We start from the raw sequence: 66,922 nt of genomic DNA, 5'->3' as shown, positions 1-66,922 counted from the left end.
GTTGCATTCGGGAATACGATCACTTTTGCGAGATTTCGCGCGACTCGGCACAGGACGCGCACTGGCACCTCACTTTACACAGCGCAACAAACGGCGTGCGACGCGTCCGATGCCAAGACGCGAAATGATAGCGAAAGCGATCGCTCGAGGGTGCCTGGTCGCGGCGATCACGTCGGCCACCGGCGACATTTGAAATCATTTGACAAGACATGAAAAAGCAGGATATCGGGTACGTCTTGTACGCATAAAATTTCGTGCCGACATGCTTGAATTCGATTTCAGAATGTTTGTTTTGGCTGGGGCAGCGGCTGGCGCATGAAAATGCACGCCGCTTGTGACCAGCGAAAAGCTTCACACTAGAAATAGTATTGGTCGATCATGAGAACATTGATAAAGGTAATGTACGTGTGGTCATTACTCATCTCAACCAGTGCATTTGTTTAACATCAACGGCCTATATCGATTTCGAGCTACCATCCAAGCATACGACGGAGAGACGAAGCGAACACGGGCTAGCTGCGACGCCTTCGCTAACTGCAGAAAAAAGAGATATCCCCGCATAAGCGCTGGCGATGTGAAAAAGGATACCACTAGAGAAAGATGAACCGAAAAGACAGCGCAATGTGTGGGAATGAGCGTCTACAACTTCGCGGACAACTTGCGCGGAACACGATGAGGGTACCATGCAAGCATGATCGAGAGCGCCGCGCGCTGTTCACGACCGCGGGAAGACGCATTCACGGGACACACACACGCACAAAAGAAAGCTTCAATTGGTTCGCCGCCGCACCGCCTCGCAAGGCGGAACGGTGCGTTAGAACCCTAGTAAGGTAACGCTAGAAATAACGCAATGAGCGATCCATGCACCGCGCCGACGTCGGGAATCGCGCTGTGAGCGCGAGTACGCGAGCGCTCACTGAGACCAAAAGTCCAAAACCACGTCAGCCGAGGCGGCGCGCGCTAGCGTTCGACGCAAGCCAGTAGCGAGGTAAAAGTCCTCAAGCGCCCGCCTTGCAATCCGTCAAGCATAGAGTTTCATACTATAAAACCTGGAGGGAAATGTGGCGCTAATGCGCTGTGGTATGCAAGGGAATGCCGGTATATTGTGGATTCGGATTGGCATCGTTCTTGGAGAGCCAGAACGCCTTAAAGACGCGCCTGGCTAGCACCGTTCCGTCTGTCACAATGATCCATTTCCTGCTAAAAAAAGGACGTAAAAAACTACTTTAACTTTATTATTACACAAAAACATGTTTTGTTTAATTTTGAGGACATACTATTGGATGCACAATTCTATCAAACGTAAGAAGTATCAGCTAGCCGCTAAAGTTGGAGGGCAGACGACAAGATTCTCGCTCGCTTTGGAACAACTTGTCGTCTGTTCTTGCTTTTCTTCGCTTGATGCTGCATTGTAGCTGAGTAAACTTAGCTGAGATGTAATATGGGTGAATGAAAGCCTTTTATGTAGATTTTATTTTAAGAATTAACGCGTTATTTGTGTAGCCATATCCACCTTTTAGACGAAGCCTCGTACAACACCAGCCAACACAAGCCTCGCAGACACATATCCCGTCATTCACATGAGGGCACGGCAGCCCTTTAAGAAACTCGCATAGACGGTGGCGCCAGTTTACCCTCTATATAGGTGTTATAGTGAGAAACTCTATGCCGTCAAGTCCCCACAAAGATGGCGGCGAGCGCTCATCGCCACTTTTTGTCGTCTGCTAGCCAGAGAACTTCCAGAGAGCTGCCAGACCAAAATCGTAGTGACAACCAACAGGGAAGACTTCTACACTCAACGAACGGTCCCATCCACAGCGCACAAGCAAAAGTCGTAGCCATTCTGGATTACGCGAAGCACATACAAGCGACATGCCTCCACCACGAGCGTGCACCATCACGTTTTCACAGATTCGCAGGAAACGCTCAGAACATGCGCAAATGCAATATACACGTCCACCGCAGTCAGCCAACTATGATGTGCGTTAGTCGACTCAATGTTCTCGGACACAACGTAACTATACAGTGGGTTTCTGGACAGAGTGGCGTTCCAAGCAACGAGAAGGCTCACCGCACTGGACGAGCGCATGTATATCAACCGTGTAGTTTCGAGCCGCCTTCATTCAATAGGAAGACTCTCAACTAAAAGACTTCGATACAGAGTCGTTGGTCGATGATCCATTAGAAGATGTAGTAAGGGCCAAGCATTGCCGTCGAGCCTGCCTCTGGGCAACGGCAAACATACCGCCTGTACACTCGCGCAACTTCACCCGCCGACAGAGCGTAACATTGCGGCAAATTCAATTTCGGACGTTGTTGACGCCGTATCTGCTGCACCGTTTCCAACACAACAACAGCGCGGAAGTACAAGCAGAGATGCCAAGCAGCTACAGGCCCCAACTTCTGGCACATGTAAGCTGTGTCACGTCAAGGCGGATATATAGAGCACCTACTATGGGGCTGCCCGCTATGTTCCGAACCTCGGAGCCTGGTCCTCGCCAGACTTGAGAGAGACATCAGGCCTACCTCACTTCAAGAGTGGGTCTGTCCAATCCGCTCCACTACAACGGCAGCTCCTACGGAGTTCTGACGGTCGCTCATCGACTTCCTTCGAGACCAAGCAGCTCCACCGGTCGGCGCCCGGCTCCAGGGATACGAATGCAAACCCAAGCCCAGAGACCACACCAACGCCTCTCGCAGTGTCGCCCCAGAAGGTTCGTCGACAGTGGAGGAAGAAAGCAATTGAAACCCCTTTCCTTTTACAACCTTAGTCACCGTAGCAAGTTACTTGCGCCAAAGTGATAATAAAACGTGTTTTCAATCCATCCTCCTCGATCGGCCCACGAAAACGGCCAGACAGCACTTTGCACATGGCTGGCCGAGTACCACAGTCATATCCTATATGCTTCTCCGAGCCGTAATCGATCCCAATGCAATGACGAAAGGAGTATAAGCGGGATGGGGAAGAGGGGGAATTAGAGGTTGAGAGCAAAGGGACAGCTACGTGGGCGACAGGTGTTGCAGAAAACATTTTAGTGTTAAATGGGCAGTAAATAACACGACGCATCTTGTGAAGCTCCCACTAGCTCATATTTCACCCAAATAGCATGCTCCCTTGCCCTGTTTCGGCATTCACGGCTAAAATTCTGTTACTTGAAAGGGCGAGCGCCTAATCGGTCGAGGCAATTCTAACAACCATGTAGGTCAGCGTTCCTTTCTTTTTTTTCTTTTTTTTTCTTTCTTACTCTCTTTCTTTTTAAGAAGCACGACAACACGTAAACAGGGCTACGGCAAGAGCTACTTAACGGATGGCTGCCACTTTTATATTTTCGTCCATGCCTTTCTTTCTCTGAGCTCTCATCGCGCCATTAGCAACAATAGACCGATCCCACCGGCCAGTTTCACGACGCCACCGCTGCCGCGGTGCATGCTGGTACTTGTAGTCATCCGGCCGCTCGAGCCGCCCGGAGTGCCTGTGCGTCCTGTTTCCGAACGCTTTTTGGCAATTTTTATGGTTCGTGTAGAGCCATCGTGCGATGGGAGGATTGACCTGCTGCATTCTTGGGTGCTAGAACAACCACACAAGGGACAAAGGCTTCGGGTTCTATGTGTTTTATAAAGAGCGAAAGCTTCGAGAGACGTGGATTCAACGGATTAATAGGTGGTAGTGGTACTACACAGCGCGAGAAGAAATACGGGGACGAATAGCGGCCGCATTTCGATGAGGGCAAAATGCGAAAACACCCGTGTACTTAGATTTTCCGGAATTTATAGATTTATCGATTATCTATTAGCTATTGGCTATCTATTACCTATCCCAAGCTATTGACCACGTATTTGGGCTAGGCTGAGCACTACCAAGTCATCCCCAGCATTTCCCGAAATTTATTAATTATTGATCGATTATTGATTAGCTATTCATTGGCTGTCGCAAGGTATTGGCCATGTATTTGGGCTAAGCACTACCAAGTCATGCCCAGCATTTCCCGTAATTTATTGATTATTGATTGATTATCGATTAGGTATTGATTGCCTATCGCAAGGTATTGGCCACGTATTTTGGCTAGGCTAAGGAATACCAAGTTATGCCCAGCATTTTCCGGAATTTATTGATTATTGATTGATTATCGATTAGATATTGATTGCCTATCGCAAGGTATTGGCCACGTATTTGGGCGAGGCAAAGAACTACCAAGTCATCCCCAGCATTTTCAGGAATTGATTATTCATCGATTATCGATAAGCAATTGATTGCCTATCGCAATGATTGGCCACGTTTTTGGGCTAGGCTACGAACTACCATGTCATCCTCAGCATTTTCCGTAATTGAGTATTCATCGATTATCGATTAGCTATTGATTAGCTATCGTAAGGTATTGGCCACGTATTTGGGCTAGGCGAAGCACTACCAAGTCATGCCCAGCATTTTCCGGAATTTATTGATTAATGATCGATTATCGATTAGCTATTGATTGACTATCGATTGGCTATCCAAAGGTATTGGCTACATATTTGGGTAAGGCTAAGCACTACCCAGTCATCCCCAGAATTTTCCGTAATTTATTATTATTGATCGATTGTCGATTAGCTATTGCTTGACTATCGATGACTTGGCGATGATTGGCTATCGGTGTTTTTATGTTAAAAACGCCGCGTAGCTTACCCAAGAACTTCTAGATATCGCTGTTACCGAAGTCTGCAAGTCGTGCGCGAAACCCCTGTAGGTAAGCATCATTAGGGCACGAAAGTATCAGCGCCGCACTTCAAACCTGTCTCCAACAGGTATACAAATCATATTATGTCCGTCGCTAAGCAAGCATAACGGTGCAGTCACCGAGATGCACGTGTGCAAAAATAGTAACACAGAACGACCGCATACATCAACATGTACTACACACAAAGCTCGAACAAATATGATACCCAACGCGTTATCAGCGGGTAACAACCGAAATGAAGGAGCCACAGGCTCTTTGAGCATTCCCCTCACATGCTGCAATGAACAGCTCATGTAATTTCTTAAAATACATGACGAATGTTTCTCGGTGGTGGAGTCGTAGAGATGTCTGGGAAGCTCGTGCGCAGTACTCAACGAGCGCGGATTGAGGTTGCAGTGGCTGTACTGCGGTTGTGTGGTTGACCAGTTGACTACAACCAAGATGGTGGCCGTGCTACTTCCGGAAAACCGGCGCATGCGCAGATCGGTCGGTGGGATCGGTCTATTCAAATCACTCGATTTACGGACGCAACAAGGAACCGCAAAGCTAGACCAGTACAAGCTTTACCCGAAAAGCGCGTCCCCAACATGGTCCCATAAAATCGGTAGGTTATCTACGAGAGTTATCAGTAATTGATTTATTCGTCATTCACCGATGTGATGAAACCACGGATACTCACGTCACTCTCATATGACGTAAATGACATCGGGAAGTGGTCGCTTGCTTGCTATAGAAGTATACTAACTGGCGGTGTGTCTGCAGTGGCAGTGATCCCGACGACTGTATGTGAGGGGATGGAGGAGAGAAGGGGGGAGAGGCGACCGCCCTGTTTGCTGCATGCCTCCCCTTTCGACGCCGCAGGCTTAACGTAAGCATAATTTCCTTTGTGCTTAGCGCATTTGTGGTTTACGCCCGACTCAGCAGCCAACTTACGAACCCTACACGTACGCCGCGAAAACAATTCAGCGACGAATAATACACATGTATACATGGCAGATCCAACGCACTCGTTGGAATCTACGTTAGGCAAAGTTGTTTCACTCAAATGATATGCATAGAGAAGCATGATGCATGCAATTGCGCATTATTATACCTACATATGTAATTCTTTACCCGCGCCACAGCTATGTGAGACACCCCACTACGTCTACTCTGCGAGACAACAACGTCGTGTACTCGGAGAAAGAGGTATACCTTCTGTGCCTCTTTCTCCGGGTATATGTGCTACAACTGAGCGACTGTAACGCGATAGTATATTATCAAGATTGCACTGCATCCAAGATCGTATACAGCCCGCCGCGAAAGCGCAGTGGCTATGGCGCTGCCCTGCTGAGCTCGAGGACGCGGGTTCGATCCCCGCCGCGGTGGCCGCATTCTGATTGGGATGAAATACAAGAACGCTCGTTCACTTAGGTTTAGGTGCGCGTTAAAGAAACCCAGCTGGTCAAAATTAATCTGGTGCCGCATACGCGGCGTGCCTCGTAATCATACCGTGGTTTTGTCAAGTAAAACCTCATTATTATTATTATTTTTTTAAAGCCAGGTGACTGTGATGTCCACAGCTATAGGCCTCATAAGCATATGCCAAGGTCGCGCAGTAAAAGCGAACCGAAACCCTTTGAAATGTTACATCCTCTTTAAACTTAAGGAATTGTTTTCTTGTACTTTCTATTAAGTCTGCTTAGATGCAAGGTCAAGTGTACCTTACTCGTCAGAAAACCGACTGATATTGACCGATAAGTGAAGGAAAGAATTCTCCCAGCTCGGCATATGACGGTGGTGCTGTTAAAACAATGTGATCAGATGAATTCCGGCAAACAAGCGGATAGCTGTCTGAAAATTAGCCGTATACGGCTTGTTCCAAAATCGCTCAAGCAGTGTTCGACATCTGGTCGAAAGAGTATGTTGAAAACTTCGTCCTCTTTGAACTAAACATACACTTCGTGTGCTAAATTTCTACATACGCTTCCAGGTCCCTAAGTCCCGAGAGACGACTGGATTCCTTAAAATCAGGAAAAACTGTCAAAAATAGGTCGCGATTATTTATCACAATGCTATACACATTGAGCTATATAAGCAATGGTGTTGATAGCTTTTAGGTTGTTCGCATCTCCGGTAAGAGTTGCGCGCCTATAGACGAGCGCGAAAATCCATGCCTCCTTGAAATGTGACCGTGCGATATGACTCAAGGCAAGAGTGTACACCGAAGTAACACCTTATGACTTCCAAAAAGCGCGTACGCAAAGAACGCCAGAAAACTGCGACAAATGACTGAACACTCCGCTTACGGTAGTCGGAAATTCTCACCCTGAAGTGAGCATAATTATACCTAGCAGAACAGTTCGGCTTGCAAGGATATTTTCCAGATGTTCTAACTCGGCTGCAACAGTGACGCAACAGTGTCAGCACTAATTCCCGCCAGAAACCACAAGTGCAGTGAGGTCCCGGAACACAGCATTGTACCTCGCACGCAAGTACTGTATATTACAAGTATCCATCGTGGGCAGCAAGGAAGTTATCAAGACATTACGGGAAATTCAGGAACTAATAAAACACGGATATTTGTATATTGTTACCCCTGTAATATTAGTTGTCCGAATGGCAAGGTTTATAACGCAAAAATAAATAAATAAATAAATAAATAAATAAATAAATAAATAAATAAATAAATAAATAAATAAATAAATAAATAAATAAATAAATAAATACACACCGCCTAATTTTGGTCGTAACCCTTGAAAAGGCTTTGTGCCTTTCTTTTGTTTTTTAATTTAAAATAAAAGAAAGGAGGTGTAGTGCACCTTACAATAGTGACGGCTACCCCTTCTCCCCCCCCCCCCCCCACACACACACACACTCTTCCCGTAGTTGTAACATTAATGATAAAAAAAAATGTATTGTGGAATGAAACAACGCGTTGGGGTGAAAAATCTATAGCATATATAGTCTTTTCCACACAAATATATCGATATAAAAGGCGAGCACAGGTTGCACCACTTGTTCGTCAGTGACCCAACACACGTAAAGGGGATAAGTTTTCTTTCTTTCTTTCTTCCTTTTGCACTAAACAGTAAGCGGAACTGGATACCCTGCAGTGAGCACAATTATATAGAGGAAAGCACTGATGCCAAACGAATAAGGCGGGTCGATGGATTCGACATTTATTTTTTGTAATATAAGAAATTTAACAGCGAACACATTGCTCGCGCCGAGCCGTGCAGTCGTGATCATAAGTTCCATGGCTATACAGCTCGCATTGACACCGTGCCATGCAGCGCCGCTGCATGGCCAGCCTCCACGCTGACTCCATCAAGCGAAAGGAAGAACAAGAGATAACCATAATAGGCAGACATGAGAAACTCACGGAAGCTCATCCTGCTAAATGTTGCACTGCTATCAGTGCAAATTATCAATTATTCCTCTGTGCCATTACTCCATTACGCTTATGCCAATAAATGTTGCTTAATGCTATCGATTCTCGCAGCCACGTCGCGCTGCCCTGGACAATTCTGGCAGTTATTTTAGTGACACGTGTCAATTAAGCGTAGTTGCAGTGGTGCACACGCCACTTTCCAGGACATACCAGCCGATTTATGGCGCAGGCTGATAACGCAGCTGCTCAACAGAGCGTTGTTTCCACAGAATTGCCACGCAGTTACTCTGAACATCGACGTGGTCTCACTCTGGATGGACAAAAAGTCAGCGGAGTTGAGCGATCAGCTCTGAACACGCTCGCTGCAGCAGGTTCTCATATAGCGGACGATGCCATCTTCCCGAGAACAACATTTTATTTGAGATGCGCGCACCGTCCGCTACAGTCACTGTCTGCTACGGCCTTCGATAAGCATCCACAGACCGTGTCTCCGTTCTCAGAGTCTGCGGGGCGCTCACGACGCCGCACAAATTGGGCAACGCCAAAGCTGCGCGGTAGCGCAGTGGTTAGCTCCCCACTCTGCCGCTTCATGAGGCCCAGTGGTGGGCGAAGTTTTGTCACGCGGTGAATGTGAATCTGAGAACGGGGAGGTGACCTGACGGCGACGTCGGCAAAGGAATCGAGGACAGACGCAGCAAAACCCAGCGTAGAGATACCGCCGCAGTGTAAAACCGCACGCAGAAGTACACCTCCAAGCGACTGTGCCAACGACGCAGTGGACTCTATACGCAGTGGACGCTATACGTAGCGAGCCAGCCGCATTTGGGTCCAGCGGCCCGAAGGCTCCCCCCGCGGAAAAATCGATGTTGCTGCTGAGCCTGCTGCCGTGGGCCTGATCGATGCCCGCACCAACGTCAGCCCCCCACGTGCACCCTCGCCAACGGTTCTCCATTCGGAGGGAACAGCGAGCCAGTTCCACACCAGCAGCATGTTCAGCTGTGTAAACACTGGCAGCCAAGCACTGGCCGTCATGACTGTCACGTCCGTGTTTTGAACACTTCCAGCGTTCTTCTCTGGTCTGGATACGGAACCGAGATTAGGTCGTCATCGTAGAGACTAACGAACGAAAGGATTTAGTGCGGCAACTTTTTTTTTTGGTCCACAATACAACTAAAGTAACGCAAACAAAACTTACGCTGCATAACTCCGTAGCCTCCTATCTGTCTAAATAAGCCGGGCGCTGCAAAACCACTTCATTCGCTGGCTCGTGGCATTGCTCACGGGAACTCCCCGCCTCTCTCGCCTGCGCATGCATTCGTGATCCTTCCTCGAAACAGGAGCCACCACATCTCCCGTTACGATGCGACATTGTTGTGTCGCTCGCGGCTGGCTTCACGAAAGCTCATTCGTTCATCATATAGGAATATAGCGACAGGTATTATACACCTCCGTACGGTAGTTATGGGTGTGTGAAAAGTCCATGGAACACCTTATCTGCATCAGTGTGCGCTATCAACGGCTGCGCCGAGCAACATATGTGGACTTATATCTTCTAGACTACAGAACGTTCTCGCTGATAAAGCTGCTTATATCGCGGCCACACGCGCCTCTAGCTCGGAAGGCGACTCGGGAACGGCTGCAGTTCCCGAAGTCGACCGATGCATTCACTTTATATCAAGTTTGAGCACTTATTTCTCGAAACTGGTGCAAGGTACGGTAATTCGGAAAGGTTATGTTCTGGGCAGGTCATGTAATATGCGTAGGATGGATAACCGGTGGACCATTAGAGTCACAGAATGTATACCAAGAGAAGGGAAGCGCAGTCGAGGACGGAGAAAACCAGGTGGGATGATGAACTTAGAAAATTTGCAGGCGCTAGTTGGAATCATCTAGCGCAAGACAGGGGTAAGTGGAGATCGCAGGGAGAGGCCTTCGTCCTGCAGTGGACATTAATAGGCTGATGATGATGATGATGATGATGATGTTCTGGGCATTTCAGTTCTGCGATTACAACATGCCCCTCAAGTCATTAATTAAGTATTAATTTTTTTAATTGTTTGTAAAATCACCGTAACCAATGCTTGATCTATATCTCGTTTTTTTTTTTCATTTTGTTCATGTATGGGAGTCCCCCTGACAGTTTTTTTTAACTTTGGGACTCCCTGTGTATGTACTAATTATGTATGCACTTCTCTGTAAAACTGACATCGTTGATGAATAAACTTGATGAATAATTAGTGGTACCATGGTAATGATTGTATTGGCGATTTATCGCGCAAATTCTGATTTCTTCCACTGCTATAACACTTGGTCAGCAAAAATTGCCATTTTATCTCGAGTATCTTATTTTCAATAATTCGAGACAGTTGTCGCAGAAACACGTTGTATGTGCATCCGAAATCTAATGGACAGGGACCAATGCATTATACAAAAAAAAAAAAAAAAGACCGCACGTGACTTTATAAAAATCTGGCCACCATTATGCTATATATATTTTTTTCATGCAGTGTTGTCCTGTTCGCATGTCCTTAGGTATTCGGACGTGTATAAGACTTTTACGGGAACGTCGGACTGACGCCATCATGGGCTATCAACGCTGGTTGTGTTCGGATAAGCACATTCAGAGGGAAGCCGCGACTATTATTTGAGTTCAACGAAATGTTTATAAGACATAGCAAACTCCCTGCACACATCGGAATCAAGCTTATTTTTTCAGCGCAAGTTTTTTTTTTTCCTTTTTTTATATCATTTCAGCATGAAAATATCTTAACTGAGACGAGGTGGGAAATGTGGCATACGCAGTTGCACGATCTTCGGCCTTTGAGAGGGTCTAAAAAAAAAAAAAAAAAAAAAAAAAAAAAAAAAAAAAAAAAAAAAAAGATTTCTATGGTTTCATACTTTTTATCCCTATTTTACACAACTTTGTGAATGAAAATATATTTAAAAAGAACACTAAATTGTTTGGGCAAATCCAAAAACAAATAAAAAATGGAAAACTTGGCTTTTGAAGAAGAGGCTATAGAATTGACCTATTTAGCAATTTTTTCATGTGTCTTGTTACCGCGAGTTTCTTTCGCGATTATTTTTTGTGCATGCTTTGCTATACAAGTTAAACCCGCGGCAAAGTGAATTTAGTCTCTCTTGTGTGCCGGTATTTTCTATATTTTGGCGGGAAATCCTGAAATATCTCTAAGCGTCGCAATTTTTGTATGCATATCTCGCAAAATAAATTGAATTGAATTGAATTGAAATATCTCTAAGCGTCGCAAATTTGAGCGTTCGCGCATGAATGAAGGAACAGTAATCTCCGATTTCGATCACATTTTCCCATAATTACCCACTGTCATCGGTTGTCTGTTATATGCGCAAACATGTCGCCTCATTTTGTTCTGAGCGCAAATGAAGCAATGAATAGTGATGTCTACAGGCTGCGGTGTTCGGTGCTCCACGGCCTGTCTTTTATAGGATGTTGCGCCGCGCAAAAGTCAAGTTTAATTATGGCTTCCGTTTGTGGCACGAATAAGCATATAGTCAAGTGCTACAGAGGGAACACAGGTGATTTTTATAAGAAATACAAAGGCGGTGACTATAGCTGTAATTACAATGGATCATTGTATATGGCGTTGTCCTCCCGAACACGATGTCTTGGATTCAAGCACCTGCCGAGGTGGCCGTATTCCAATGTAAATGAACGAAAATATACCCCAGTACTTAGATTTAGGCAAACATAAAGTAGGACAGGTGATACGACATAATCCACAGTCTTTTACTTCGGCGTTTCTCATAGCCCCGTTGTCGCTTTGAGGCAATGAAAACGTTCTATCAACCAAATAATCAACCATGTAGATATTAAAGAAATTAATCGATTTTTGTGTCGTGGCATGACAGCGTCGTGTTTTGTGATGACTGCTACTTGATGTACTCACTAGCATTCAGTAACAACTCGCAGCGGTGCAAAAAAGAAGGAAATATATTTAAGAATCTTGAAATTTAAAGATGTGGCTACCCGTCACGAAGCTTTACCTCAAACGTCCAACAACACTGGTTGACTTGAGACGCACGGAAATCCGTGTTGGTCATCCCACGAGCCGATATGATGCTAGATAAAAAAAAAAAAAAAAAAAAAAAAAGTCCCAAAGTATCTTTACTGCTCATTTCTGTGGTGTTGCAACTATTCATTGCTTTATTTTGTACTCGGTACAAGATGATGCAACACGTTTTGCATACCACAGATAACTGATGAAAGTAGTTAATCCTGGGAAATTTGATTGAAATCTAAGATTGTTTTTCCTTAATTCGTGGGCGAAAACTGTCAAATTTCTGGCGTTCTGCGATTTTTCAAATTTTGCCGCCAAAATTAAAAATACTGGTTCGCAGGAGAGACTACATACCCTTTGCCGTGGGTTTAACATTAAAAGAAACTCGCGGTAACAAGACAGACGAAAAAATCGCTAAAAAAGGTCAGTCTATTTAGCCTTTTGTTCAAAATCCAAGTTTGCCATTAATGTTTGTTAGGATTTGCGCAAACAATTCAGCGTTTTCTTTATTTTCATTAACAGATTTGTATGATATAGGTATAAGAAGTGTGAAAGCATAGAAATATTTATTTTTAAACTCTCACATTCGGAACATCGTGCAGCTGCGTAAGCCGCATTTTCCACCTTGTCTCAGTTAAGATTGTTTCATGCTAAAACAAAGCTGTGCGCTGCAAAAAATAGGCTCGCTTTCGATGTGTAGAGGGATTTCGCTATGTTATGTAAAAATATTGTTGAAATCACAAAATATTCGCGACTCTCCTCTGACTGTCCTTACCCGAATACACCCAGCTGCCGTTTTATAACTGTGACAACCAAATGGACGATACCCGAGTCGATTCTTATGCAAGAAAATGGTTGTACGGATGGCGTTCGGCGCTTCACGACCATCTTAATTTCATGTCGCTGCGCACGAATACCCGCGGATGTCAGCGCCCGCGAATAGGATTCCAATGAAACAGTAGTGAGCGCCCGCAGTATTGTGCATTCTCATCTTGTCTTCGTCCTATTTTGCGCTTGGCTTTACTTACTTTAAGCCGGAAGTGTGTCTTGTTGACCTCCCTACTTTTCCTTCTCTTTTCTCTCTCCGCAGTCTTGGCAGACCTTCCCTCACGCCACTTTCAAACAGCGAGGGAATCGCTAAACGGAACCGGTTGGAAGCTGAATCCTCTGAGCAGCCGCCTTGTGGACCAACGCTTATCGCGGGAGAAAGTGTGCAGTGCCAGTGGTGCGATGATGACCAATGGCTGTATGCTGTAACCATGCTCAATAAGAGAATCGGCCATAAAAATGTGTTCACCGTGCAAAAGCATGATGTCGATCATGTGTTGCTTAACCGTTTTCTTATTTTTTTTTTATGTATTAACTGTTTCTGCATTAAAACGGCACCCTACAATATCCAAAGGAATCTGACGAATCTGAACGTTTCGTGCCATAGCGCATGGTGGGGATGCTTGGAAATACGCCATGGCCTCACGTGTCAGATGAAGGAAACTGTTCCGGTTTAGAGGTCAAATTAACCAAAGGTTTCTGGAGACAAGTTCATCAGGAGTCAGAAAGTCACTGCGGTGTGTAATCAACGCAACGGAAATGATTTTTTTTTTTTTTTTTATCGGGACAGATCGTGTCGATCAAGCCCTCGACACATGGTACACTTCTGCGCATGTAATCAGTACATCATTCAGAAGAACCGCTGTCTGGCCAATGGTAATTACAATACAGCGCTGCAGAGTTAAGACAGAGACACAACGTGAACACGAGCACAGACGATGAAGCGTTCCGAGATGCCTCCGAGATACTTGCATGACGCGCTTGAAGGATCTCGGAGCTCACTCACGGTCTCCGCTGGCCCCCTTCAGCGTCGAGAGAAATCAAGCCAAGCTTTGTCACGATGCCTACCGTGTCGCTCACTTTCGCTGTTGTGGTGCTGCGGATTGCGGGCAGGCGCTGCGAGGTAAGGCCCGCAGTGGACCCTGTGTAGAGTCGTTGATCTTTTTTTATTTATTTTTTTTTTTCAGTGACTCCAACCTGTGTTCGTACCTTGATCTAGAACCTACCCCCTGAACTGGCGGTAAGGCCTAAGCTACTCGTGAAAATTTTCGCAGTATTTCTCCAGATAACTCCGAAAGTTAAAGCAATTTTTTTTTATCCATGTCAGCGTCACGTTACAGATAATTTTTCACCGCATACACTCGATAAACATTGTGCATCACTGCCAATCTTCCAGGCTCCTTTGCGGAAGGAACGCTGGCAGCCGCCGCCAGTGGAGAGAATGAATAGGGAAGAGAATGGAGTGACGCCGGACGTCATAGAGTGCGGCATGTTGGACAGGCGCGCGCCTTCGCTGTGTCTTGCAAGAGCCATGGGGGCGAAAGAGTACACAAAATCCAGCGTCGCTTGCCTTTGCACGGTGTTAGCGACTCAAGAGGCGGCCTGTATACGACCTATTTGACCTCGAAGAGCATGAAATAGCCTCGGATCAGCCGCTTTAACCAAGGTCAAGTATCTCCATGGGTTCTGCTTTCTGGGTTCCACGTAAGCGCACGCCGCTTTTCGCGAAGTTCGTTCTCCACACGAGGCAGCGTGCTCCGAACGCAATGAAATTTGCGGATGCGCCTTTCTTGCACAGGTGAAAAGAAACCTGATCTTTCTGAACGCCATCATTTGCCCCACGTCTCTGTAATTAGAAATTATAAGGTAAAACACGTTCTCATATACGCATTAACAAACGCATCAATATGTCGCCGGTCCTTGTCTTTGACCCTTAAATTATAATAACAGAAGAAATGCTTGCACGAAGCCAGCACGCATCTGTTTCGAAGCCTGCGCTTGTCTCTTTAATCAGAGATATAACGGGAGTAGAGCGTCCTCGTTAGAACATGCTATACGTCACCGGAACTGATATTTTTTTGTTTTCAGAAAGGTCCACCATATAGCTCGCAAGGAAGTTTTACGTCTCCCTTTTGCATTCCGAAGCGTTTGAGGGACGTCTGTGGACGTTTATTTTTTTATTCGGGGGACTTGCAGCAAAGGCATATATGTAGTAAAAATATGAACAAAATGGCATCAAATAAACGCATGCATGCAGCCCTGTGTGATGCATGCACTGCAGCAATGAGCGCATTTGCTGCAAATTGTTCAACGTGTAAAGTGCTCGGAAACATTCGGCTTTAGTTTAGCCTTCCTGAGCAGCTTGTGCCTAATATCCTGAGTACGGGGCACAGCCACAGGAGGTGACGAATGTCCGCCGTAGACACATGTGCCGAGCACTTAGGACACCGTTGCAGCGTTGTCATTTGTAGATCCCCAGGCGTAGGTGACAGCAAGTGTAAGGACCACCTCAGCCCGACGCCTTTTGCGAAGACAAACTTCATTCACTCGGGAAATGTTGCGGGTAAGGAAGCAGACACACGGAGGTATAAGCGCACGAGTGTACATACATGCAATCAGACGCTCAGGCAGGGCAATCACAGGCTTCGATCACCAGGCTAGCGTACTACTGACGCGATCTTTTTTTCATGCATATTTGAATATGATGATGATGATGATGATGGATTATTGGCATCCTATTTGAATCGGGGCAGTGAAAAATAGTCACACCTAGCCTTCTTGAGTTAATCAGGTAATCTATACATACTTATCAATCTAGCATTCTGCCTACATCGCCTTAATTATTCTCTCTCCCTTAACACCTCTGAATCTATACCCTGTACAGTTATACATATACTTGTAACGGATCCGGTCCTATATATATCCCTTCCAACTTCCAACACCATTCATCATTCAATTCCATTTATGGTCAGACTAGATTAAATTAGGACTTCGCGAAAATAATTCATTTGGGAGAACACTGGCAAATGTCAATTAACTACGACAAAACCGTATTCATGAGAATAATAATGAACCCTCTCTTCTTTCTTTATTCTTCTAGCAATACATTTACTACCGAAGTAACATGCTATCAATACCGTGGGATAGCTGATAATCTTTCTTGGACACGTAGATACTGCCACTGCCAAATGTTTCGTAAGTTGTTTTTCTTATAGCGCTCGTTAAAATTATCCACACCAGAGGGTCGCTTTCTAGCATATATCATCATTCGTCATGCTTTAGGATATGCGGCAACCATTTGACATGGCTTCACGAAAACAAATATTTACAAATGAGAAAGAATTGAAAAGAAAGCTGTTAGATTCATTGACAATTATTATGGTCGTACATCTATCAGTGAACTGCTAAGGAAAAGTGGACTGCCGTCTGTGGCAGATAAAATCGCACTAACCACCTAAAATCCTTTTTTTTTTTACTTTTTAAACGGTCATTTTAAATTGATGTATCGCGTATACTTACTTTTCAAGTAGTGATGAGCAGTAGTCGAACAAGCTTGGATGTCGCGTTCAGCCAACGTTTCGACGAGGGGACTCGCCCTGATCAGTACCCTGACGAAGACGAGTCACCTTGTCGAAACGTTGGCTTACATTTCCGTATTCGACTACTGCTCATCTCTTCAAGTTTACATCTTCCTTTGAACTTCTGTCTTGTTTTTATTTTTTTTTTTTTTTTCAAGCAGGTTACTCTACCAGAAATCAGCACGCTCTATCAATTACCACACCGCCTAACAATTGGACAGTCAGGCAGCGTGCAGGGCACTAAGCTCCGTCAAGCTACCAACACCCATCGGGCCTGTGCTTTCCCAGCACCTTGAGTATTGACCCTTTTCGCGGCGATCCCGTGGGCGCTGCCATGTTTGATCACGTGGTGACGCGTCCATTGCTTGCCTCAACTGCCTCCGTTGCCTCCTTGTTTACTATGGAAGTGTATGACGCCGGCGCGGCTTAGAAAACCTGTTTTCGGAGGTATCGTAGACGGTGACTAGGTGGACGACACGAAGCTTTGATCGCAGCTTCAGAGAACATGCAAAAGCGCTTTCGGAGCTGATTAAGCTATGTCCAAACGGCGCAAGCAGCATATATGGTGCTTGGTCTAAAAGCAGGGCTAAATATCTATTCCAAGCTATCCAAGCTTTCCGATTATGAATTCAGTCAGGATTAGTGCGTTTTGCTCTTTGTTCTTTATTCGGCAAATATTTTGACGCAGTGGCTTGTCAGTTTCTGACTCAGAGAAGTTCCTCGGTGTGGCCACTATCTGATTATTTTCTGCCTAATCGCTCGCGGCTGTGCTCAGTTCTGATAGATATGCTCTTGCTCCGCACAAGGCTTGGAACTTAGCTGTTTTGTACATTGTAATACCTTGTAGCAAATATATATTACCGCTAGTAACTCGCTTACTCTTGTGGACCGTCACGAAACATTCAGCTTCGACCATTCGTGCGCCGTAGTTGTAGTCCGTCAATTATTGTGCATATACAGTGCGCATATATTCAAGTGTGCGCCCACTCACTCATTCTTGATAAGTCGGCGATAGAGTGGGCGTAAGTTTTCCTGCCATTTGGGACAGATATGTACAGATAACGTGCGAAAAACTTACTATGACAGGAAGCGGCGCCACTCCCTTTGTCATTGTTTAACGAGTGGTACTCACTCTTGACAACGTTCTGGGGATGAAGCCCTTTCTTTGAAGGTTAGCGATACAAGGCTGGCGGATGAGCAAATTTCTGTATCCTCGAGGAAAGCCGTACATCACGAAGTGCCGGTAACACGTTCGGACAGTTGCAGCAGCGGTCCGCGAACTTACTCGTGCACACAGATTCATTCTAATCTGTGTGGGCGCTTTCCTTAACATGCCAGTCACTATTTTTGCAGCCAACTATTGCACACGTTTTCAATCCACATGATTCAATCTAGCATGATTGGAGCACAGTGTGTTAGCGAAAACTCAGTTGCATTTCCGACAGCTGATCGCACAGAAGCAAGGTAGAAGCGGTAATGGTTTCGTATTCGTGCGCGGTCGCTGAGGAGAGGTATGATGATGATGATGATGATGATGATGATGATGATTTATTGGCATCCCCTTTGAAACGGGGTGGCGACAAATAGTCACCTAGCCTGCTTGATTTAATCAGGTATACTACACATGTTCTTTATCTCGCATTTTTGTATACCTTTTTCAAAAATTTAGCTTGTACCGCTGCCTATGATTTTAAGAGATCAGGTCGTATCGATCTTTTCCCTGCCTTTTTTCCACCAGTACTCTAATCGTCTCTTGCTGATCTCTACGGCTGATCTGTTTATGTTTCCTTCCACTTTAAACCCAAGCGCTTCTGGGAGTTGCACGTTACCTACGGTTCTCGCTGGGTGGATCCCGTCGCATTCCATTAGGATGTGCTGAGTGGTCTCTGGATCTTTACTGCAGCATACACATGTCTCATCTAGTTCCGAATATTTGTTCCGATATGTTTTCGTCCTTAGGCAACCGGCTCGAGCCTCAAATAGCAAGGCACTGCCCTTTGTGTTATCGTACAGATTTTCCCTTCTAATTTCTTTCTTCTCATTCTTGTAAATCTCCATTGTCCTTTTCGTTTCCATTCTTTGCATCCAATTCACGGTCTCTATTTCTCTCACTTTCTTTCTGATGACCCCTGGTTGTCTATTTACAGTTTCGATTATCCTGTACTTGGTTGCCAACTTCCTTGACCTCTTCCTCCATTCTGTGTCCACGCTTTTCATGTAGAGATGCTTGTGCACTTTAGCCGCCCATTTATTTTCATCCATGTTCCTGAGCCTTTCTTCAAAACTAATTTTGCTTTGTGCTTCTCTGACTTCAAAAGAGGCCCAACCCATGTCTCCATGCACTGCCTCATTTGTCGTATTACCGTGTGCTCCCAAAGCCAACCGGCCTACTGATCTTTGGTTAACTTCTAAACCCGCCAATATATCCGATTTTAAGCATATAATGGCATTTGCGAATGTTAGCGCTGGCACCATTACTCCTTTCCAGATTCCACGCACCACCTCATACCTATTGTGGCCCCACAGTGCTCTGTGTTTCATTAATGCTGCATTCCGCTTCCCCCTTATTTTCAGATTATCTTGGTGGTTGCTTGAGTAATTCTTTCCTTCGTTTATGTGTACGCCGAGGTACTTATATTGCTTCACTATGGGTATTACTTGCTGTTGAATTGACACCACGAAGTTACTCGTGTGTTCATTAAAGATCATAATCCCTGATTTCTCTCTGCTAAACTTAAGGCCTAGATTTGTCGCTGCGTTCCCACAGATATTCGCAAGTATCTGTAAATCTTTTTTATTGTCCGCTAGTAGCACAATGTCGTCTGCGTACATCAATCCAGGGACCTTTTGTTGCACCATTTGTCCATTACGCATGTAGGATAAATCAAAACCTAATTCGCTGTTTTCCAGTCGTCTTTCTATGCCCTTGACGTAAAGCGTGAACAACAATGGTGACAGAGGGCATCCTTGCTTCAATCCTTGGTGAATTCCCACCATTTCATTTCCTTTTCGACCTTCCCATGCCACTTGTACTTGGTTGTCTCGATATATCTCCCTCAGGGAGATAAAAGGCTCAACCCTTTTCGCGGAGCAGTTTGTTTGAGAGAAACGAGATGGCGCTTACGGCGGTGCGCCATACCTCTCCTCAGCGACCGCGCACGAATACGAAACCATCACCGCTTCTACCTTGCTTCTGTGCGATCAGCTGTCGGAAATGCTACTGAGTTTTCGCTAACGCACTGTGCTCTATTCACTCTGGTTTGAATCCTGTGGATTGAAGACGTATGCAGTACTTGGCTGCAAAAATAGTGACTGGCATATTAAGGAATGTAATGAATATGTGGGGCCAAGTTCGCGGACCACTGCTGCAATTGTCCGTACGTTTTTTCCGGCACTTCAAGATGCACCACTTTCCTCGAGGATACAGAAATTTGCTCATCCGCCTGCGTTGTATTGCTAACCTTCAAAGAAAGGGCTTCAGCCCCGTTCCGTCGGCAAGAGTGAGTACTGCTCTTTAAACAATGATAACGGGAGTAGCGCCGCCTCCTGTCATAGTAGGTTTCGCGCACAGTATTTACGCACATATACCCCAGCCAGCACGGAAACTTACGTCCACTCTTTCGCCAACGTGTCAAGAATTAGTGAATGGGCGCACACTTGAATATATGCGCACTATATACGCGCAATAAGTGACGATACTACATCGATAGCGCACGAATAGCCGAAGCTGGATGTTTGGTGAAGGTCCACAAGAGTAAGCGAGTTACTCGCGATAATACGCATTTGCTAAAAGGCATTGCAATGTGCAGAACAGCTACGTTTCAAGCCTTGTGCGCAGCAAGAGCAAAATCTATCGGAACTGGAGCATACCCGCGAGCGAGTGACACTTCACTGTGTCAGAAACTGACAAGCCGCTGCTTCAAAATATTTGCCAAATAAAGTACAAAGAGCAAGACGCACTAATCCTGATTCAATTCATGAGCGGAATGTTTGGATAGCTTGAAATACATATTTAGCCCCGCTTTTAGAACAAGCACAATATACGCTGCTTGCGCCGTTTGAACATAGGTTAATCAGCTCCGAAAGCGCCTTTGCATGTCCTCTGAAGCTGTGATCAAAGCTCCGTGTCGTTCACCCAGTCACCGTTTACGATATCTCCCAAAACAGAGGTTTTCTAAGCCGCGCCGGCGTCATACACTTCCATTGTAAACAAGGAGGCAACGGAGGCAGTTGAGGCAAGCAATGGACGCGTCACCACGTGATCAAACATGGCAGCGCCCACGGGATCGCCGCGAAAAGGGTCAATAGGCGCACCCCAAGCTCTACAGACCAGTTCAATGGTACCTGTGGTATTGCAGGGAGCGAAATGGCGCCTGGCAGCTCCTATACGTAACTGCTCCGGGTCCTCCTCTGCTGTGGTCCGACACACTAGATACACACATGTATCGCTAACCCTTGCACGTTTAGGCCGTCGTACTTGAAGGGTAGCGCGTGGAGAACGGCGAAAACACTTTCCGTGCTTTCATCTCACTTCACCCATTACATTCTGGGCTTCTCGTGTCGGCCGTCCAAATCATAGAGTTACCTACGGTTACTATGGGAACTCCATATTCCGATAGCCTCGCCTGCGGCTGCCAACCGATGCCAAACGCGGGACCTTTACTCGAGACAGATGTTCTGAACCTGGAACATTATTCAGTGGTGTTTCACCCTTCTCGTTCACGATAAATCAGATCTTCTCACTTCGCTCTCATGGATAAAGCACGCATTTTTAAAATATCTGCCCTGAGCACACACTTTCCGTGGGTGCATTCGCACTTTATTTACTGTTATGTACCTTTAAACGCAGCACACAAGCAGAAGCAGACTTGGAACAGCAGAGACTCGCACTATATGCCAGAATCACGATGCCTCGCAAGAAGTACCCCTCTGGCATATAGCTTCTTGCGCTAGCACAAGAAGACAGCGCTGGTACCGCTACCAATACCATTAGTAGTAGTTAGATGCAAAAAGGACAAAAGCAGGTAGTAAATGAAGGTAGCAAATGAAGGGCCGCGGGCATCGTAACCGTTTCACTTCTCAGTGGACAACTGAGCTGTCCCGCATCTCCGGTACCATCATAATTTAGTTTTTGTATGCATTTTTCGCAAATTACCCTGCCCCATGTTTCAACTTCGCAACGTTCCCGAGAATAGAATTCATTTTTTGTGGAACTTGTTGAAACATTCGTAAAATCGTAGAATGAGTCCAAAATTGTAAACATTACGAAAATTTCGGGAGAGTTGGCAGGTACGATTGCTGGATCTCGGCAAGCCTGCACTTAGCCCCAAGCGCTGGTTAATTGCGCACTACCAGAATAAGAGGGGCGAGAGCTTGGTGAAAAAATTGGGGGGAAATTGGGGATAATAAAAAAAAAATGATGGAACTTTTTCTTAAGTTTTCCTCCAGGTCATACAGGATGTATATGAATAAATACAAAAATGAAAATAAATATTATTGATGCCAAAATGAAAGACATGGGAGAGTTCTGCACTGCTAGAGTCAATGTTATGCGAAGCATAATATTACTAATGTGAAGAATATCCGACAATCCTGACCCCCTGACCTCCGCGCAAAGAGCGCTTGATTCGTATGAACGGGATCCGTGGCAAAGCCAGGCGCTCGCTCATGCTAGAGTGTACACTCTACCCATGCATGCCGTTCAAACAGGGCAAGTGCGGCGGTCGCTCTGAGTAACTAAACTCGTTTCTCCGCAACAAACGAGACAACTTGTCTCTGTTCAGCGATCCTCTACTGTCTCTACATGTGGAGGCCGACCACGTCCTCCACCGTGAAAACTTCGGCCAGAATAGACACGTGTTTTGCCTGCACACGAGACTCGTCCGAGCCGTATACCACAACCGGTCGTAGACGGTGCACATCACCCAGAACTCGTCCTCCACGAAGTGCTTGGCAAAGTACGAGCTGTTGTGCACGTAGTTGAACGTAGTTTTACTTGCTACGCGCAACTGGCGCGCGCCAACCACCGTTTCCGCTGGGCGCCCGTCTTGTGCATAACATGATAATGATGGTGGTGGCTATGCCCTCTGTATCTGGTTGCCGTTTGTGTCGAAACCAGCTATATCCCAGAGTTAAGAATACCCTATAGTAAGAACAAAAAATACACAATAAAAACGCAATGAAATGCGGTAACTCAGTCTCGTCCCGTAGAGCAAACACTATCATTTTTCGCGACGCTCTGCTCCATGTCACCAGTAAGTAAGTAAGTAAGTAATAAGTAAGTAAGTAAGTAAGTAAGTAAGTAAGTAAGTAAGTAAGTAAGTAAGTAAGTAAGTAAGTAATAAGTAAGTAAGTAAGTAAATTTGTTCCTAGTCCCTTTTGACGCAGGGCAGGCGGTTTAGACGCCACAGGAAAAAAAAATATATAGTCTATGTTGTCTTGCACAGTTCACTTAGGTTTTTGGTTCGTGTACCAGTCGCCACTAGTCCTCCAGGCGTCGCTTCCTGTCCTCGATCAACTCCGGCATGCTCCGGCCGCGGTGACTCCGGCCATGCTTCTGCCGGCTAAGCCGCTCAGCCACAGAACACCTGGCTACTGTAACCTGGCTCAGCTACCGACTCCGCCGCGTTCAGTCTGTAGCCTACAGCAGCAGGCAGGGAACACGTCCCAGCTTGCGCGCAGAGTTTAGGACATGCCATTGTACATGGGCAGTTGACTCAGACGCTGCTCCACAGGGGGCGCACGTTGTCTGCAGGCCGTGCACAGTATACCTGATTAAATCAAGCAGGCAAGGTGGATATTTATCAACGCCCCGTTTCAAAGGGGATTCCAATAAATCATCATCATCACCGTTTGTGAACCGCGCCCTAAACTGGATCGTCCGCAGCCCTCCAGCTCTGGCCTCAGCTTTAAGTCTGCTGTTGCACGACTTGTATATGCCCTTCTTTCTTTATTTCCGTCTTCCCTAGTCAGTAGAAATCCAGTGATGGTTTTGCCTCCGCCGTCTTTTTTTTTTTCTTTTTTCTATTTAGCCGTCTCTGAACGTTGAACCAAGGTGAGAATGCACTCAGACAGGTGGTTTTTCTCTCGGCCAGTTCAGGGCCCTTTATTTAGCCTCACACAGAGTCGGCAGGGAAGTGCTGTACTTGGACGATAATACCCGTACACGTCTTGACCACTTCGTCGTTGTCCCTGGAAACAATTGGGCAGCGCTGGAGGCGATGTAGTACCATCGCTCTTCCCCGATGTGCCAGGAGCGCCGCTCAAAGCTCAGCTTTACCACTGCTTCTTCTTCTTTGCTATCAAAGATCGACCACTCCAGGTTCCCCTGCACGTTTTCGTTTGGGGTAGACCTGTACGCATTCATCGCCTTTCTCCTCACCTTTCTTTGACGCATTTCTAGGTATTCACTCGTTCCTGCAGAGAGAGACAGCATCGACGAGACAAACGTTACAGACTCGGTACCACCACCTCCTTCCAGAGCACACGCACTACCTCAAATCGATTATAAGTCCATAGCGCCCGCGCTATCAACACACGCTGTACCCGCAGGGCCTTCTCGATCGCGATTCTTAATCTCATACTCTGCCAGGTATTTCTGGCGAGTGAGAAAGCGGTTAGATAGATGGCGCTTTAGCGTCTGCAGAGAGGTGAATCGTTATTACCAATCTGTTTTATTGTAACATTATCATGGCGGGGCGGAGCATACGCTAAGTGGGCTCTTCTGAGACGCACTGTAAAGAACCTCTCCCAGGCAGGCACTCGCAAAAGGGAGGGTTGAGGGCAAGAATTCCCGAGACGAGGCTTAGTCGTTTTTCGACAGAATCAAGCAGTGCATGCACAGTTACTGCCTAAGTGGCACCCTGATCTTTCGCCGTCGTTCATATATATATATATATATATATATATATATATATATATATATATATATATATATATATATATATATATATAGGGTGTCCCAGCTATCACGCCACGCAGCACGATTTAAAAAAAAAGAGGAACGGCGTTACACGAAGCCAACCTAGTGCGTATTGTTTCCAGTACAGTGGAGTAGCCGCCAGTATTTTTTTTTCGTTACTGAGATTTAATTAATTAATTGTAATACATTATCTAACTCGAGAAGTACTGTCCCAATTATCAAAGTGTCAATGAGAAAGTTGTAGAGCAACATGAAAAACTCCCGATACAGCTTTTCCGTTGCTCAATACGTGCTACATAAATGTGTTTTTTCGAGCGTGAAAGAAGCCCGCGAATACACGCAGAATTGCCGCGCGACTGGTCGCTCGAGGCACTTTGCGTGCAGTGGCTAGAATACTCCACTGTACTTTGCGTGTATTCGCGGGCTTCTTTCATGCTCGGAAAAACACTTTTATGCAGCAGTGGTCAGGCGGCGCAGCGATCGGCGCATCCGTCAGCGCCGCCGTGTCAGTTCCGCGAAACACCGAGGCGGCCACTTCTACGAAGGCATGCTTCTGCGGCGCTCGTTTGAAACAAGTCGGGCGTTCTAAATTGTGGTTTTTAAGGCAATCGAAAATATTGAGGCCCCTTTTCGACCACCGACACTTGAGAAAGAACGTCAACTTTACGACAACAACCATGTATATCGTGTCGAAAAAGTAAACAGAGAGGACATCGCAGCAAAGTTCTTGTCACAACAAATAAAACTCGTTTACGACGTCGAACTCAAAATAAGTTAACCAATAAATAATTTATTCCGCTTAAGTGGGCAAATACGGCCGTAGAAGTTTTTCAACTATCATTTGTAGCTTCAGTATACTTCGAGCGTGCCTTGCTCATCCCATTTGTCGAGGTTTTGGCGAGTTGGCAGGTAACCTGGATGATTGTTTATGGAGCGTTTTTCTTCGTTGACAAAGTGCCTCGAGCATATTCTGGTGTTGACGTTCGGGCTCCAGTGTGAGAGGTCATCACCGCTGAAACATAACAGAGAGCAATCAGCTGACACTAAGCAACACCAAGACAACAAATGCGTGCTAGCGTGCGCGAGAGAAGTGATAATTTGCGAATACTCGATGTGTGCTGCGGTGCACTCCAGCCTTAGTTCTGTTGTTCTAAACGCGAGAAAACATCGGCATAAATGAGCCCGGTTTCAGCAGTCGCGTCTTGATCCAGGCGCAGAAAGGAGCTGCACTTGGCTTATTAATGCACAACAAGAACTACTGTGCGTACAAAGGTACAACGCGGAGCGCTTACTAAGATAGATTTGACACGTAACAACCACTGCGGATTTGTTTTGGAGCGAGACTAGCTAAACAACTATCCAAACCAATTTACAACAGCGGGAATCAGATCACGCGTGTTTATACAGTTGTCGCTTTCTTTATTGAGCGTTTTCATGGATGCTGCCTCCAGTTTTTTCTTCATTTTTTGTCCTTTTTTTAAATTTTGCGTTTGCGTCTTAGTTCAACAGCAATTCGCAAGAGCGACACTTACTTGACGGGCCGAACCGCGACGATCCACTTCAGCCGCCGGGTTTCTTCCACAGTCTTGAAGGGAAGCGGCACAATTTGATGCCGACATCCCCTTCGCGGTTGTGAAAATACCGAAAACAGCAGTATATGCGCATGTTCTTTTTGTTCACGCTTCTCACGGAGGATCTGCCGAGAGGTCGCGGTGAATCCATTGAAAAATTGGAAAAGGAAGCTTTCAGGCGCGCCTGAGCGCAGTACGGACCAAGGTGAAACGGCGGCGAGGGCCTACTCGCGGGTGCTCACCGCCGCTGTTAGGTGGCGCGACATGTACAGCCAAACTGCATTGCAGGGTGCATATTGAGCAGCGGAAAGCTGTATCGGGAGTTTTTCGTGTTGCTCTACAACTTTATCATTGACGCTTTGATAATTAGGGCAGTACTTCCCGAGTTAGATAATTAATTACAATTAACTAATCAAATCTGAGTAACGAAAAAAATACTGGCGGCTACTCCACCGCACTGGAAACAATACGCACAAGATTTGCTTCGCGGAACGCCGTTCGTCTTTTTTTTAATCGTGCTGCGTGATAGATGGGACACACTGTACATATATATGCGCTGGCAGGTAAAGAACGGCGATTGTGTGTAGTACGCTTTTAGTGTGAGAAAAAAGTTAAAGATAATATCAAAGATTATCTCAATGATTTTAAAATAACAGAATTCACAGAATAAGAAAACGGAATATTTGCAGTTTTGCAAGTGAATCATACAACAGGTCGGACTGCAGAATACGACAATCATCAATAGTGCTGATTTGCTTAGAGAACCTCGACGACGGCATATTATATGAACAAGAATGTTTAGATAGCAGAAGAAACGTCACTAACAGAAATCAAGAAAAGGAGTGGTTCTAATATATTGACCCTTGAGGGGCGCCGCTAGTGGCCTTGTACAACGAAGACGTTTCGTCACGGATGCAAAGATGTATAGATATTTCAAGTATAGATAGCACCGCAGAAGAGTGACAAGTGTCAACACCACGGTGCGTAAGCTTTATCGGAAGCAGTGAATGGCTGGCCGCGTCAGAACGGAGGTAGTATTCCCCCGCTGAAATGTTGACCCGAGCTGCGTCATGAAACTCGCGAGGCTGCCGATTGTTGGGTGACCAGAGAGAAATCCATGCTGATTCGGAATAAAAAATCTCTTCACACTAGAGGACACCATGTTGTGAAGAGCAAGCTTGAAAATTTAAGCCGCGCTTCTACATAAATGCGACAGTAGCGCATCATCTTTATAGCACACTGCATTCATGCGAACGGGGATAATGCGCTTGGAAGACTCATCGCCTTGATGCGGCAGCTGGGAGTAGCTTGAATCGATGAATCAATGAGTATATTTATTGGATATTTATTAGAACAGCTGGCACTTGGGTCCGATTAGGGAAGGGGTATAGGGACAGTATGCCCTCCCGGTGAATGCCTGCTTCCTGGATGAAGGGCCACAGCGATTCGAGTGAGGTACGAGCCGTCACCGCTGGCGGAGTGATCCGACTAGTCTTCCAGCCCAGGACAGGTCCAGCTAGAGCAGGTGTCGAACGTTGGGTGCCGCTTCCGTGCTGCAGTGATGGCATTTGTCGGTGGTTGTAGTAATTTCGAGTGGTCGTTGAGGCGGCGGCACCACATCTGGCTCGTTGTCGGCATCACTGTCGTTTGTTTGCTTCCTTATCGTATATGAGCGCCATTTCTGTAGCACGCCCGCCGTAAGAGCGAAGCCGCCACGCGTGCTTTGTGCACGAGGACCTGTGCTCCCATTGGAAGCCCTTTCGGTGGCGGGTTGCTGTTACAGGTATCGTCGATCGCAGTTGTTTGCGTCTCCCCTGCTTACATTTTTGTCTTTCCCCGTCGGGGTCGGTGCGTGGCTTGGCAGGGAAGGAGAAAAGGAAGAGGGAGATCGCGCTCGCCAAGGTGTGGAACAACTAGGCCCGTAGCCAGGGGGGGGGGGGGGGGGTTCTTCAGCAGGGCTCCCGCCACCCCGCTGCGCAAAGAAACTTGTCAACAGCTGCTCACCATGTGCGAATACCAGGAATTAGGGACATTTCGTACAGTTTCCTTTTTTCGCCACCACGTGGCGTATCGACCTTAAAGAATTCGAAATTCCCGCTATGACGTATGCTATGACGCACAACTAAAGAAAGCGCAATAAATAGAAACACACCCTGAAGCTGTGGCTTCACCTCGGTGCTTGGAAACAGCGCGCTTGTGTATCAGCGTTATCTCGAAGACGGCCAGCTACTTGCTCTACTGACAATGAATCGACGGTTTTGCTAGACACTTTGCCAGAAAGCTCGTCCGCATTCTCGAGAGATAAGGTTCGCGGGGCCGAGGTAACGGCTGCCGCGAAGCTTCCGTTGAATATATATTTTTTTTCTTTGAGCAGACTTTTTATTTATGCACCACTGTGGCCACGGTCTTGCGTATACGTCAGGGTTCTGTTTCATGGGTTTCCTATAAAACTGGCGTGATCCATTGTTTAAGAGGAAGCTTTAGCTCGGGCCTATCTTCGATGCCGGATTATCAAATACATGTAAAATGCAGGAATGCTTTCATGAGGAAACCGCTGAACCGATTTGAATGAAATGTGTTGCATTTAAGAGGGAAAGTTAAATTGCAGAGACTGCAGCAAATAGAATTTTCGTTTAGATAGTGTAATGTTTTCAAAGAATTGCAGGATGTTCGTAAATTTCAAAAAAAAATAGAAGCATGAAGTTTACAAATCCGAAACTCAGCCATTAAAAACAAATATGGCATTTCTATAGACTGCACCCGTTGGAGCATCAAAAGCGAACAATTTTTTTGCTTTAACTTAAAACTTACGTGAATTTGTTATAATGTTTGGAAGGGTTTTGCAAATGCAACATTCACAACATAGTGGTATATTTCAGTATGGTGTATGATATATGATTGCTATCCGCTTTCGATGTATTTTTAGGTGCAGTTTACAGAATTCCGATATCATTTTTAGCTGCTGAGCTACATAGCTCTATACGCCAAGTTTTCTTTTTCAAAATTTGGCAATTCTTTAAAATTTGACGTAAGAAAGGTAGACCAGCCTATAATAAAATATCCCTTTCGGCAATCACTACACTTCAACTTTTTTTTTCTAAATTCAACATAACTCATCAAATTTGGTTCAATGGTTGCTCTGGGAAACTATTTCCGATTTCCCATGTATTTCGATAGGAGCCCCCAAGCTCAATGTTCCCCTAAGTTCGAGCTTGAATAATATACTTGTTGGCAAGATACGTTTGTAAACGTGTGATCGTGGCCTAATGAGCTAGAGCACTGGCGTACTGAGCTCAACGGCAGAGCATATGTTTGCAAAGCGTCTTGGGAAGGAATAGGAGAAAATAAAGGGAGAAGGCTGGTATGTTATTCAGAAGCTTGTCTGGTTGGCTAAAGATTACTAAATGCGTTGGTCGTCATACCACCTTCCGTTCCATCAGCATAATTTCTATTTCATTCCGTATTGTGCTATCACAGTCAATCAATCCAGATTAGAACACCGGTGTCATGACTATTCGTCGCAATAATTTATCGCCATCACTTCAGAATCATCTCATCGCCGTCATGCCGTCGTCCTTATATGCCTTCGTAGTTCTATCGACATCATTCCTACCTCGTAATTCCATCGTCGTCACTGCATGCACCGTCGGCCTGCGGTCCTTGTTCTACTATCGTGAGGTAACATTGGCGAGCGATAGTCATAACAGAGCGGGTCAATCAGGGAGACAGGGTACGGCCGCATATAGCCGATTCACTTGAAACATCAGGAGAAACACTACGGATTCTAAATAAAGGTGTCTTAGCTAACACAATGTGTCGCTTCTTGTTCGCTAGATCGTGTGAATGTTAATCGCATTAACTTCGACAGTCATCTTAACATCGGTTCTGCAGGAATTCTTTCGTCTTCGCGACACTAACGAACTCTTGTCCACATTGTTCCCAGCCCATTAACACCTCGAATTCTTAGAGGTGATCGTGCTCAGGCATGTGACGGACGATCCGAAGTTTGATGGAGGTAGCGGTATGATTTCGACAGCGGCGCCGCCTATCGACCAGGAGAAACACATTTAATTAGGTGGGTGGGAATAGCGGCGAAAGGCACACTTCAAGAGTTGCTAGACATCACACATTTGAATCAACCTGACAATATATATGCATTGCAGTCGCGCTAAAGAAATTGAAAACTATTGGATTGGTGCGAGACTCGCTGCAAAAACATTCATTAGACTGTCTCAGGCATCCGAGCTATCCTTAACGGGAATCAATGAGATGAGTTTCGATAGAGCTCGTTACATTTTTCAAGAGTGGAAGTCGTGCCTAGAGGCAGAGTCGACTGCAATATTTTGTTGCTGCACAAAAATATCTAGATTTTCGGCGTGATCATTTTAACGGAAAAACAAAAATTAAATAAGTTTTCAAGAAGTACTTAGAGTACATTGATAAAATTGTAGCAAATAAATTCTGAAAAGTTAATTTGCTACATTTTTGTGTCCTAAGGCAGAGGGCAACTTACTACTGGTTTCCATTAATTTTCTTCGTTATATATTCTAGCGAGCTGAATATTCTGCCATAGGTTAATTCACAATTAGCCCAACTAATTAAACTGAGACTTTCAAGTGTATATTGTTCTTGGACAAATGCTTTAAGACTACGCGGAACTGCAAAATTTCTCAACATTGGGGAGGGGAATATGAAAAACAATATAGAAATGCAAAGCACTTTATTGCCTCGTAAATTTTTATTTTGAATGCTATTTCCACTCGTTAAGTGGCGCGACCCTCGTGTTCGCAGCCTTGTACATGTTTTTGTAGCACTAGGTGCGTTGTCTGCGAATTTACGTGAATAAGCAAGCAGATCATACTTTAATCTGGCGGAGAAAAAAAAAACAAGGAAAACCTACGTTGTAGATGCACTGTACTGAAACACAATTAGACAGAGTCTAAATTTGCATATATTTCTAAACAAGGGTGCCTAAATTGTCGATTGAAAAATTGACATCATTATAATGAAGCCGAATAAAGCAATAAAGATGGCATGTTCCGCGTGAAAATATGATGAGCGTTAGCCTTGTGGGTCAACAATTTCTGTTTAATGAAAAAAAAAGCTTCTAGTGGCCGTGTATTATCGTACTTCTGAAAACCAGTAACCAGCGTATCTAAATTTACATTCGCGCCAAAATTATTGGCTCGAGTTCTATCACTGTAGGTACATCCGAATGACTATATGAGATTAAAAAGTGAGATTAAATGGCGGGCGGCGGCGTGTACGGTAGTGTTCACCTATGCCTTCGCTATAGTATGTTGCCGCACACTTTAAAGCGCGAGCATGGTGATCAACCGATGTGCTTTTTTACAACTTCATCCCTAAATGTAAGCCGGGGTTCTCCCACTCCCGGTGGTTGTTGCCAGCCTGATCCCTCCCTATTTTCCTAACTGTGCATTGCATGGTTTGTTTTCATACCAAATATTCACATAATAATATGTGGGTGTTCGGCTAGCAATGAAATGTTTATTTCTCTCACAGTTAAATTATCAAGTAACCATAAAGAAGGGATGCAGGGCAAAAACTTGCTATGATGCTGCTTGAAGACCGCCCGGCGGCCGTTGATCACATGAGAGTATCTTCACAATAATCGAGAACGCGAGCTAGCTTCGTAAAGGCAAAAGGGCTAATGGGTGGAACTGAACCGGGCCGGCCAAAGAATGGTACTTTCGGGCTCGGGCCAGGCCCGGACCTGAAAAACCGGCCCGTGCAGTGCTCTACTTCAGATAGTCTGATCAACAGATTCCCGTACTGTCACGTAGTAGTGACGCTGAAGTAAACAGTCGTAAAACTGTGTATGACGAAACTGATTCTTTATTGGGCGAACATGTGCCCACAAAAGCAAGCTACACTCAAAGCACAACGAAAGCGGTGAACACAGTCGGCGATCGTCGAAATCTGATCAGCGGCGAAACGCGTCGGCTTTTATACATGAGTCATCGAAGGCCCCAGAATAACCCCTGGTACCCGCATCTCTTCCAGAAAGATCTAGATAATTCGCGTCTCTCATACAATCAGATTACATGAGCGTCGGTGACAAAAGACAACGGATAGAAGCATCGATAACGTTCGAGAAACTTCCCATACATGCAGGCGCGTCCTGTGCCTAGCGATAACGTTTAACATTTTTAGCCGGTGAAAAGCGGTCAAGGGTGAAAGATAAACATATATACGTGTCAATACCCTCCCCTTAAAAAGCATAGTCCCGATGATACAAACAAGAAAGCGAAAACAAAACCACGCGTACAGAGAGAGAAAAAAAAAGTCTGTTTCGCCCGAAAGGCGAAGCATCAATTGCGATAGCAAATTAGTAGAGAGCTATTCGGAGTAGGGATAGTAGTTTTATCGGCTGCATAAACTTGGACACATCCGCTTACTAACTGAATTAACAAGCGTGGTGTCAGCGCGCACAAGCAAACATGAATAGATCACACTGAATGACCGCATACAACTGTCAAAACGTTGGCAGCAATCGCAGCCGCCCGCAGCGGGCAAGGTTCGTGGGGTCTATCGCTTCAAAGGAAACTGAGCGGCGGATGCACAGCGCATACTAAGGTCAGAGCCGTGTGGAGATAGGAGACCGTGCGGGCGACGGCCACAGCCGGGCAAAGTACGAACGGAGTTGTTGGCAGAGTAGAAGCTGCGCCCCCCCCCCCCCCCCTCCCTCGTCGCGCTGCCTTACCGCTTCGTTTCTTTCGCGTGGGAGATAGAGTGGCAAGTTTCCCTTACGCGCGATTGCAAGATATGCCTTTGGTGCCGGAGCACAGCGTCGCCCCTCCTCCCTCCCTCCCATACCCACACGGCCTTTCGCACGACGGTCGCGTTTGCTTTCCGCCGTGCGTTCGCTCTCCGTGATAGCGCGCGGGGGTATACGGCGCGCGGCGACGACAGAAATCCGGTTGAAGTGTCCATATAATTGCTATCTCAATAATAAGTTTTACCTTCCACCGTTTGCAACATCCCGTGTTTGTTGGGGCCGTCTAACTTACCCATCGATGAAAACACAAAATCAGCTTTGCGTTTTGTAATTACTTGTACGTAATCAGTGTTGCCATTTTAGCGATTTTGTCGCTAGATTTAGCGACTTGCTTGTCGGTTTAGCGACAAAATTTTCTATCTAGCGACCTTTATAGTGGCTTGAAATAACAGTTGGTGACATCTTAGGGACTTCGAAGATACGTACGTTCCTTCAAAAATGGCCTTCTAGAACGCAGTTCTACATGTGAGCGCCTATAACTCGCTGTACGATGCTTAGGCTCCGTGAGCATGATGAAGCAATGGTTGCCTTCACATTGATAGTATTCCCATTGTGATTGTGTTTCGCAGCACAGTGGTCATCACAGACTTCAAATTGTGCTTCTTTATTTTTTTCAATTCTTTACATAACCGATTTGAATGGGCTTAAACGCTGCAGGTTCTGCGGTATCACTAAATGGACTCGATTGGTGGACGTTCGCTAAAGTAGCAGTAAATTAATTTATCTTATGTTTTGATTTAAAACACAGCAGTTGAATAAGACATATCCAATGTATATACAAAAGCCTAGATATCTGAGCGGCAAAGCTCGTACACGGATCTGAACAAATCGCTTCCGTTTCTCGTGGCTTTGGGACCATTCAATACTTCATGGCGGCTTTCAGATAGATCAAGCGCAGACGTGTAGTATTTGCCCTGTATAAAGCTTGGGTAGTTGTCATCGCCGTGTTAACAACACGCAGCCAAGCGCGTTCCGGATAATTTAGTTCTACCACGAACGTCGAGAACCAGAAAAATTTTAGGATAATGCAAACTAAATGACTTTTCGTGAAACTTGGTTATTTGTGTTCTTTTGAATCGTGCTGTATTTTTAACCTTATAATCTGAAGTTAAACACAGAATTTAAAGTGTCATCATCCATTATGTATAGTATTAAAATTAGTAAATTAATATATTGGCAAGCTAAAACCTCTCCGCACCCTGCTGGTAAATTCATCGCCTATCCGTCACCTGCTCGGACATTGGACAAACATGAAGCGTCTAGGAAGATTATTTACTTCACGTTAGCCTAGATTATGGTGTTCCAAAACGCCTACGTTATTAAAGATTCCAGTCAAATTTCTAGTGAAAATATTAGCGACATTCTTGTCTCCCTTTAGCTACGCGCTTCAGAAACTTCTGGCAACACTGGACTGTAAAGATTCATGAGGTGTCATTGATAATCAGATCTGTCAATGACAAAGATAACTCTCAGTTACGCATTTTGCTGCCTATTTTAATGCATTGGTAATTCGCATGAAAAGTGTCAATGAGAAAATTGTAGAGCAACATGAAAAACTCCCGATACAGCTTTCTGTTGCTCAATACGTGCTATGTAAAAGTGTTTTTCCGAGCGTGAAAGAAGCCCGCGAATACACGCAAAGAGCTTCGAGCGGCTAGTCGCGCGGCAATTTTGCGTATATTCGCGGGCTTCTTTCACGCTCGGAAAAACACTCTTACGTAGCACGTATTGAGAAACAGAAAGGTGTATCGGGAGTTTTTTTATGTCGCTCTACAATTTTCATCTAATTATAATATTTGAGAGGCTGATTAATTATATAAGACTAAATATATAATTAGGCGAAATGCAAAAAATAATCTCAGTACCTCCAAGCGACGGCAAACAACATTACCTTGGTTCTGTCCAGATATACGTGGCATTGAGAAGACTCGGACTTGACTGCTTCGCAATGAGGACGCACCCTCCTGCAGGAATGCATGAATTATGCATATCAGCCTGTGGCCTAACGGGCCACATCGGTCTGTTGTGCTGGGGCACCCTGGTTCGATCCCACCATGGGACACGCAAATAATTTCTATTGAAGCAGTCTGAAACAAGGCGAGACATGGACGTATCAGTCAAACACAAAATTTTACGGAACACGAGATCTGAAAAAAAAAAAAAAAAAAGCTGAATATGTGCGCAGCCTTAAAGCGCATCCTAGTATTCGCATGTACAGCCTCTACCAGTATATGTGAACAACATTGTGATGTTCGGTTTTACTGTCTACTGGTACAGGCTGCTCGGAAATTGAACGTTTTCTGAGATCTCGTGGTTCGTAAACTTTTGTGGTTGACTGGACTCACTGCAAAGTCCCTAATATGAGTCGAAAGATGCTTCGCATTAAAATCGCACGGAAACACAACCCAGAACACGTGCTCCTGACAAAGTTATTCAGTCAAAGCAAACGAAGACAAACGTAATCAAACTGGCATCAGAAGTAGCGCTAAACAGATAAGGATCGACAGACACTATATGACGACGGTATGACAACGAACGCATGACGACAACGTAATGACGACGCCCGCATAATCACGATTGAATGACAACAGCATGATTACGGTAGAATTACGTCAATGGAACATAGAAGGCGGTATGATGACGACATCACGGGAAAAGGACGCGAAAGGCATGATTAGATTGAAAAACTATAGCACCATGATGATGGGAGACTCAAAGGGGTCGAGACACCAAATTTTGAGGCTATAAAGAGCCTGCTGACAAGCCTCGAGCCTCGAGTCTAGAGTGCAGTAAGTCGCATCGGACGCAGGCATCGGAGCTGCCGCAGCTAGCCATTACAGCGTATAGTCGGCGTATTTTTGTGTGCGCGAGAGCAGACGATGGAGCAGTGCGTGCGTCACAACTTTGTGGGCCCACGTGACCAAGCTTCCTAGACAGTGACCTCACTGTCCAACTCTGCGCCCAGAAACCGAAAATCGTTCACATAAATAATGCGATATTAAATTATTTACCGAGAATATGTGAATCTCCGAGCGTGTATCATTCTTCCTGGAGCAATAAGAAACGTTTGAAACAAAGAACGCGCAAGCCACAAATTTGATGTCTCAACCTCTTTAAAGGATTTTTTTAATGGCCGCCACTGCATGATGCGACCGACCCGGTCGACGGTGTGAAAAGGGGGGGGGGGGGGGGGGGGGGCGTAACCGTTATATCTTGATTTTTAATTGAAGAGCGGCGTCACAAGCTATATAGATAGATAGATAGATAGATAGATAGATAGATAGATAGATAGATAGATATAAAGTGGCTGAAGTAGGCTGAGAATGCTAGTCGTAATCTATTAAACTAATCCGTTAAGAGTACCAGCAATTCCTTGTAGGTAAATGAATGAAAACAGAATCGCTGAAGCAGAAAAGACAAAAAGGTAACAGTGCTGGTATTATACCGTATGTGCACTTATATAACGCGATCGCGAGTTCTTTTATAAATTGCCAGGTAGGCTGTTTAACCGTTTAGACGAAAGAGAAACCCACGGCTGTGATACAGGTCGTTTCAATCTCTATAACCTTGCCTAAAAAAATCTAAAAATATTTACCTTACTCTTTTATTTCACACTTTTGTTTTAGCGGATAACATTAAAGGTGGCATCACAAAATACGGAATACCCTTCTTTCGCGAGATGTAAACTAAACCCCGAATAAGTTATAACCGCCAGGACCGGAGACGTAATGGGTTGTATTCCCAGAGATATATAAAAATCAGTAGCCCTTCCCCTGTCGAAGAAATGGGGTAAGCGAAGCTTGTCGTGTGTTTCTTCGGTGTTCCTCCGAACTAATTGCACTGACGAGTACAACGTTGTGCTCTAACCACAACCGGTCACACGCACTGCAGCTGGCTCCGAAGTTCCAGTTGAGAAAATCGCGTTGAAACCTGGCCGTCGCACCGGAGAAGTTGACGCTAGCGTTGCCGAGGCGTGCACCACCGTTGTCGGGTTGCTGGAGGGCAAGACGACGCTGACGTTTGGCCTCACCTTCGCGCTCCCTCAACTCGGGGTCTGCGGCTCTTCGCTGACGTGTCGCCGGGGCTTCGGAAGCCCTCACGCTAGAAGCGGCACGTCGACAACGAGCCCTTTCCCGAGCACGTTCATTCTGGATGGATTTCCTTAAAATTGCTTCAAAATTAAATCTGTCCGTTACGGTAAAACAATGAATGGCTCATACTCCCTTAAGCAATGGCTCATACGCCCGTAAACGCGGCATCCCCATTACGACGACAGAAAAGTGAAATTCTACGTTGGAATGATTAGCGGCGACGCAGCCAGCTGTAGAAGCAGACGACGACGACGAACGCGGGAGCAGCGGCACGAGCCCGAGCGCAAACCGAGGGGCGCCAACGAGCCAGCTGCGGAAGAAGACGACGACGCTCGAGCCAATGCTGATGAGGATAATTTTGTGCGTACATGGACGCCACCGAAGTCCATGAGTTTCACTTGGAAAAAAAATTAATTTGGAAGATATGGAAGCATACGGCTCCCCTACTCGCTGTCACGGGCAATGAATCACCTATACGGAGCACCAGACTCGTCATAAACGTCGTTAGATCTAATTACAATAAATGAAAACTTATGAGCAGTGTCATATAATGCGCCGTGACGCTGTCGCATTTTCATAGATGGTCATCAGACATAAATTCAGCAGCAATATTTTTTTTAAGCATTTCAACTCGTGTCTTCATGTATTGCCTAATAGGCTAGCGCTACTCGGAATACGCGTGCGTGCTAAGGGACTCCCATGATGCGCAAACGCGGTTCTTGAAGACATGTGGCATACAGGCGCATACACTTCGCCGTGCCGGACAGGCTCGAAACGTACTATTCACCACGACTGTTATATTTAAAACACTTTTATGAACATTTAAAAAACGATGAAAAAGAAAGGGCCGAATACAAGCAGGGCCGGTATTTTGCAGCGATGCCGTTTCGCGCTTGGTCTGTGGTCAGAGCCACGTTATCAACGGGATCAGCCGGCCGTGAGCGGTGGATGATAAGACTAGTATAGAATAAAGCATAACGCATCGCTACAAAATACCGGCCTAGAGTGCGCGCCGAAGATTGTTCTATTGCAGGAAGAGGAGGAAGGGGCAGGGGAAGCCTGAAAACCTGCTCCTGACTGCCCTACATTAACATAAGGGAGCGCGAAAACGGCACCCGAATGAGCGACACCGAAAAGTATCGCTAAAACGTGAACCGTTGGCGTATACTACGTGCCTGTCAATATTGCAAGGGACAAAAACCTGAAGTCCTGAAAAACATACATTCGCAATTCTTAAAAAAGAAAGAGAGAGAGAGAGAGAGAACAGAGCAAAGCCATAGTCCCTTGCGGTGGCGAGAATCACCGGATGCCATTTTCCTTTTCTTTTTATTATTATTATTTTTTTTTAAGCAGGGCGGAGGGTGGCAGAGAAGGACACTATCGCAGGGAGAAAAATAGAGAGAAGCGACGCACGGAGCAAAGGAGCGAACTTTTTTTTTTTTTTTTTTTTTTTATCCGAGAGGGAATACGCGTGACTTCAGCCTCGCAGCCGCATTTCGCTCTCTGCTTTCCTCTACTCCCTTTCCACCGCCTGTTGTCGGCAAACTTCACATCCCCGCCATCTCTATTCCCCTCAGCCTCCACTAGCCTCCACACGAGAGCTCTGCTTAGCCGTGCTACCATTGGTCCAAACCTAACATGCACGTGACCTCTGACGTGTCGTCCCGCAGCGCTTGCTCAAGCGCCCTGCCGCCCTGCTGTCGCACACAAACAACTCGTCTGCCATTCTTCACCATCTTCGAGGGCTTCGTCCAGAAAATGGAATGCACGCTGACGTGAGCGCTTTTACTGCGCCTTGCTGGTGGAGAGTTTCTTGAGAGATCGATGCGTCGCGTGCGGTACAGCTTCTGCTGACCTTTTTGTTAGGACGGTCTCGTTTTCGTGTGGCGGCTCGGCGTTCCAAAGTGAAGTAGCCCTCGAGATTGACCGCCATCTCCTTGTGTGTTCCTGTTTTGTCAACCCCTTCCGAGGTGGGTCGCCCTTTGATTTTGTTCTTGACTGTTTTCTCAAGCTACGGCAGCGCTGCGATACCGTGCTGAGAGACTTAGCTGGGCGACTACATCCCGGTTTTTGTGTGCGCAATCACTTCTGCCGCCATCTTGTTTAGACGGGCTCATCATGGCTACCAGGGTCGGACAAGCCGTCGGTCCGGTCGCGTTCGGACCCCTGCCACGTCGCCGTGACCGGCCAGCTGGCAGCGGCGCACGCCTTGTGCTGCGAAACAATGTAGTGCCTCCAAAGAAAACACTGAAAGCAGTGTCACCGCCGACAACCAAAAACTCTGGCCGCGTTCCATTGTTCAGTAAGAGCGCTTCGTCATCGCCTCCTTTGGGACACTACGCCGGCCCGAAGTTCAGCGAGCCACCTTCCCCGGCTGCTTTGCCACGACCGCCAGTTCACTGGATGTCTTGCGGCGCCATGCAAGCCGCCTCACCCGAGGTCTGCCTCGAAATGACCAACCAGCTGAAGACACTCCTCAAAGTGAACGCTTGAGATGAACTCGGCTGACGGCGGCGGCGGGACTTTTCTCGTTGAGTGCAGACGAACTGACTGCGTTTACACTGAACCGAGCCTGGGCGCTGCCACCGAAGCCTTTTGTTTTGTTTGTTTGAGTGGCTTGTTGGAGTACCTGGCGCGGATATACTGCGCGAATTCGTCGGTGGATCTTGCTGGCAGGTCGTATTCACTAAGTATGGGTCTAGTCAGAGATATAGTTTTTTACAGAATGACCATACTTACGTCTGATGGCGTTATTTTTGTGCATGCTAAGGTCTCGCTGGTCATGTGCGTCATGCAGCCGGGGGATGTGATATTTTTTTTTGCCCCTGGCCGCCCAGAAAAAAAAAAAAAAAAAGCAGTCGTGTGGCTGCCATTTGCATGCATGGGTGGTTGTATGTTTAGAAATTGGCTCGGCGATCATTTGACTATCGTGTTCGACATTCCGCGTCATGTGTACATTCATGTATAAAAATTCATACGCACCGTATCGTGCCAGTTAACGTCGCCTGCGGCTGGAGCGCGTCTGTTCAGCTGCGCGTTACCAGATTGGTAACACTTTCGAGGCCCTTAAATCGCCAGTCGTGTCGGTGGAGCCACATTCCATAGTTCACCCATATGGTGCCGACGGAGTTGATAGTATGCGAGGACATTTCATGTGGCGAGAGTGACACTTGCCATTTTTCCCGCACAGGATTCGACATCAGAAATGGACGCGACAGCGCCTGCGTATTCTGCTAGACCAGTGCTAAGCACTGCCCTGGCATGAATGCACTGTTGCGCGAAGAATGATAATTGCCCCACCCTTTAGCGCGGCATGTTAAGGGCGTAGAACATGGGGCCACCCAGCAGGTGATAAAAGCTGGCTCCAAGACTCGTTCCGTGCTATCGTACGCCTGCCAGGAAGATCCACCGGCTGCAAGTTTTGTGAATGCTCATGTAACTTCATCTCCGTCGTTTGTAAACACACCCGGTTGTTCCTCTTCGAACACTCTCCGTCTTAGTATAGTCCTCTTCGTCCACGTAGTGTTTTTCTCTACCTAAAAAAATGAATTACTACTACAAAAACAAAATGGGTTAAAAAATGTTTTTTTATACATTTTTTTATTTTATTTTTTTACTACATTTTTCGCTCTGACTTAAATTTGGCTCATCTCATGGTCGAAAATTTTCTCTCTCTCTCTCTCTCTCTCTTTCATGCCCCCAATAACCCTTCCCCCTTTTCCAGGGCCCCTTCGGGGGCCCGCCAATGGTGTCCGGCGGTAGTGGAGCTACGATTCTCCTCCTGACCCTCTCATGCACTCAATGTGCACTGGGCCTGAAGAGTGCTTTCGAGCACAGTGCCCGAAGCAAGAAGCAAAGTTGCCTGGACCGAAAGCGAAGCCATCGCAAGTTCTGCGTAGTTCAGGTAATTTCATTACACGCCCGTTCACTGAATAGTGCTTTTTTTTTTTTCTGTATTTTTCAGATCCGGATGGCCCGTGGCTGGTTCACAAGATCGCCTGGCGACGGGCTGTACTTTTACATTTCCCCCTCTGAATGGCAGCTGCTGCCGGAAATAAATGTTATGTTTATCCGAGAGGGTTGGCTTACTTGCTTTCAATTCTTCCTGTCAAACTGCTGGACGGGTAACAACCAACTTGTGGCAGAATTTTGTTGCACCAAATAGACATACCTGCTTAGCTCGCAAGTGATTCTTGTGGACCATGTCGCTTGCGAGGGCCAGTTTTGAGCTTTCAGAGCAGATTGGTGGCGCAGATAACGCTAGCTGAGCACTGCGACTGCCTGGGGCCGTATTCCGAAACGAAATCAGCATGCGCGCTGATTGGCTGGTTGAGCAAATTGAATGACGTCGGGCTCAACCACCCAATCAGCTCAACTAATTTTGCTAAAACAGCCAATCGGCGCACGCCTGAAAGCGAAAAAAGAAATTTCGCCTAGGCGAACGTTTCAGAATACGGCCCCAGGCAAACCATAGTAGTATACGCCGCGACTGCAGCGTGAACCCCTTGGAACAGAAAGAACCGCGGGAGCTGAAATTTGCATGCCAATTTGGTTTGGCAGGATATTCGCAGCAGGGCACACTCGAGTTTTCGAAGCCTCGCGAGTCTCGCTGTCGTGAAATATTTTTAGAAGGATGCTCTGTTCCCGCTAATTCACCCACGCCGTTCTGCCGCTTGGGACGGGTTAAGAGGTGTGCATGTAACCAACAAAGAGTCCCAGACACCGTACCAAATGCTAAAGCCTCCCGCTCGCTTTTAGAACTCCGTTATCCTCCAACATCGAACCCCAACTTTCACAAGTGCGCTTGCCACAGAGCCGTGCTTGCAGTCTCTTCTAGCTGTTAGCTATTCAGCGGCCACAGTCGCAGTGCCCTGTACATGCGATGAAAGATGCACTTATTATGAGCGTAGTGGCGTCTATTTTAGCTATAAAATAATGTACTACCAGTACTGAAGGACTGGTAATACGCACGTTTGCACACTGAAAACCTTTTTGCCAAGCGCCGGTGTTAAGTTGGTCCTGACACATGGCATCAAAGTTTTCTCCGCGGTGCACGCGTTATGCCAGTCTAACTTTTGCATTCGTTTAAAAGAATAGATAGATCATTAAGTAAACAATGACAAAGGCGTGCGCAGTTCGATTGCGCTTTCGTTTAACACGGTTGGCGAGGCGAGCTGCCGTCTCCCGTGGCAACTCGTTATGTTTACAAGCGACCAACTACCGAGAGGGCCACCAGCAGCATGAAGGCTGTCTTCACGCTTCCGGAGAAAACACACGGTCCCGGGCCAGTGTTCTTCACATGGCAAAAGTCGAGCGGCAATTATCTCGTGACGACTGGCTACGATCAGACAGTGAACGTATACGACCGTCACGGCGAGCGAAAAGATCAAATCAGCCTGCCTGGAATGTGCACGGGGTTGGGCTACGACAAAGACGGCGACACGCTGGGGATCATCACGGACCGATCGGCGCGGCTTTTCTTGTGGGACGCCAACACCCAGCAGTTGGCCCAAGTGGACACGGGCCTCAGGGATGTGTTGACATTGCTTCTGTGGGCCAAGACGGGGCCGTTTCTGGCTATTGGGACCTCAAAGGGGAACCTGCTTATTTATCATCATCGATCCTGCAGAAAGGTGCCTATTTTGGGCAAACATGCCAAGAGGATCACCTATGGTGCCTGGAGCCAGCAAAACATGCTAGCCTTGGTTGGCGAAGACAATGTACTGACGGTCAGCAACCAAGAAGGAGACACACTATGCCAAACGACACTCAAATCAGAAGCGACACTGGTGCAGTTCTCTTGCATGAAAAAGGATGAAAGAAGCACAGCTGAAAACACTGTTAGTCTGGTGTTAAATAAGAAGACCCTGCTGCTACTTGATATTTATGACCCAGAAAATCCCTATGTTCTTGCATTCCAGGAAATGTATGGGAAGATAATAGAGTACAAATGGTATGGAGCAGGCTACATCCTTCTAGGATTTACAAATGGTTACTTTGTAACTATCTCAACTAGTCCTAAAGATATTGGCCAAGAGATGATGCAAGTTCGCTGTCACAAGCAATCACTGTCACACATTGCAATATGCCTGGGCCAGAACAAAGTGGCATCATGCAGTGACAATATTATCAAAGTGTATGACCTTTCTGACTTGCAAGATGTGCAGTCTGTTGTTACTGTTGACGATGTGCGCAAGATTGAATGGCTTGACTGGTCTGATGATGGCCAATTTCTGGGAGCAGGAGGTGCAGGGGGTAGTTTGCATGTATTTCTCACAAAGCTCCCCACTTTGGGCTATAGCCTTGGTCACCGGTTTGCTTATCTCACATCTCTCACTGAGGTAACTGTAGACAGTGTCACAGAGCCAGAACTTCACATGACACTCAGGGTGGATATTGAGCCAAGTTTCATCGCTTTAGGTCCATTTCACCTTGTTGTAGGTATGAACAATCACGCTTGGTTTTATGCATTGGGTGACAAGTCGATGGTTCCGCTTCATGACAAAGAATACTTAGGAACTGTGAAAAATATGAAGCTAAATGGCGACTATGCTGCAGCTCTATTTGATAGCAAACTGCAGCTGCAGCTCATTGAAATTGAAAACAGTGACCTCGAAGAACGAGAAAGCAAGCTGTTTCCAGACTCAACTCATGGCAATGTCAAAATATTGTGCCACACAGTTACAGATGACTTTTTGATATATGGCACGGACACAGGTTTTATAGAATTTTTTTTTCTTGAGGACTGGACCATCATCAATAGGTACAAACACTCCAGTGGAATCCGACAGCTTCACCTAGACCCATCAAATACGCGGCTAGTGGCTGTGGATGACCGGTCACAAGGGTTTGTATACAACCCCGTGAATGATCATGTGATAGACATTGCAAACATACCTCCAGCTGCTAGGGGTGTTTTCTGGGACCAGCATTTGGACAACAGAGGTTGCTTTGTAGTGTTTGATGACCATAATGTCCATGTCTATATGTATGTTTCAGACACAGTGGTAGGTGCCCTTGTAGAGGCTGTTCGTAAAATCAGCATCCCTTCAGGGCAGCATCCACTACTATTGCATAATGGCAGCTTGACTTGTCAGACACAGAGTGGGAAAACAGCACTGCTACTAGTCACGGGAACAGAAGACAAGGGAAAGAGCACTGCTGCTCACCAACGAGAAGTGCTTGCAGAATGCCTCAAATTGCGCAGGTTTAACAATGCCTGGCAGGTGTGTGAACATCTGAATTCAAAAAAAGAGTGGACTGAATTCGGAAACAGTGCCCTATTTAATTTAGACCTTGACTTGGCAATACGAATTTTCCGGCAAATTGGTGATGTTGGAATGGTGTGGTCACTGCGGGAGCTGTGTGAAATTGAGGACAAAAATCTTCTGGCAGCCTATTTAGCCATGTTCAAAGGAGACTTTGGGGTTGCACAAGAGCTCTTCCTGGCATCCAGCCAGCCAACAGCTGCATTACAAATGCGCCGTGACCTGCTGCATTGGGAACAGGCATTGCAGCTTGCAAAGCGCCTAGCTCAGCAACAGATACCTTTCATTTCAAGAGAGTATGCACAGCAGCTTGAACTTGCCAATGACAATGCCAGTGCATTAACCTACTATGAGACTGGCATAACAAATGATCCACAGTACATAGACCATGATAAAGCCTGTCGTGCAGGCTTATCACGCACATCACTTCGATGTGGAGACATTCGAAAAGGAGTCAAAGTTGCCAAGGAGCTCAACAGCAGAACACTGTTGCGGGAGTGTGCGGAAATTCTTGAAAGCATGAAGCAAAACCAAGAGGCAGCTCCGCTTTATGAACAGGGAAACTACTATGAGAAAGCCGCCAACCTTTACATAAAACTTAAAAATTGGAACAAGGTTGGTGAACTGCTCCAGTACATAACGTCACCAAAAATATATGCACAGTATGCTAAGGCTAAGGAAGCTGATGGACGGTTTGCAGAGGCAGCAAAAGCTTATGAGCAGGCACATGACATTGAAAATGTTGTTCGCATACAGTTGAATAACCTAAACAATCTGGAAGAGGCAGTACGGCTGGTTAAAGAGACAAGGTCAATGGAGGGTGCAAAACTTGTGGCCAAGTTCTTTCAGAAGCTGGGAGACAGTGTATCTGCAATACAATTTCTAGTGCTTTCAAAGTGCACAGATGAAGCTTTTCAGCTAGCGAAAAGTTGCAAGCAGATGGATGCCTACGCTGCCGCCATTGGTGACAATGGGTCTCCTGATGACTTCAACAGTATTGCTACTTACTATGAGGAAGAGCGCAATAATTTCGATGCTGGTAAGTTCTACCTTAAAGCTGGCCAGTACAAGCAAGCCATAAAGCTTCTTCTAAAGGCAACTACAAAAGATGATGATGAGCCAATCAACCTAATTGTTCAAGCTGCGGCAGCAGCTGCTGATGACCAGACAACCAGGCAAGTCATTGAATTTCTCATGGGTGAAACTGATGGAGTGCCAAAAGACTTCAAGCACCTCTTCAGGCTGTACATGGGGCTTCGTCAATACAAGGAAGCAGGCAAAACTGCTGTTGTCATTGCACGTGAAGAGCAGAATGCTGGAAACTATCGGAATGCGCATGATGTCCTACTGAGCATGTACCAGGAATTACGAAAGCAGCAGATCAAAGTTCCTGCTGAAATGCACCACAACCTGATGCTTCTTCATAGCTACATCCTGGTGAAGGTCCATATTCGTCATGGTGGCCATATGCAGGCTGCTCGGCTGCTAGAGCGTGTGGCAAACAGCATCAGCCGTTTTCCAGCACACACAGTTCCGATTCTGACCTCAGCTGTGGTAGAATGTCAGCGAGCTGGTCTCAAGAACTCGGCGTTCACCTACGCCAGCACCCTGATGCGACCCGAGTACCGTAGTCAGATCGACCCCAAGTATCGGAAGAAGGTATGTGACATGTAGAGACACAACACATCAACATGCATGCTGCAAAGAACCTATGTCATTTCAATTAGCACATTTTAAGATGTCCTTAATGTACAAATCACAAAATCAGCTGGAAATGGGCACAGAAAAGCAGGTAGAGCAACTTTTCCTTTCATTCTACTTCTTTCATATCAGCTTCAGAGTGCCAGCTGGTTACTTGCGATTATTTATAGTGTAATGTTCGACGAAAAATTGTCAGGCAAGAGTACCACATGATCAAAATAGGAAGACTCGCCTAAAGTTGAAAGAAACATATAATTGATGTCTCAGGGCCCCTATGTGTCCCGTGTTTAAAATGAAGAGCAACACGAGAGGGCCCAACGATTCATGCTTTAGGTGGCACAATACACTCATTGTATATCTTGGGAAGATTAACCTGCATCCTGTTTATTGCGTGTGTTATTGATTGAATATATGACTCCAAGAGCAGACGTGAAGATAGGCACTTCTCTGTCATTACACCAGCAGAATCCCAGCCAATGATGTCGCTAGTGGATATGTGGCGCCTGCCAAAGTGTTCGTGCTTGAGTTGCCTTTTTTTGATGCTGTTATGGTGCTGATAAATTCTTATTTAAAGTTTCCAGTCTTGCCAATGTAGCAAGCACCTCAATCTTGGCACAGTATCTTGTAGACGATGCCTGGACACCTTACTCATAAGTCTTTCACTCATACAAGCTGTTGTGTTATTATTTTTTTTTTGCATGTGGGTGATTTTTATACTGTATATGCTAAACGTTCTTGTAAGTGCCTTGCTGCTACCTTGCATGTAGAGGACCGATGCATGCTTCTGCTTCTCTTTTTCCTGTACTGTTTCACTGTTAGCAACAGAAGAGCACAGTTCTTGTGATTTCAGCAGCTTCAAACGGTATCCATTGTTTGACAGGTCCTTTTTTTACTATGACTTACGTTGTCCTGATTTACTTGCTTACGTTGTCCAGGGTCAGAGCAGATGCAGAAAGCATGAGAGAAGAGTACAGCAGCAATATAGCACTTGTATTTCATAGAATGCGCTGAGTCAAATCTTAAGTATTTGCCAGCGTGAGTCCGTTTCCTATACATACTGAGTGAAAGCCCCCTGGAAGTATGTCGTATGAGGATGCAGAGAAAGGCAACCTGTCTGCTTTTTTCCTTCTATGGTAAACTGAATATTTGGTATGAAGGAGTTTAGATGCTCAAGGAAAGGAAGTACGTCTTGGTGACAGATCACGCAGAAACAATCCTCCATGCGGAGCCAACTTGTACGAAGCTAATGCAGAACTTGCCAGTGATTCTCAGGCTGTGTTCACACAGATGATGGAAACGGATGCGCCCATTGCTGTTCCAAACAATGTGCATGACGGCAGTGAAGGGTCGCCCTCAAGAAGCTCCTTGCAAAACTGGACCGCATATTTCATGGGTATGCGCGTGAACATAGATTCCACGTCAAAAGGGACCATCACCTTGTCATAGTTGGCACTAGACACTGGCATCTCTTATTAGCTCAATGAAAGTGGTTGAATCCTTGATATAATGGACGCAGGACATGGTGCAAGTAGCCAGATAACTTGTACAGTGGAGAGCATGTGAAGTCTACTATTGGCCTTTGAGGGACACTGGACTTGCGAATATGTGGCAAACTGTGAACTGCAGATGCTGAACTGTTGTGGCAGAGCAACTTGTAATATAAGTGCCTGCTTTCTGTGGGCACAAATTTAAAGGCTTCTGTGAGTAGCTTTAGTAGTTGAGTTCAGATTCTATCATCTTTGTAGGGTCCCAGCTCACCTTGACTTGGGTTGCTTTGTCTTTAAACCAACAATGTCATCTTGGCAATGTAGCTCAAGTGGACAAGGATAACTGTGGTGTTTCTTTTTGCCAGGCACATATGGTGTAACAATCACCCATGTGCCAATAAGAAAGTCAAGACAACAGCTCGTATGAATGAAACACCCTTTGGAAGTCTCAAGGTATCAAGGTGGTGCAAAGATACTGTGCAAAGATACAAGATACTGTGCAAAGATGGTGTCACGATTGTGGTGAGACTGGTTATTTTCAGAGAACAATTCTGCAACATCAGAATGACATCAGTAAAGGCAATGAAAGCCCTAATGTATTGGTAACACATCACATAAACACAACAGCGACTGGGATTCTGCTGGCATAATCATGGCTGAGAAGTGTCTATCTTCACATCTGCTCCTAGAGTCATGTATCCAATCAACAATACATGCGATAAACCAGATGTGAGGTAATTTTCCTCAGGCATATACCTGCACTCAGCATCACCCAAAGCATAAATAGTTTGACCCTCTTGCATCGTTCTTCAATGTGAACAAGGGACCCTAACTGCTCCGAAAACTTTTAATTACATGTTGATTTCTTTCAACCTCAGGAGAGTGCTTGTTTTATTCCAATCTTGTGATGACATGCAGGCAGGGCACTGCTTGTGGCCAATGATGTAGAGCAAAAAAGAATGAAATTCGAATAGAATACTGGAATCATTGCAGCATACTTGCTCCACTCTTTGCTATAAGGGCTGACAAAAAGAGCAAACAGCTATTAATACTAGTCCAATGAGAAAGCGGGAATCCCACTGTTGAAAAAGTTAACTCGATAACAACCTGACCAGGAACTGCATGGCTACAAAGAACAGCTTCATCTTGGCTGTTTTTTTGCAACTGTACAGCTGCAGAAGGCATATTTTAACTTTAAAGTTGCTATGATATTACGGTTGCTAGGGCCTAGTCAAGCTGCTTATTAAACTAGCTTTTTGCCCTGGCAACCATTTCTGCACTGTACTTTGGAATAAATAAAGTGATACTTTGTGTAAAAAAAATATTGCCTTGCTGATAAAGAATGCACAGATATAACACAATGTAACTTTCCCATGTGCTCGTCATGGTAGGACATAGTAGTGAGGGAAATGTGTTAGATGAACATGTTGACACCACATGGGGCATGTTCCTGGTATATTGTAACAGGAAATATATTGGCAAATGATGTAGTGGAGAGTTTCTGATGTACACTTTGGGCATATCTGGGATGAAAGTCAAGAGAAAAAGGTGACACAATACATTTAAAACAACTAAGATGATGAATATTGTTGAGCACGTTTTGTGTATTTTACTGTCTGAGTAACAAAATTTAAACATGACTATGTGCATGGACAAAACTTTTGCTGGGCCATGTCTCCCACATATTCTGTAATACTGGAGGCCACTAAAGCTCTTTAGGGCAAGAGGAACAATCCTTCACAATTTATATATTTATATTTTTTTATTGGCAGTACAGCAGAAAACCTAGCACGCCAGTCAGCAAATTGTTGCTGACATGCAGAGTGGTCGTTAAGCTTTTGACACAGGGTCTAGGCCTTGGTACCTGATAGCACAGCTAACTCACTAATTTGAACCTAATGGGACGTGCAAACATTGGTTTGAATGATGCAATATTTAATTTAAAATTGTTTAAAAAGCATGTGTGCATTCTAGGACTTGCAAAAGGTGGTTTAGGTTAACTGATGCTGAATTAATGAAACTGTCTGTATTCAATGTTTAGCATACTTCACATAATCATGCTGGCGTCTGTCAGAATGGTAACTGGCAATTTTTCTTCAAGACCACACGATTTTTCCTCTTCTGAAACACTGGCATCACTTCTCTGTCCTGGAAACAGCAATCCTAGCATACTTTGGTTGAACCACGAGCAGGTTGAAATCATAGTTTCATACAAATATTACTGGAGCAAACTCTGGTGCTGCACCATGGCAATGCTGAGTAGTACCTAGGATTTCTCTAATCATTGTGCTCTTGACTTCAGATGTTCTTGTAGCATTATTTGTGCTTTATCTTTCTCAATTTTAAGCAATCATAGTTTTCTATGCACAGTAAGACAATAATTCTCCTTGAACAAGCAAAATCATTGCAAATCATTGCAATATTTTGTTGAAAATGATCAATCTGCAAAGCTGTTTGAAGCCAGAAGGATGAAGTCCATGCATGTGCTACGCCATAATTCACATGCTGGCCGTACTTGCAGCTCTTGTAGACACTAGCACCACGGTTTCCTCTAAGTGTCAAAATGACTTGATAGACAGACTCAACAATCTACTTAAGAGGAAGCTTCAGCTCGGGGCTAACTTCGACGCTGCGTATTCAGATACATGTCAAATGCAGAAATGATTTCATGAGATAAGCCGTAGTCTGATTTGAATGAAATTTGTTGCACTTGAGAGGGTAGGTTAAATTCTAGTGACTGTAGGAAGCAGAATTTTGATTAAGGGTGTGAACGTTTTTACAAAAATTGCCAAAAGCCAGTAAGTTCAAAAAAATTAGAAATGCGAAATTTACAAATCCGTAACTCTGGACCAAAAATAGATACTGCAGTTCGGTAAACTGCAATCGTTAGAACATGCAAAGCGGACTACAAACTTGATATATGAATTTACAGTTTATGTGACTTTGTTACAATGTTTACGTGGGTTTTGCAAAAGTCTTACTCACAAGCTAGTGAATATTTCAGAGACGTGTACACCAATTTTGTCTGCTTTAGATGTCTTAATATGTGCAGTTTACAGAATTGATATCGTTTTTCACTGCCGAGTTATAGAGTTTTGCAATTTTTAACATTTTCTATAAAAAAAAACATTGATGGCCTAATTAATAAATCTGCTACCAACAGTCACTAGATTTTAACTTTCTTTTAAATGCAACAAACCTCATCAAATTTGGTGCAGTGATTGCCATGAAAAATGATTTCTCCGTTCACATCTATTTAGATTGGAGCTAAAGCTTCCTCTCAACTAGCACGCAATGTGCATTGTTTGGACTGCAGAAAGCACATCTTTTTTTTCTTGTCTTCAAAGGTGGAAGCCATAGTGCGCAAGCCCCACCGGGAGCAGGAAGAAGCAGCTCACTCCCCCTGCCCTTTCTGCAACTTCAGCCTGGCTGAAATGGAGTTGCTCTGCTCCCAGTGCACAGCCAACCTGCCATTCTGCCTGGCCACGGGCAAGCACATTGTGAAAGATGACTTCACACAATGTCCAAGGTGCCACTTCCCTGCCATCCACACACAGTTCCATGACCTGCTTGCATTGGAGACAAACTGCCCCATGTGCCTTGAGCCAGTATCTGCCGACCAATTGCAGCTTGGACAGTTTGAGCCACAGGTATATGCAGATACAGAGGAGTAGTATCAAAATCAAGCAGTTTACAAAGACAGAACTTGCACTTCATTCTTTTTGCTTTGACCCTTGATACTGGAACTACAAATTAGAGGCACAAAGTTTGTGTCCCTTTAGCCTTTGCTCAGCATGTGTAATCAACTGGTATGAAAAGATTTTGTAAGGAGCAAATAAATTTTTTTTAAATAAAAAATAAAGTTTACGTCAGAAATATAATTCTATGACATGCTGTTGTTTTTGTTGTGAAAAATATTTTGAACTGCCAGAAGACTTCAAGCAATAAAAACTTTAATGTCCTAAGTACATGGTACCGCTATACTTCTCATGATGTCCTATGGCTCGCTTAGAACCAGTTTGCATTCTTCTTCAAAGATGTACTCATCTGGCCAACATTTAGTGCACGACGGTCCATGCATGTTTATTGTTGGGTACAAGGTATTGTGGACTATGCATGTTGCGACAAATGAATTTCCTTGAATTGTTGTTCCATAGCCCAGAATCCAGAGGTATAGCCGGACTTCAGGCTGTCAGCATCATAGTGCACCCATGATTCTAGGCTGCATGCATAAGCCTCGATAAGCTCTACTTTTTATGCAACACACCTGGCCAAGTAACATTTTGTCTTTAGCTGTACACAGATATACGTGTGTTGTTTAGGCATGTACATCACACCTTCCATAAAAAAAAAAAAAAAAAAAAAAAAAAAAAAAAAAAATATCAGACTATCAATGCACACTTGATCTTAACAAAGCCTGCCTGCACCATAGGAGTGCATGGTGGCCATAATTTGTTGGGACTGAAGTGTGAGCAGGCAGCCCAAGTGCTGAGTGTAATAAACTTATGGAATACCATAAGAACAGCAATAGCGGCAGCACAAACACTTTTTAGAGTTTCAATTCTGTATGGCCCTGTACATAATTAAGGAAAATGGCAAATTATCATAAACAGTGAATTATTTAAGTCACAGCCAATGCACATGTGATCAAAGCTTTTGTATGGGGTCAGATGTCCTCTATGCGGCTAGCAACAACAATTGTAAGTTTTTTAATTGACTGTCACTGACGATGTTGCATCTCGAAGTTGGTGCTACTAAATATAATACTTGTATTCACGTATTAAAGCTCCTCCTCGACAACAATGAGTAGAAGGCAGCATTGCCCCTTGAATAAACTGCACTTCTACACACTTCACTGCACTTCAGCAGCATTCCTTGAAACACATGCAATGAGGATTTGTTTGTGCAATGCCCCTCCACCACAGGGCCTTTCAGCAGATGCCAAATGCACATGTTTATGAAATAATAGGTCAGGAATAAGTAAGAAGCATTATTGAAATACAGCGGCCACTTTACTGAAGGAGTAGCACTGCCTTCCACCCCAGAACAGTTATAGGAGAATATTTGCTGATGATGACTATTCATGTGGAGCATGTGGAAATAGCACACAGACCATTGAGACTTTTATGTTAGCAGGTTGCAGTATCTATCCAGAGGTATAAGTGAGGGCAAAATTACCCTGCGCAAGACCTTGGCTGTTAAAGATGTGGGGGAATGAATCTGTGATGGACACCAGTAAAAGACGGCTGGAAGTGGTGTAAAGGTTGGAATGAAAGGAAAATTAATTTTTATTACAAAAATACTTTAAAGATTCGAGGGTTTGTTAGTAAGAACAACATATCTTAAGGGCTGAGGATATATGCAGCAGAAAGGTAAAAATAATGAGCTTGGTGGTACAAGCCACCACACTGTTTAACAAGGTGGATGTTCAGAAAATCCATCCATATAGCCAAGGTGGTGTTGAATGGAGAAATATCCCACAATGAATGTGAAGGTAAGTCAGCATCACTTGTCATATATATATTGATGCAGGAAAAAGGCAGGTGCACAGGTGTAAATGCGTGTGTATGAGATAGAAATGGCACCCAAGCAGCCATAGTCTTCGTTATCTCCTTCACGAGACACCTTCTTCGTTCTCTTCCCCGCAACAATAATATATATATATATATATATATATATATATATATATATATATATATACAGTGGAACTTCATTGATACAATTCTGCATAATATGTTTTTCGGGATACGTTTTTTTAACAGCGGAGCTGTTCTTGGTCGACCCTGTGCTGTCGTGCTGCTTGGCGTCACGCTGGTCACGTGACCTGGGAGCGAGAGGGGCGAGTGAGACTCAGCGGAAAGGGGAGCCAATGAGGAGCGCGCGTCAGAACCTACACTCTAAGTCAAATGGGAGTATTTGGGGAGTTTTTCTGCCACACAATAATAATCGTCATCTGGCTTGCTTGCGTTTCCTTTCTTGAAACCTTGGTGCTCGCCACTTTCCTATCAAGAATGCTATGTCACCTGATATCACGCATGCCGTTCGCGGCCGGAAAGTACTGTGCGTGTGGCGATAGCGCAAGGAAAGCACGCAAGATAGATGATGATTATCGTTGTGTGGCAGAAAGAAAAAAAAGAAAAGCTACGGCCAGTGTTCCACTCCATGAAAACGAAAGAACAGCTCTGCTGTTCCAACAGTTTTCGCAGAGTGGAACTGGCCGTAGCTTTTTTTTTTTTTCCCCTGATAATACGATTTGGTTAGTCGTTGGATGATACGCTTTATTTTCTGGTTCCCGTGAAGATTGTATCAAAGAGATTATTCCACTGTATATATAAACATTGGCGACACTATGTTTTTACTGTTCTTTCCCAAGCAGAAAGGAATAGAGTAGAAAATAAATGTTCATCTAATCACACATGGCATGCATGTGCAGCTTTTTGTTTTCGAGCTCTATATTCTTCAAAATTTGGGGAATAAAAATGTTTAGATATGAAATTAGGTTTTCTTCTACACATCATTACAGCGATCAGGTTTTCCTGGGTGACCTTGACAACAGTGACAAAACAGCCTTGGCTTGATCGCCCTCACTCGGTTATCATTGGGAGCTCAGAGGTAGTTTTCTGAAGTTTAATGTTCAAGTGTGGCTGCAGAAATGCACCGTTTTAGGGCCTTGTCTGCACTTTTAAAAGTAGCTGAAGCCCATCCTTGACAAAAGCACTGATTTAAGAGTTCAAGTGCTTTCATTATGCTATTGTGCCAGTTTGAGGCTATGCTTTTGGGAAGAGAAATTTTTGTGAAAAAATCAAGCCCTATACTTCTATGCCGCCTCAGATGCATTGATAAATATCACCATCATATGCTGCTGCAGTTGGTTTGGAATGTGCATTTCTAGAGTAGATAAATACTTCAATATTGGAGCTTAGGCATCACAAGATTCCTTGCTAAGCAATTATTTGGTGTCTGCTTTTTTTCTGTGTCATGAGTATGTGTTGTTTCACCTTACCTATGCACAAACCAGCCCGCAACAACATTAAAAATAGTTTATGAAACTAAAACTAAAATTCTCTTTGTGAACAGGCTTCCTCATTGCTTCTGGAGACATGAATGGGGCCTTCATGTCATTTATTACAGAGCAAGCCAAACTTGTGAACATTTTGAAGTCAGTAAACTTTTGTGTCCTAGAGGGGTAGGAGGGAGGAAAAGAATAAAGTATATGTAGATATGTTTCTTGTATGTAGCAACATTTAGTCTGGTGCACTCAATACAGAAGAAGAGCATGCCCAAAATAGTCAAGGCTAACAAAAATATGCACAAATTTGCTCACACTCTCATGAAACACCCATGAAGAGAAAATGTTCCACATAATGATACTACTGTGTGAAACTGTCTTATTTAATAAATTTAATTAGAGTTCGTACAGCAGTCAGAATGATGCATTGTATACAGTACTGGGTGTGCAAGGTATTTGAGGACATGACTTCAAATAGTGATAGACATTAACATTCTTATTATATCTGTCTAGGCGCCTAACCTTGTCTTTACTAACCCCTCTGCAACCTATCTAGCAGACTTATTAGAGGGTATGAGCTTCCTGTCCGACACAGGAGATTAAGCCCATATGTTGTCCTAGCTGCCCTACACGCCAACCACAATTACTTGGAGATTGTCACCTTTTTGAATTGAATGTTGCCAAATCCTTTCCTTTAGGGATGAGGCAACAGTTTATAGCCAAATACGATTTGAGACAAAGAAAAGTAAGCGGTGCCTGTGGTCAGACATCATGCAGGTGTTTCATTTTTCCAGCAGGTGGAAGACATGAGTAAGAACCCTGATGCGATGTCATCTGCAATGTGGTGTCCTAGTTTCCAATATAAACCTGCTAGAATGCTATTAAAGGGGGCCGTCAGTGAGAGGGAGATTAACAAACAGCCACACCATAACTCGCTAAAGGCTGCTATTGCGGAAGCACTGCCCAGCATCAACACACACTATCTGATCGAGGATGCAGCTGGTTACAGAAGCCAAATTCAGTCAATAATTGAGGCTGAAGATGGTTTTATTCAATATGAGAAATGAGCTGTCAAAGAAAAAAATTAGGGATGGGCGACTACTTGAAGTTTCAAATACGAATAGAATGTTATGTATTAACTATTCATATTCGTATTCGAAAAGGAACTATACTGGATTTTCAAATATTAAAAATAACCAAAACATTTTGCAACAACCAACTGTTAAAGTCTTGTTACTGTTCTCTGCCCGCTGAACAAAGTATAACAAATTATTAGAAGTAAAACAACAACAAAAGGTTTTCGAAGCGATGCATAAAAAAAAAAAATGGGTAATGCAAGGATTGTTTTCTGTTTCGCAGCGGAAGCCAACATGACAACCTGAGATTTTTTTATTGTAGTCTGTCATTTAGTGTTTTTGGCAGTCTAGTCAAGTAACAGTTTCATCTTTTAGGCTACAACCAGCGAGTTCCTTGCAACAGGCCTTTTTACTTGTGTTTATGGCACACAAGTCCTTCAGCAGCTTTTTTTTTTTTTTTTTCTGTTTTCACAACTTCTGACATTTTTTTCGGCAACCATTTATTAAGCATTTTTGGAAAGCTTGTCATACAGCAGCCATTCATCCATGGAAAGCTTGTTTGCAACTAGGATCTTAAGATGTGAGGCTATTCCTGCAGTTCTTTTAATGGCAATTAGTGATATCGTGTTTAAAACTGATCCTTTGTCCCTGGATGGTCAGTTGTCGTTCTTGCACTAGTCATTACAGGCGTGGCGCCCAATTATACCGAAATAAATATTCCTGCTGTAAATATACGCGTCTACATTTGACTATTTGATATTCGATTCATATTTGAAAAAGTTGATATTTGCCCACGTCTGGAAACACCGTAAAAAATTTGGAATGAATGTTTCGATTCTGGTCTGAAATATCATTGCTATTTGCGAAGTCGTCATTATGTCTTCAAATACCTAGCGCACCCGGTATGTGCATGTTAAACAAATGAGCTTTGGAGTTCATCTGATAGCACAGCTAGTGTTCATATGGCTGTAGTGGATTGCTGAATACAAGCAGTCATAACAAGGCCTGTGCTTGTTTAATATATTTGCTTGAGCCACTGTTCAATACTATACTCAGTACCCTTAGAACTTCATTTATTCCTGTCATGCAAAGTACAGAAAGCGACCAGCTAAACTAGGCATGGACAAAGCAAATCTGATACATGACAAGTACCTAAAAGAAAGCATGACAGCAAATCAGTGAACAGCATCCCAAGTTCAGCACAAAGCTACCAGGGCATCACACAGGCTTCCGCATAACAAAATACACAAATATGATAATCCCAGTGGCAAAGGAAGCACAACACGTCATCTTTGCTATTCTGACCAGTGGTATTAACAAATAAGAAAACAGCCATTAGTACGGAAGTAACAGAATGAAGAAATGCAGTAAAGTCAGATGCATTGTTCTACAATAAAATTGTGCTTGGATAGTGTTGCAGAGAGTATGCTTGATAAGCATCTATACTTCATATAAACATTCACAACTTTGTTGTTCAGAAGTACATGAGAGAGAAATGCCAAATGCGTATCCAGAGTACCTGTATTTAAGCTTGTCAACGACTGGTAACACAATTCAAGCATGACGGGCTGCATTTTTAAGCATGGATCAAGTCTATATTTACTAGATGGCACGACACACACCATTTACAGAGCTCATATTAGTCCTTTCCTAGTCATCCACTCTCATTAAATTGATTTCAATAATTTGCTTAATAAAGTATGCTATATGTTCTATACATATATATACACACGTATATAGTATATCTTTAGTATACATATATAAAAACTTTTAGTGAGCGATTATGCAATGATAAAAGTGTGCAGTATAGAGCTAACACTGCCAACAGAGGTATAGATGCATCAAAAAACAAGCTCTTGAAAAGATGTGAATATGCTGAATGGAAGTCTAGCAAGCTGTATCTAATTTGCACTGAATGAAGAGAGTAGGTGTCACTCCAACCAAACCAAATATAAGGAACAGTCCTGTTCAAAGGCGCTTGCACACACTCCCCTCAGCACCACAACTGCAAAGATGTTCTGAACATTTATGAGTGTTCATACCAGTTGCAATGCATCAGTGGACACATGAACATGTTCCTTCTCCTGTAGGGAAAAGCACAAATGACTCGTCAGCATGCACAATACAAGATAATGTCAAGAAAGTCAACATGTGATTCGGTTGATAAAGCTCAGCACAGGAGCAAGTCTTAAATGAAGTTGCCTACTGCAAGAACAATGAATGTTATAAGCACGGTTGTGGAGTTCTGCACAAGCTGGCCAGTTTGTGCCTCATTGCAGACACATTCTACAAGGCACGTGGCACAAAGATGTGACAATGTACAGTGAAAGTTGACAACAAAATAGAATGGCAATATTGCCATTGCTTGAACTTAATACCCGAACATTCACATGCTACTGTGCACTAAAGCCTAGAAGGCTAGTTTGGATTCATAGCCTCAATGTTGCAAGGTGGCAGAGTGGAAATGAACACTGCCTAACTAGACTATGTACAAAAGAGCCGATTCCTGCAGCCTCACCCTGACTCAAGGGAGCCAGTGGGTGTAACATGCAGTTATTCCCTTTACTTCCGCCGGCACTGTGTTGCACCAACAAGGCGATGGTCCTTGCTCAGCCGTGCGATCTCCTCCCCAAGGGTGTTGATGTTCTCCTGTTGTGGCAACAGAAAAATTATACACAAATGCTTGTGATTAAAAGCAGCAGATTGAAAAAAGGTTAAAATATATGCAAGATGTTTCCTGTAAATTGAACAAAGTTTAAATAAGGTTACGTTCGCTGAGAACATCATGGAGAATGCTGCAGTTCAAGTGTGAGAGTCCATAATGACATTTTTTCCCTAACGTTTTTCAAGCGAGGAAGAAGAAGCAGAAGAAGAAAAAAAGAAAGAACATGTAAGTGGCAACATGTTGCAAACATCTGCAATGAGTGTGTATCAATGCACTCTGCAACATCTAAAATTACAGTTTGTGTATGCACATGGACATCTGCCTCCACAACTTAATTATCTCATTATTAAAGCTAGGATCACAAAACTTAGATACCCGAAACAATTTTGCTTGCTCTTTACAAAAATTCAACCAGTCTTTATGTAGTGCTCTCAGTTTTTGTTTTATGAGGCCCACTCTTCAAAATGAATTCACTGCTATATGGCTTGCAAACGGAGCCAGAGAACAACACGCAGAACAGAGGAAACTGCAAAATGATTACAACATACCGTATAGACGCGTGTAAGAGCCGCACTTTTTCATGCAGCGTGCAAAAATTTGCTGATGCGCGTACATGGCATCAGTGCACCAAACGCGATTGCTTCTCCGCTGGATTTTTTTTTTCTCTTCAAATTTTGGGCTGCCAAGTTGGGGGAGCGGCCCTTACACCAGTCTAGACAGTATTTCTTCTGTCCTCTTCTTTGTCTCCTTTGTCCCTCGTGTCCTCTGGAGCCATTTGTAAGCCAGGAAAAACGAACTAGCCCATTCAGTATGTTTTGACTCACTGCTACAGTTAGTTGAAGCAATGAATAGAACCAGACAATAACAAGTATAAAGTCAAGTGCATAACTGACACCATTGAAGCCACTCTCATATACCACCTAATACCGTATTTACTCGATTGTAACACGACCGCGATTGCAATGCGAGGGGTGACTTTTCATTGCGTCCATCAAGAAAAAATAAAACCGGAAAGTAACGCGAGGGGTGACTTTTTGTTGCCTTCGGCAAAAAAAAAAAAAAAAAAAGACAACAAAAAGCGGAAGAAAAAAACTGCTTAAGTAATGCGAGACCACCGGATGAATGAAAAAGTTGCAGTTTCGCCCAAAAGTCGAAACATCAATTGTGATTGCAAATTAGTAGAGAGCTATACGGAGTAAGGATAGTACTTCGAGTAAGGATAGTACATCGGCTGCATAAACTTGGACACATTCGCTTACTAACTGGATTAATAAGCATGGTGTCAGCGCGCACAAGCAAACATGACTAGATCACACCCGATGACCGCAGACAATCGCTGGCGTGAGCAAGCGCAGCAGCACCAGCACCAGCGACCGAAGGTTCGTGCGGTCTATCGCTTCAACGGAAACTAAGCGGTGAAAGCACAGCGCATACAAAGGTAAGAGCCGTGTGGAGATCGCTTTCAAGATACGGTGCGCGACAGTCCGCAGATGCGCAAAGTACAAGTACACAGTTGGTGGCAGAGTAGAAGCCGCATCCGCTCACTCCCTGCGCTGCCTTCCGGCTTTCCTCCTTTCGCATCGAAGATTGAGTCGCCAGTTCCCCTTGCACCTAAGTCCTTGCGCTCGATCGCAAGATATGCATTTGGTGCCGCAGCTAAACGTCGCCTCCACTCCCTCCCTCCAATCCTCCCATGGCCTTTCGCACGACGGAAGACGCCGCATTTGCTCTCCGCCGGGCAATCGCTCTCCGTGAAAGCGTGATTCCCTCGCGCGCTTTCACTCGCACATTTCACTCGTTGATGAGAATTGGGTGCATCATAGCACTTCTTAGACAACTTGAATTTCGGTATTAGATTGTAACGCGAGGATCGACTTCAGGTAGCAAAAATCTGGAAAAAAACTCACGTTACAATCGAGTAAATACGGTAAACATTTCCCTAGAAAATATCAATGGTTACCAATATTCAATCATTCACATTACACCCAATTTAACTTGGGGGTTCCACACATATTATATAATTAACAACACTGACAGAACACTAGGACACTTGTGGCACAACTTTTCCACGCACCCTCCTTTTTAAAATCAATTATTCATTTTTGCAAAACTAGTTAACAACAAAAGCCGACCAAGACATCAACAACCAAGGACTGTGAGCTAGAAACCAGAGCATTTTCTGTGAGACAGCATCACTTTTTGTGAAGACACAGCAAATTAATTGTAAACTAATTTTTATATTATCAACTCTATTCTATTCTAGATTCTATTTATCAACTCTTTTGAGTTGATAAATAAAATCCGAGCCAGCGGTTTTCAGAGCGTTGTTAGCACACCAATATGTGTAACAGAACATAGCTAATCTGGTCTTGATAACTATATTGTAAATTTAGATGTCTGTGTCCACAGTGTTAGTACAATATGTTCAGATATAAGCAACCATTGCCCTATTGTAATTATGTATTCATGTCCTAGGCCACAATATGATGTTCCCAAAACGCTTGTGAGATACAGGTGCCTATCTAAGCAAAATATGGAATCCTTTCGGGACCGAATCACCAAAGCAGATTGGTCTGTGGTAGGATATACCAAGACCAATGCCTCTGATGCCTACGCTGAAATTTTGTCAATATTTTCGCAAATTTATAACGCTTCTTTTCCATATAAATATTTCAAGGGAAAGAAAAACATTAGGAAACCGGAGCACATCAAAATGATGAACAAGAAAAATAAACTTTTTAAACAATTTTTGTCATCAAGAAAACCGTGCCAGCTAACAGCATTTAAAAAGTACCATAACCAATTAAACTCAGAGCTAAGAAAAGCAAAGGCGATGTATTACGACAACATTTTCTCTGATTTATCGCAGAGGCATCCTGAGAAAGCGTGGAAAGTGATCAATCAAGTTTTGAAACGTGGAAACAGTGACGATATGATAACAGAACTAACAATCAATAAAAAACTGCTCTCGGGATCTGCTTTGGCTGAGCAATTTAATTCTCACTTCGTTAATATGGTAAAGGCATCACACTGTTCCCCTGACATCACCGTGAGTAATTGTTGTAAAGAAAGTATTTTCATGAAGCCCACCGATGAGATCGAAATTTGTCAGGTGTTCATGCGCCTAAAGAATAGTAGAGCTGTAGACATTGATAATATGCAGATCGGCCCTGTAAAATATGTTATGGATATCACTTCCCATTCCCTTGCACATATATTTAATCAGGTATTAGCAACTGGTTGTTTTCCAAGTGCAATGAAACGTGGAAAAGTGACTGTTATTTATAAAGGCGGTGAACGGAACCAGTTTACTAACTATAGACCCATATCAATCCTCCCAGTATTCTCGAAGGGTCTTGAAAAAATAATTCTTTACCGCTTAAACAGCTTCTTTACCCAACACAACATCATTTCCGATTGCCAGCATGGATTTCGCCAGGGAAGATCAACGGAAACAGCCTTATTAACACAGAAAGAAATAATTATTCGCAATATCGAAGAAAACAAAGTAACTCTTGGTGATTTTATAGATTACACAAAAGCCTTTGATTATTTAAACCATAATGCTCTTTTAAAGAAATCGTACTGCTATGGTGTACGTGGAGTAGCTTATTCCTTGTTTGAGACTTATTTTAATGATCGCCAGCAATGTGTCACGATTAATAATTGCATGTCCTCTTTTAAAAATGTTGCCTCAGGAGTTCCACAGGGAAGCCTCCTGGGACCACTTCTTTTTAATGTGTACGCGAACAATGTTACTCAAGTAAATAACAACATTTCCATTTTAATGTACGCAGATGACACAAGTCTGTTTGTAACCGGCCGTGAGATAAATGAAGTTTTCATGAAAGCTCAAATAGCGCTTCCAGATCTTTGAAAGTGGTCGAATGACAACCTTCTTAAAATCAATGCTTGCAAAACTAAAGCCATCTTATTTAGGGACAAAAACAAACACGCCCTTCTACCAGCAGACCTGTGTCTTGGCGGGACTCCGATCGAGATTGTACAAAAGCACAAATCGCTGGGCGTCATCTTTTCTGCTGATATGACGTGGACAGCTCATATTGACTATCTGGCTAAATTACTTTCTTCAGCTACGGGAGCACTATCGCGGTGCCACCATTCCTTTCCAAGCAAGGTTAAGATGCAAATATACAATGCACTGTTTCACGCTCGCATAAACTTTTGCACATTGCGCGGGGAACAACTACGCTGACAAATCTGCGCAGAATTTTTTCGCTGCAGAAGAAAGCGATACGATGCGTTGCTAACATTTCGTACCCCCCCCCCCCCCCCCCCCCCATTCTACCAGAGAATTCTTTCTCCGCTATAAAATCATAAACGCCACGCTGATTTATCAGTACCGCCTGCTGCACGCGTTTTTCTTTTCAAATAAAAACACAAATTTTTTTGAACAGTCATTCCAGGCTGGAAAAACAAATAGGCGATCCTCAAACTAGAGGCCATGAGAGATGGTTGGTACCGCGATGGCGCACATCTTATGGCAAGCACTCATTGATTTTCAATGTACCATATCTTTTGAACAAATATCAGCAGCATGGGATCGATTTTAACGTTTCTAAAAAACAGTTGCGCGAATACTCCATTTCAGAACCGTACTAAGCGCTGCCATCCATTCCTTACCCCTTTCATTTCATTGTACCTGATTGCCATGTTTTTTTTTTTTTTTCACATCATATCTTTGAGTACCTTTATTATTATTATTATTTGTCGTCTTTACAAATTATTACTGTGCTGTAAATATATGATGTCATTTATAAGTTTCTTAGTTCTAGAAACACCGATGCATATTAAGTGTATGTAATGGTTATGTTTATTAGCGTTTTATGCCATTAATTTTTTCCGATACTAGCTTAAACATATTTGCTCGTTATGTATGCTATGTTTTGTGCATGTTATCTATACATTTTATGTATGCTGCCTTGTTACGGCCCCCAGGCATCTTCAAGCTGCATTTTGCCGCTTTTCGCCTGGGGTGACCCCCAACTATTATGCTGGAAATAAAATCCTTTGATTGATTGAAATGTTCTGAGGAAATGTACACTATATGACTAGCTGGCACATCCCATGGAAGGAATGTGAATGGAAGGAATAACTAATGGACAAGGTGTGGATCATTTGTTGCCTTGGCTTTCTGCAGAAAGGACTGTGAACCCTCACACCAGCAGCCCAACTGTTATTCTAGGAAAATGCTCAGCTCTTAGTATGTACTGCATAGCAAAACCAGTGTGTCTCAACTGGTACACGATAACCAAGCATAGCTTTGGTTGTGAATTTCCTGCAACTATGTACAAAGCATCACTGCAGCTTGAGCGGTTACGTGCTAATGGCGTTCCACAGTAGCAAGTTCTTGTGCTTGTTCAAAATTGTATGATCTATGTGAATATCAGCAACCTGACCTAACTCACCTTAAGGGTGATGTTTTTCAGTAATGTGTCTTCAAGGACTGCCTGGAGCTTTTGGTTGATTTCAAGGGACAGCTCCAGAGTCATGGTTGTGTCCACGGCGTGGCTGTTGTACACGGATGCCATGATGCCTCCTTTTTTAGAGATCTCAGCCTGCAAGTGTAAAAAATTAACGGCTATAGTGCTTCAAGTGCTTCAACTACAGTGCTTCAAGGACAACTGCAGTTACCTTTTGCTTTTTTCCCAACAGCTGCTTGCAAATAAGGACCAATGAGGGCAATTCGTTACATGCTATGACAAGCAGAATTTTACGAAATCCAGCGCCTTACAGCGTAGGAACATAAACTTACCTTGTTGCAGTCCATGCTGGTGGGAACCAATGCACCAGCCTCCTCTCTGGTTATGTAATTCTGAATTATCCTACAAAAACAGAGGAAAGACACAGAGTTATAGAATTAGTGACGTGTCTTAGCACAGATGCAGCTGACAGGAAGAAAAGCTCCAAGAAATGCTTGATGTCAAGTGTTGTCAGTGGTGCGTGTTTCATGGCAGCTGCACCAAATTGTGAGAGAATGTTTGAAATGAAAGAGAGGGGAGGTAGGTATTCAAGTTACTTTTGCCTTGAACTTTGGCTTTCAATAGACAGTTGTAGCTTAGCATCACTTACAGTCCACTTTTCTCACGTTTCTTGTGCTCAGGCACTGCAAAGAACTGTGTTGATTTTGCTTTTTAATGTAAAGAATTCTTTGGCTCATACCAGGCATTTTGCAGTAGATAGGTAGGCATGTCTCACATAGTTTCCTCTTCAATTAAAAGGAATATCAAGTGTCCGATGGTGGGCTCAAACCTCTGGCTCCCAGAACAACAACTCGATGCTCTATCCATAAGGACACGATCGCAAGCACACGCCTCTCTACGCAAACTAGGGCTTTGGGACAATATGCACATGCGTATTGTGGGGATTGAGGGTTGCGCCGGCATGATTGCGCGCGCTTCGCCTGCTCTGCCATTCCTCGCCATCGTTCCCCGCTGGCCTCCTTCTCCGCCCGCACCGCCTAACCGGTTCCCGCGGTGGCGCTGACGTCACGACGCGGCCGGTTGTCGGTCGCTAGCGGCGAAGCGTGGACTTCTCTCCGGGACCAGCGCACGGTACGTTCATGATTTCCTCTCGTCCGCCGACACCTTTGTGACTAGGACTGAGCTCGCGCACGGTGCCTTTGCCCGTGCGGGGAGCGCGTACTTTGTGCTGATCCTTTCCCGACGCTAAGCTGACGAGCGGTGCCATTAGTGCTCGCGCGAGGTCGTATCTCGCCGAGCCGCACTTGCCGAAAGCCTAAGCCGAAGGATATTGCCCGTGCTCTCGCGAGTTGACCCATTGGTTATCGCCAGAGCAAGTAGCATAGCCGCCGGGACTTTTCCTAGCGGCGTGTCCCAGCTTGAGCCTGTGCTCTCGCCGCGACGTGCTATAGGCGCCTGTTATTGTATTTTCGCCCTGGTGTGGGACCCCTTTGGCTCCCCTCCGTGCGGGCGTTTGTGCAGTGCTGGTGCCGACGGTTTCAGTAAACGGTTTCCGTCAACTCAGGGCTTTACTGTGTTTTTGCGTGCGTCGCTCGGTAGCCCCTTGCGGCCTCTGAGCTCGCGCGCGAGCGGTGCTGGAGGCGACGGCTGACGCGGCCCTGTGGCTCGCTAAGCTCGAACCCGCGGTGGTTGGTCTCCTGTGAGACACCAAGAACCCACAGTATACACCAATTTCCATTCAGCCACATACTTGGGAATGAAACGTTTGAGTCACTTAATCATAAAGCTCCTCCATAAACATTTCCGTCTACTGGTGGTCACATGTGGGTGGAACGGCTTTAGTCAATCTTACCACTGCCTTTCGCGAGCATCATGTGCATAGCAACAAGTTGCTTATAAAAGCAAGAGCGTGCCAGTTTCTCCCATTCTTCCCTGGTAGCAGCTAGCACTTTCACACACTGTGACTGCACCGCCTTCGGAGTCTGCCCAGTTCGTAACGAAACATATTGCAACGTTTTTGCAAGAAGCAAAAAAGGCAGACATAATATTTTGAAGAAATGGGGGGTCACTTTTTGGGTGATATATACCAAAACATTGAGCTGTGTAGGTTACTTATGTGCTTTAAAGATATTTACTAAATACCTGCTTTCTCCCAAATTTTATGTGTTACAAGGTATTTAGTTGCTTTTCCTGGTTTCCTCAGTAAACTATGTGAGTCACGAAGTTTATATTTCGTTGAAGTAGGAATTATGTTCTGTGTGACGCGCGATAAATGTTTAAAATGTGTGGATTCATTGCAGCCTTTGTAGAAAGTTAATTCAAGCGTTCCAAGGTGTTATACTGCCGTTACTCGAAATGTTTGCCAGACTCCTAAAGCAACAGCACGAGGTTTGAACTTCAAATTCTGTGAAAATAGGGATAATTTTTAGTGTAATGCACTGCGAAACTTTCTTGTACTTGTTTTAAATCTAACATTGTAGATAATTATTGAACCCTCATTCTTTCCCCTATTCTTGTTCCTCATAGGAGGCTCGCAGTTTGTTTCTCCGGTGAACTAAACATGGTACCTTGTTCTTATTTGGAAAACATTAGGGGCACGGTATGGGTAATGTGTAGGCAACGTTCCAAATAGGTCGGTCAAATGCACCTTTTTTACAAGAGATTACGTATGCAAGTGGTCTAGACCATTATGAGTGACGTCCAGCATAAAACTTAAACCTGGCATAATTACAATTAGAACCGAGGTTAAATTTTGCAAACATAGGGGGAACGCTATGCCAAGTTTGTGTGCAATGTTAAATGCGTGTTGATCACATAAGGTCTCCAAAAATGTTTTTCATTTTTTAAGAAATATTAAGCAAGCGTTCAAAAGTCTCAAGCTGCCATTATCAGCTACGTTTCCCAAATTTTCAAGAGAACTCTGCATTTCACTATGTTTTACTAATTTTTACTAAGAAGGAATGGGTGCAGCTTAAGTGCAATGTGTTGTGAAGATTTAACGTTTCTGGCTTATTAGAAGCTTTACAAATAATCTTTGAACCCTCGCCTTTTGGGAATTTTTATGTGTGATACGTATACGTATTGGGTTTGCCTGGTCTCCTCAGTGAACTAAATGAAGCAGCTTCTTTATGTTTCTCTCTTTATGTTCTCTTTATGTTCAGCTTTTTTATGAGTAGGCAAAGTTCAAGGTGGTTGGGTAATTGGGGCTGTGGTAATAAATTACATATGCAAGCACTTTAGAGCGTTATGTGTCGATGCCAATTGTCAGAGTCTGACATCTCCATCCGCAATAGAGGACATCATTGCGTCTACCCTGCGGGATAAAACCAGAGAAGTGAGCGTACCGAGGACACAGATCA

The 66,922-nt window shown here is 44.5% G+C and overlaps 3 protein-coding genes and 1 long non-coding RNA gene across 4 annotated transcripts; 3 read left to right on the top strand and 1 right to left on the bottom strand.

The window, feature by feature from the left end:
- Positions 1-39,031: 39,031 nt before the first annotated feature.
- LOC119461898 (proline-rich nuclear receptor coactivator 2 A-like) lies at positions 39,032-39,406 on the top strand. Its single transcript, XM_037723266.1, has one exon. The coding sequence runs from the start codon at positions 39,032-39,034 to the stop codon at positions 39,404-39,406; it is 375 nt and encodes a 124-aa protein (XP_037579194.1).
- Positions 39,407-40,684: 1,278 nt separating this feature from the next.
- On the top strand, positions 40,685-40,988 carry LOC125944663 (uncharacterized). Its single transcript, XR_007466335.1, has 2 exons — positions 40,685-40,817; positions 40,878-40,988. It is a non-coding gene; the product is annotated as an uncharacterized LOC125944663 (long non-coding RNA).
- A 390-nt stretch (positions 40,989-41,378) lies between these two features.
- LOC119457784 (WD repeat-containing protein 19) lies at positions 41,379-51,582 on the top strand. The gene is made up of 2 exons (XM_037719496.2): positions 41,379-45,840; positions 50,717-51,582. Exons 1-2 carry the CDS (start codon positions 42,154-42,156, stop codon positions 51,041-51,043), a joined length of 4,014 nt encoding a protein of 1,337 aa, XP_037575424.1. The 5' UTR covers positions 41,379-42,153; the 3' UTR covers positions 51,044-51,582.
- A 4,928-nt stretch (positions 51,583-56,510) lies between these two features.
- Positions 56,511-64,472, bottom strand: LOC119457778 (coiled-coil domain-containing protein 186-like). Its single transcript, XM_037719481.2, has 3 exons — positions 63,896-64,472; positions 63,549-63,698; positions 56,511-58,103 (listed from the first exon to the last, which is right to left on the bottom strand). The coding sequence occupies exons 1-3, from the start codon at positions 63,908-63,910 to the stop codon at positions 58,017-58,019; spliced, it is 252 nt and encodes an 83-aa protein (XP_037575409.1). The 5' UTR covers positions 63,911-64,472; the 3' UTR covers positions 56,511-58,016.
- Positions 64,473-66,922: the final 2,450 nt, after the last annotated feature.

Source organism: Dermacentor silvarum, chromosome 1 (genome assembly GCF_013339745.2).
Source record: "Dermacentor silvarum isolate Dsil-2018 chromosome 1, BIME_Dsil_1.4, whole genome shotgun sequence".
Taxonomy (NCBI): Eukaryota; Metazoa; Arthropoda; class Arachnida; order Ixodida; family Ixodidae; genus Dermacentor; species Dermacentor silvarum.
The sequence above is the reverse complement of the archived record's forward strand: the minus strand, read 5'-3'. Positions and strand labels throughout refer to the sequence as shown.

Coding starts and splice junctions, on each gene's coding strand:
- LOC119461898 (XM_037723266.1), top strand. CDS start 39,032: ATGGCTACCAGGGTCGGACAAGCCGTCGGTCCGGTCGCGTTCGGACCC.
- LOC119457784 (XM_037719496.2), top strand. CDS start 42,154: ATGAAGGCTGTCTTCACGCTTCCGGAGAAAACACACGGTCCCGGGCCA. Junction 45,841..50,716: donor ACCCCAAGTATCGGAAGAAG/GTATGTGACATG, acceptor TTGTCTTCAAAG/GTGGAAGCCATAGTGCGCAA.
- LOC119457778 (XM_037719481.2), bottom strand. Junction 58,104..63,548: donor TGAAAAACATCACCCTTAAG/GTGAGTTAGGTC, acceptor TTGCCACAACAG/GAGAACATCAACACCCTTGG.